Below are 72,089 nucleotides of genomic sequence, written 5' to 3'. Positions count from 1 at the left end.
GCGCTCTGTCCATGGTGCTGAAATGTGTCCCAACATACAGTAAACTGATCTGTCTAGTGTCTCACATAGCATTCAAACATTAGACATGTTCAATCACAGAGAGAGCTCCATGTCTGTTACAGTGCTGTGTCCATGTCGTCACGTCTGCTTCTTGCTGAAATAACTTCTCTGACTGTGTGAAATTAGTCACTCCAGAAGATTCAAAAAGCTTCAGTGAGATGCACACTCATCATTTGGACATCAGGCGTAATTTAAACCCAAGCCCTAAAATTCAAAGCTCTATTTTAAGCAGCTCTTTGAAGAAGTGACTTTACAGAGAGAGAAAAAAGTCCTCACTTTCAACCTCAAAAAAAAAAAAAAAAAAAAATTGAGCTGGTCCTCTCAAAGATAGAGAAACAAGAGCGCGCACACCTTTTCTCTCCTCATCTCATTTTCTGTCTCAACATGCTGGAGGAGAGGTGCCAGACATCCTGTCTGTCGGTTACACACCTCTCCTTTTCCTCTTCTGCTGTTTCCTGATACACACCTTTTATTCTTTCTGGTAAAAAAAAAAAGAAAAAAGAAGGAAATTCAGAGATAAGCAGAAGCAAAATAAAAAGCAGCTCATGTTGTTGCACTTCATAAAATCACATGATTGACCTGTTTGAAACATTTTGGGGTCTTAATGACTCAAAGCTTTAGAGGGTTTTTTTAAATTATTCCAGGAGATGTCTTCACCCTGCAGCAGATCAACAGACTGTACTGTCTGAAACATCATCCTGTACTTTTAGCTTCTTCATGTTTTTTTAATATTAGATCAGACAAAGGTCAACCACTTTCATCTGCATACAATTATAAAATGTGTCTCATGCTATAGCCAGAAGAAAATATCAAAACATGTTAAAATGCATCAGAATGCAAGAAATGGAATTAACTATTTTCTGGGGGAGGATGCCCAGACCCCCCCCCACCCCCCCATTGAATTGTCCCATCCATTTAATTATGCTTCTGATGCCCATGCTATTAGTCATTTAAAGAAATATGGCGCACCTTTGCAAATAGTAGCCCTTTAACATTCCTTCTCGACTTCCTAAAAAGAGCTTCACCGAGTTGTAGACTTGAAGAAAAGCTCCATAAAGCACCTCATATTCTCTCTCCAAATAAACTATAAAGATTTCCCGGAAGTTCGCTGCAGACATGACTTCAGTCATTATCGTCCAGTGATTCCCGTCATCGATCAGTACAGAGCTGAGAGGAGCTGCAGCTGTCTCCCTCACTCGCTCTGTTTGTTTTCTGAACCGATCTGAATCACAATATTCTGCCCATGTTTTTCATCCAATCTCTGGCATCACACAGCCTGTCGCTCTGCCAGCAGGGTTTGTTTGAAACTGGATTTGATGGAGAGATGAGAGAGAGAGAGAGAGAGAGGGAGTGATTTGGAGAGCGATGGAGGTGAATTTAGACGGAGGATAAAGTGATGGAGCTCAGCAGGAGTTCTGTCTCTGAGCTGGATGATGTTTGTTGGACTGTCTGAACATCGGTAGCATCTCCTCCTCCTCCTCCTCCTCCTCCTCCTCCTCCTCCTCCTCCTTCTCCTCTGCTGCCTCGGTCTCCCTCTGCTTCTCACATCTGACCTCACGAATCCTCCGCGACCCTGAGTCGCCTGCGAACAGCGGCTGCTTTCACAAATTCATCAGGGTGGAGCTGACTCACTGAATTACATCAGACGGCGGAGCGAGCTGCAGCGCTGCGGGGCCTCTCTGTAATTCAACTGTTCAAATTCGGCTTTTGCATTTGCTAAGTTTAGCCTCATTTATGTCTGCGGGGGAGGATTTTAATTCTGTTGCCTCGTTGCGCAATCAGCCCTGCACAGGCTGAAACGTCCAAATGGATCAGGGCGGCGCTGAAGGCGGGAAGGAGCAGGACTCGAGCTTCCTGTTGACCTTTCAATTCAACCTCGTCATTGAGAAGGTCTGCCTGGTTCACATTCTGACCTTTCAGCTCAACTCGACGCTGTGTTCAGAAAGATCAGAAACAAGCTGACTGAAAAATGACAACAGGCGTCCAGACTTCCTGCAGAGAGAGTCTGGTTCAGTGTCAGCGATGGAGATACAAGTCTGTAATAAAAGATAAACAACTGAGTTAGAAACTATCTGTTTTCTTTTTGATAACAAAGATACAAGAAGTCTGCTGGGAGAGAAAGAAACTACAACTTCCAGGGTTTCCCCTTTCATTTAGCTGTTTAAATCGGGTTATTTTTACATCCTGGATCAAGAACTAAGAACATTTTTGATTGACTTTTTGCTAAAATCCTCATCTGGCTGAAATCTTTCCAATCTCAGTTTTGCAACAATAGTAGCTGCTTTTTCTTCAAGATTTCAGATTTTTATTGTCACATTTCTGAAATGTTAAAGCGGTCTTTCCAAAAGGTTGGTTAAAACTAAGTTTTAAGGCTCCTCTGAAAGCTGCTAACACAGCGCTGCCAACTCTTGATCTCAGCTGGGAGTGAGGTTGTTTTCGGGGTGGCGGGTTAAGGAGTAGTTGTACTTATTTTAATCAACCCCCGTCTTTCTTCTTATTCTGCTTGTTAGGAAACAACAGTCTTTTCCTTCTTGGGTCGACCCTAAAAATCATTGCGATTGGCCGCCCTGCAGGCACGCGCAGCGCAATAATTGTTATTGTATACGTCCGGTTGAAAGATCTAAACATAGACTGTTTGGTTAAAACATTCAAACAGATGATGTTACACAAAAAAAAAAAAAAGTAAGCGTGAGAAAAGGCATGTGTGGCGTGAGAGCTTCAATTTAGTCTTCCCAAAACCAAAAAAAAACACATATGCTCTGAAGTGTGATAAATGCTTTAAACTGTGGGTTTAAAATTCTCATGTGAAAGCTGCTGCCCATAAGCCTAATAGCCTCTTGAATAACCTCTCTTTGCAGAGGGTTGTGTAGTCGGGCCCTTCACATAATCCTCCATTTACCTTTTCAGGGGCGTCTAATACTTTTCACTTAATCAGATATCAGAATGTGTCATCAATTAGCGTGAAATAAAAAGGCATGACACGGGTTTAAAAAAACAGTGACGAGTTATTTCACAGGGTTTTCTGGCTGCTATGATCTCTGAGCAGAAAGTTAAACACACGTTTGTTCTGAAGACTGTGATGGTCAAACATTTATCAGCCGACGAAACAAAGTCTTTGAATCGGTCAGGTCACGGCTCATTGACGCCATGCTTCTGATTCTGACATGTTTCTTCACACACTCTTTCAAACCGCTGTGGGATTTAAACCAGCAGCCTTTCCCTAATCAATGCTCCTTACTGACAGGGTGCACATCACAGATGTCCCCGATGAGTCATGTAAACGAGACAGTTAACATCAGATGTAAATGAAATGTGCAAATCGATCTATATTTTAAGGTGATGAGGCACTTTCAAAGGTTGATAAATAGACTTGCAGGAGGAACGTTTTCTGTCTGCTTGCTGACGGGATTTGAAGTTGAGTTAATTAACCTGAGCTGTCGTCTTGTCTGACAGGTAAGATGTTTAAGTCTTTGGACCTGTCGCTCATCGTGGAGTTCATGCTCATGTTCTACAAAGACAAACCCATCGACTGGCTGCTCGACCACATCATGTGGGTCAAAGTGTGCAATCCAGAGAAGGATGCAGTGAGTTCCTCCTCTTAATACTTTTTCTTACACACCTACATTTCCCCCCTCACACCTGCACACATTTGTGGATTAGCAACTGAAAAAGCTCCAGCTGTGTGATTAACGTTGCATTCCTGTCGAAGCTGTTTGCTAATACTGACAGTGTGTGTATTCTGCGGCGAAGTTTTTGTTGTGTTTTATTGAGGGATTTAAAAAGTTAATTACAGTGTCTGTAATTCCTTCTGTGTGTTTGTTTGTTTGTTTGTCCTGCAGAAACACTGTGACAGACAGAAAGCCAACCTGAGGATCCGGTTTAAACCTTCTCTCTTCCAACACGTCGGCACGCACTCCTCTCTCGCCGGGAAAATACAGAAACTCAAGGTAATGTGTGTGTGTGTCTGTGTGTCTGTCTGTGTGTGTGTGTGTCTGTGTGTCTGCGTGTGTGTGTCTGTGTGTGTGTCTGTGTGTGTGTGTGTGTGTGTGTGTGTGTACTACATTTTGATTTAAAGCCACATTAAACTTGAAAACCTTAGACTTAATGTTTTGAAGTTATTCAGTATGTTGTTTTCTGCTGGAATGTAGTTACTTTTACTGTTTCACATTTTGTATGCAAACTTGCTGTTGAAAAATCATATTGCAATACATAATAATACAATAATAATTAAAGACATTAAAAACACAATAAAAAAACTAATTAAACAACTCAGTAAAAACAGAATAAATAAGAGCATGTAAAATGTGCAGCTCAGCTTGCTTAAAAAAGTCAAGACAAGATTTAGTCTCTTTCCTCTGTAGACAGCTTAACTTACTTTTTAAAACTAATTACTTAAACATTACTTCATTTTTTTTATATGACAAATAAAGGTATATATACCATATTTAACAATCATTCAACCTTTGCAGGGTTAAATAAATTAAACAGTACATCTTTTATATCATTTCAAAAACCAAATCTCAATCCTGTCAAAGAGAGGAGGACATGGTGCTACCCAGTGGTCCAATCACAGGGCAGTGGTCCAATCACAGGGCAGTGGTCCAATCACAGGGCATGCGGTTGCGTTATTAGTTACTGAAGTCAGTAGTTATTTATTCAAAGAGGTGCACGCAGGCTGCATACTGCACGCAGGCTGCATACTGCACGCAGGCTGCATACTGCACGCAGGCTGCATACTGCACGCAGGCTGCATACTGCACGTAGGCTTCATACTGCACGTAGGCTTCAGCGTAGGCACAGCTCTGCAAACCTAAGGCTAGACTACAGCATACATTTAAACACATGAGTGTAAATTAGGACTTGACATCATGCCAATAAAACACTAAAGATTAGGGGGGGTTAGAGGAATAAAACAGGTTCAGTGGAAGTTCAGTCCAGCATCTCTGGAGACATGAAGATTGAAAGCCTCTGCAGCCGTCGGCTCAGGCCCAGACTGCAGAGTATCAGTGCGGTGAGAGCGAACGTCTCGTCTCGTCTCGTCTCTGATCACTGTGTTAAGAGTCCCCGTGACTGCTGCAGCAATCTGCTCCCGTCGATTGGATATCGATCCAGCCGTCACACACCAGCAGCTCCTCGATGCATGGATTGAACCACAGAGGCCCGGGCTGCATGGGAGGCCAAACACAGCTATTACCCTCCAACCTGAAATGTTCACCCTCCTTTAGTAAGAAAATCAGCGCATAGTCTAAAATGGTCAAACCTGAAATGGAAAAAATCTAAGTGGAAGTGAGATTTAGATTAAGTTTGTAGAGAGTTGTTGTAGAGTTAAGTAAACTACTCTGAAATAGTCCATAATAATAATTCCAGGAGTGAACTTTTGAAATCAATTAGGCCTATGTATCCTCTAAAGATATTTGTTGCAAACCTCCTAAAATCTAAAGCTAAATCTCCTGTGAGAAGTTTTTTGTATCAGCTTCTGAAACAGACTGAAGTTAATTCTAAAGCCTCTTTATGGCCAACAACCAGAATATCTGTTTATATTTCTGTATCTTTCATATTTGAAATTGCTGCCACAGGGTCAGTGTCAGATGAAGGGATTAATGGCACCCTGCAGAACAAACTTATTTTTACATTTTCCATTGCAAAATTTGTTAAGGAGTAAAAAAATAAAATAGCAAAGGAGGCCATAACAGATGTTTATCTTAGTTTAACCTGAAGCTGAAAACAAACGCCTCTATTTCTGATAGTGTCCGACTACTTTGCATTTTCCCATCTCAGAGTATTGGTTAAAAATATCCAAATATGTGACAAAAATGGGGCAGCTGTGGATCAGCGGTAGAGTCTGCAGTCTCTCAACCAACCGGAAGGTTGGGGGTTTGATCCCCAGCTCTTGCAGCTACATGTCCGATGTGTCCATGGGCAAGACACTTAACCACAAATTGCTCCTGATGCTTCATCGGTGGTGCCTGAATGTGTATGAATGGATAAGTTAATACTGATGGACACTTTACACAGCAGCCTCTGCCATCAGTGTGTGAATGTGAAGGTGTGACCTGCGGTGTACAAGCACTTTGAGTCGTCAGAAGACTAGAAAAGTGCTCCACACGCTCAAGAACATTTACCTAATGTGCTTTCTTCTTTTTTCGGAATCCTGTTATTCCTGGATCTTATTCTATCTTGATTCATATTTCATTATTTTATGTCTCGCTGCAAACTCTCAACCTGACATGAGTTACACTCAGTGGGTTCAAAGGCACGACTTCACAGGGGCAGAGTAAAATCAGGCAGGTTGGTTCAGTACTTAAGAAGTCCGATCAAACAGGCAACAAAATCCAGAGGCTCAGGGAAAGGCAGGGTCAAAAAGCAGGCAGAAATCATACACTGGTAAACTATAATGGAAAACGCTAGGACGAGTTCACTCCAATGAACACAACAAACTCGCAGCATGAGAGCGGAAACATGTGGATTAAATGCACAATTAGGGGTGACACTGGTGGGTTCTGTTAAATTCCCTAAAATTAGAACTGATATTTGTATAGCTTTTTTTTTTTTACTTCTTTATTCTACCTTTTTTGTTTTAGCACCAAGTCAAATTCATTGTGTATTTAGTTTTACTTGGCAATAAATCCAGAAATTCTGCTTCTGATGAACATTTACTTCACACTTTCTAGAAGGAGCCTCCCTGCAGAGGATTTTTCACACATTTGTATCTCTTAAACCAGAATGATGATAAACGCGTTGAATCCTTGAAAATCTTGACCACTCCGATCAACCTCGGAAAACGTCTGTCCAGGTTTTTTTGTTTTTGAAGACTGATATAAAACTGAACACTGAAATTATTGTCACCATAAAAAATTTTCCCTTTATCTCTCAAAAATTATGAATCAAATGTGAAAAAAATCATAAAAACATCATCTGAACCGCTGCTAAAGTCAGATTAGTTTTTATGTTTGGTCATGAGGGCTCTCATACGTCTCCGGAGAGAGGTTTTTCTGATGAATAGACATGTCACAGTTAGCATTAATCATTCCACCACCAGTTGTCAAGAAACAAAAAAGTGTCCCAAAGGTGTTTAAAATAGACCTGTGCATTAACATTTGACATATAAATGTTACAATTACACAATTACAATTACATTCCCACAACCAGGTAACATTGGATTGTCAATTTTTTCATCTCTTTCTCAAAGGAGTAGTATATTTCAATCTTCATGACATTGAAAATAAAGTTACTGTTTTTAAACCTTTGTAGGCTGCATTTTCTCACGATGGGATGTTCTTCTTTGACAAACTGTTAAAACAATGAAATATCTCTTAATATGCTATAAAGTAACATCAACAGGGATGCATGTTTCTGTTTTTTTTACTCCTGTTACTTTCCGTGTGTCTGCCCTGACCTGAAACAGGATTAGTCATCAGGACATCAAGCAGGGCTGGCAGTGATACCAGTCTGTGTAAAACGCTGTTAGAAATTTAAAATGACTAACACTTTAAATCATTTTCTGGTCATTGCTCTCTGTTTTCATGTTCACTCTCAGAGGAAGCACAAACATAAATGTGATCATAACTCCCTGATTCCAGAGAGAAAATATAAATCAACAGATAAATCAACTTTGTAATACAGATGGATTTTTTAGTCTTTCATTTATAATTGAGTGTCCATGCGACTTCTTTCTCATTTTAATTTTCTTTACCCGTTCCCGGTTGTAATGCAGTACTATAGCCAACAGTGGCAGAAGAGCATCTTAATGCTGTTAGCTGACTGCCTTTAAAAATCAAAAGAAGAAGAAAGCATTAGTAGAGATGCTAAGATTCTAACTGAGCATCTCTTAACTGAAGAAACGATCTGTTTTACTCAATAAAAAGGTTCAATGAAAGGATCTACTTCACTCAGTATTGTCATTAGTAGTAGTTGTTGAATAGTAATTTTCCATGAAATGCACATCCCATAAACAAACTGCATGTTTATCTGCAGGATAAGGACTTTGGGAAACAGACCCTCCATAAAGGTCACGCCAACCCGCTGGCCGAGGTGACGACCAGCCTGAAGACCTACCAGCACTTCACCTTGGAGAAAGCCTACCTGGGGGAGGACTTCTTTTGGGCGTTCACACCTGTAGCGGGGGACTTCATACGGATACGGTTCTTCACACCTGTCCGCATCGAGAGGTCGGTAATGACAGCAGGTTACCGAGATCAAGCAGAAGTCCTGATATTCAAATAGTAAAGGAGACTTGAAGCATTCCCTCAATTACTAGATTATTTCCGCTCCATTAATTTCCATTGAACAACTTTTTTTCCTGGGAATAATGTATGCAGAGCAACAAGAGTGAGTGAGGCCGGATGGGGCCCCCTTGGGAGGTTTCACACTGTCATTGCAAATTATGCACATTTTGAGCCCCTATTGTGGTTTTAAGTATATGGGTGTACTGGTCTGAGTTCCCAAGCAGTTTGCCTACCTTGCCTGTTGAGAAACTGCAACTCTGGCTGCTAACATATTTATTATCTACTTCAGTATAAATTCAATAAGACTGTGTTTCTTTTTGACCTCTCTTTATCTTTCAGGTATTTCTTTCGGAGTGGAAACATTGAACATCCAGGAGACAAACTTTTCAACACATCGGTGGAGGTTCTGCCCTTCGATGTGAGTGTAACACCAAAAGCTCAGAGCAGTTTCCTCAACTCAGTGATCAGTCGCAATACTCTGATGTAGCTGCCAAAGCTGTGTCCATCATTTATTTGACCGATGTTGAACACATTGCACTCAACAGGCTAAAAGCTAACACCTCTCAAAGAAGTCTGGGGGGGGGGGGAATCAAAAAGATTGAGCAATTAGACAAACTAAGTTTAAAAGTAAGAAAGGCAAACTGTTTTATGTCCCAGCGAGTTTAATGTACCGGCACGTTTTCTTAAACTCAAACTTCTCTGTACACTGAGGGAACTAAAGCTACTTTTCTTTTCTTTTCTTTTTCTTTTAAAACTGATTAATTAACTTTAATTAATTTGGACCTTGTTAGCAAACTGTCAGTTTAAGTAACAGCCCATGTTTCCTTCCCTGTGGATCTTCTCTTTCCCCGGTCTCAGATATCTCAGAATGTAATATATTTGAACTGACTGAAATTAGGGCTGTCTAAGATTAACATTTTTAATCTCAATTAATGGCTAAATTTCAATAGTTAATCGCATTTTAATCGCATGTTATGAAATTCCATTATTTTGCATTTAAAAATTACATTTCCTAAGCTCTTATTTTGAATTCATGTACTGTCTTCAGCTGATAGTACGTGCTGTTTGAAAATGATCCTGCTGTTTTTAAAAATTAAAGTAAGAGTATCAGAGATTACAGCATTAACTTGATTAGGAAAAAGGAACTTGTTATGGAACAAAGACTAAATAAAAAAAGCTCAAAGAAACGATATAAAAGTGTAAAGTTTGATGTCAAAATATAAAATAAATGACAGAACTACAATAATTGTTCCTAAATTGAAATGAACTAATTAAGCTTCTAAAATGAGTCAGTTTTATCCTAAAAACAGGATCGGGTGTGTTATTCTTCTTCATCTGTGTAGCATATCTTCTGACTTTAGCATCAGCTCCTTGCGTCTCTAACCTCAGTATCCGTAATGTTTCTAACGAGGCAGACTGACGGATCTCTGCGTCTACCTGCTCCTCGGCCGTACGATGAAGGCTGATTAAGAGTAAAGAGTCACTGCAGGAGAGAGTGACATAAACAGGGAGGAAGAGGAGCTCCCGCTGAGATCAACCTCAGCATAGGCTAATAAAAGAGAGACCAAAGACATCAAGCAGCACTTACAGCGAGCTCAGACACATGACTGAGATGGAGCAGGAGGTTGCCTGGGTAACGCTGACCAGAAGAAGAGGAAAGGAGGGGGGATGAGGACAAGGGCTGACAGGAGGAGAGGATGCAGAAGATTAGGAATATCAAACAACAGCAACAAGAAGGAACAACTGAAATCCTCAGACTTTAAGGGTTCAGCGCGTAGGATGGAGGGGAAAAGTGGCAGAAATACAAGAGTATACTCAAGAGTTTGTTTTCATCAGTGTATTAGCAGCTTTAATTAGAAATCTGTGTGTTTTTAGACCTTAGAATGAGCTTCATCCACAGATAAATCAGGACATCTTCTACCCTCTTTTACAGTAGATTAAAAGCATCCTTACATTCAAACAAAGCCCAGAATTTTGTCTGTAAATCACCAAAAATCCCCTCAAAAATAAGTCCAAAGTTTAACAAGACTATTTAAAGAAACTTGTTTTCTGTTGGTGCTTAAACAGTACATGGTATAAATGCAACAGGTACTGTACATACACCTTTCCAACATCTGAGAGTTAACTCTTTTGGTGAGATTGAGAACCATACATAGTGTAACATGTAGGCCTAAAGACATTTCTTCAACATGTCTAGGTTGCACATTTTGGTCATTTGAAAATTAAAAAGGCCATTTTTACATGAATAATGATAATGAGTTTGTCTACATAATAGCTTCCAAGAGATGTCACTTTACATGTTGAAAGAAACACAGAAAGAGCAATGCAAAAATAAAGCAAATAAAAGCAAGATAACAATATGCACAGCACTCTAAGCACAAACATGTCTTAGAAATGTTTCTTTAGCTGCTTTTTAAAAGTGTCAACATAATAATTGCAACTACACTGAAAAGTATGAGTCAGTGGAATCTGTTTAAATTTGGATTTATTCGCATTGTCAACATTTTTAATAAAATCTCAATCTAAAATTGTCAGCATTACTTTAGCGCTTTTCTACGGTGGCTGGGAAGTGCAAAGCAAAATTACAAAGTGTGAAACATTTTTACATAATTTGAGAAAATTTACATTTTGAAAAACAATTTTACATTTTATAAAATAAAATTACTTTTACAAGGTACAAAACATATTTACATTTCAAAAGACAAATTCACAAGTGGCAGGTCACTTTTACCAGTCCCCAAACAAATTCACAAACAACAGAATCTTGACAGAAAGGGAATGTACCAAATGCTGGAATTGACCCGGACGTGATTGATTGAGGGGTTATTTTGTTTGTATTTGCAGAAAAACACCGTGGACAATGGTTGCAGCCTCATTGTCAGGATCAGACGGGGATTTTAGCACCCAGAAAAACTTTTTCTCACATGCAAATACATGCTAAATCCAATTTCAATTTGGCAACTGTGGACTTCCATAAATCAGCTTTTGTTGCTGCCAAGTTACCCATATAATCATGTAATTAATGCGGCTGTAATAAGTGGCTGTGACAGGGCTTTGAATTGTGTTTGTGGGGGGGGGGGTTTCCAGAATATTCAGGCAGAGAAAGAGGCCTTGACAGAAGGGAGGGAGAGAACGCCAAAGTACCATCGGACAGAAGACGGATTCATCAGAATAGGTGAGTGATGACATCATCAGCTGCTTGGCACCTGTGCGACCCGCTCCATGATAATCAATAAAGTTCAGTCAGTCTGTCCTAATGAGCTTAACGGGCTTAACGAGCTGTCTGCTAACAGAGAGGAGAGTTTTTCAGGGCAACATTCCTCTGCTTTTGTTTGTCTGCTTCAATGAGGACAAACACAAGGAGGAACTTCTATACTTGTGAGGACTCTTTTTTTTGACTTCATATTTTACTCTACCTCATAACCGAAGCCTTAAAACAAACATTTTTCCAACCTTAATCCTTAATCTCTCAAGAAACTAAAACAAAAAAGTGACATCACACAGTCGTCATCTCTCCTATAATGTGATCACTCCTCTAACTAAAGTTGGTCCTCACAAGGAGAGGAAGCACACACACACACACACACACACACACACACACACACACACAGGGCAGATCTGTGTGAAGGGCTTCATGGAACATTTATAAGTTTAAACAATGATGTAAAGTTCACAGTTTTAGGAACATTCTCATTTTGTTTTATGAATAAGCATTAAAAAACAGTCGGTGGTCGGTGCTGTAGTTTAGTGACAATGAAACAAAGAGTATAGGAGTAGTAGTTGTAAAAGCTGGTTGGGGGTTGGTAGGACTTTCAGAATACTTCCAGTTGAATTATACGGTGGCTCGGAGGTGTCAGGCTAATGCATATCCAAAACACTTTTCAAAAAAGGGAACAACACAACGTATTAACGACAATGACAGACACAAACGCCACAACATGAAAGCAAATAGCTACAACACAGATGCACATACTGCAACACTAATTCAGAAAGTCCCCACATGTCTATATGTTTTGTTAATGCAGTTATGTTGGTCCCCTTTGCAAAGAATTTTGGAGATGTTCTCCGTTCCCGGGTTTTTTTTTTTCCCTCACCGAACACAGGAAGTATCTTGACTAGTGCTCCCTCAATCTGCAGTCTTTTGTGTCAATATATTTTACACAGACATTTCTAGTCAAATCTGAAATAATCATTTAAAGCAACAAAGTCACACAACAACAGAAACTGACAAACATGTTCAGTAATCGGTAATCCATCAGCTACACTGTTTCGAGGGCTTAAATGACCATTTTTGTCAATGGAGTTTGGTGGCTTTGAAGACATACATACATTTAGCATTTTGTAGATATTTTTTATGTTTATTTTTTTATTTCTTAAGGATTTCATTCCATTCTTTCCTGATTCAAGTTGAATAGGCTGACAGAAGTTGGGTGAACATATTTCAGAAACCAACACCGTGAATAAACAATAAATGACTTCAGCACCATAAATGTAAAAAATGTGATATCATAGTCCATGCATCAGGTTGTAAAATGTATAAAGATCACCCTACCTAATGAGCTTAATGTGGATCTTTGATTGACACATGGGTTGACATTCTTTGGGGTGTTCATGTAAAAGAAGTCAGAAATGAAAAATTAATAACAGCAGATATTTGTGCATGAAGGAAGCTATAAAGAAACAAAACAAAAAGGAAGGAGCACAGTAGGAATAGAGGAGGGCAGTGTTTGATCTGACATCATAAATTACCAGCAGCTCTTTATCCCCTTCATTAATTTTTCAGATGAGTCGGGCGATCGATCAGGCTGACTCTTCTTAACTCTATTAATTTCCGCAGGATGCCTCCGGATGTTCTGTGTCAGAACAACAAACGGTTCAGTATCTGAGATCGGCCTTACTTAGGAAATTAGATCGACTAGCGGAGGCATTTTGGACCTAACATTATGCAAGAGCGGACAGAAATAGTTTGTCGCAGTCCAACAGGTCAAAAACCGCTGTGCAGAGTAGGGTTGTATCGATACCAGAATTTTAAACTTCAATTTGATTCTGGGAAAAACCTCACGACATTGATACCTGTTTGATAACATGACAAAAACAACAACAAAAAAGTTATTGGAACCCAATATTAGGTCATTTCATTTTTTCAATAATCAAAAAAAGCTTGATAACGGCACAATGTCTAAATAGCATAAATGTTTCAGAAACAAAAGGTTGCCAACGTTTTTATGCAATTTAGGCAGTGTCAGGAGTTTGTGATTTTTGATGGATTTATTCCTCTCTTACAGACCAGTTTTATGAAATAGAGGTTCTTTTTTTTTTAAATCTTTGGTTCTTTTTAACACTTTTGTTTGTTAAAATAACAGAAATTGTATTGTTTAAAAACATGTGCTAGCTTCAAGTATCCAAGTAACTAACATTCTGATAACCTAAGTGTAGTATTCATTAGACTATTTTGAGGTATCATTTAAAGTTAAAAGAAAGTTTCAGGGATTGAATCATGCCAAACTAATTGGGTGGTGTAAAAAATAGTTACTAACTTGATTAAAAAAAACTCCAATGAAATAAAAACAAAGACCTCCCACCCTACATGTGTGATCCTGTTTTTATTTGAACCTCAGGGTTTTGTTTTCTCCTTTGTCTGTCTACATGTCGCTGGATACTGAACTAAATCTGATAGACCCACAATAATAATCGATAACACTGGGTGATAAAACAATAAGGCACAGCCAGGCGCTGCTCTTTGTTGGGATTACTGTATCACTCGTACCTGGAGGCGTCGCTGGCATCATGATAATCCCAGTAAATGAATCCTCTGAGGGATTATTGCTCTGTTGAGGTGCAGGGGAACTAAAAAACCTGCCGTCACTGAGCGGAAGGAAGAGACGGCACGGCTTCAGATGGAGTCAGTCAAACAGAACCACAGGGAACACTTAATGGACTTTGGGCAAACGTAATGGCTTTTTATAACCCTGTAGGTCTGCACAAAATAATCCTCAAACATCATTAAAATCCTTTAATTACTCACCTCAAACAACAAATAAATAAATAATAACCCAAGGCCCATTATAAACCATTACAAACCATTAAAAAACAATGGTAGGTGTTCTGTATTAAGACAGACACATTTATAGATGACTTAATGTTCAGACATTTTTCAAGAATCAGAAATACTTTATTAATCCCTGGGTTGAAATTTGGTAAAATAAAGAGTTTTAGAACGCTTTCCTGTGTATTTCACTGATGTAGATGAAAAAAGTTTTGTTATTTGTGAAGGTTACAACCAACAAAAACATTGGTCAAGTAGAAGGAGAGACATTTGAAGGGAGTTAAAATAGGTTTCATCATATGTGTCTAGTGTCCGTGGTTTTTGAGAATCACATATCTTTCCATGAGCTCAGACAATCAGCCCTGTTTTCAGTGTGGTGACAATGCATTACCAGCTAATCCAAGGGGGATTAAATGGAATATCTTGAATTTATTTTAAGAAATAAGAGAATTTTCTTTAACACAGAGAAACACTTAATCCTTCAGTTCTTCACAAGCAATCATCATGAGAACATTTAAAGATACACGGTTCATTACAGGGTAGGAAGAGGACCACAAAAAAAAGAACTGCATGCAATGGAAAAACTCATAAATGTACAGCAAAGTAACGGTATTTTCTTCATCAGGCAGAAGTTAAATAGTTGGATGTGACAAATACCATGTGTTTTCAACAGCGGTCACAAGGAGTTCATGGTAATAGAAACAACACGGCCGTCAGAACAAGAGGCCTCCCCCACCTGAAAGTCAGGGAACAATCAGGATATTTATAAATCCAATCGCTCATCAGGTTTAATCGCCTTTTTTATCTTTCAGGAAACTTCCAGAAAGGCATTGCAGAGGGGGAGGTTGACCCCACCTTTGGGCCCCTGGAGGCGATGCGTCTCTCGGTGATAACTGACTCACCGGTCTGGGTGATCCTCAGCGAGGTGAGACCGCTCGACTTGGGTTCATCCAAAATAGCTTCCTGAACCTTGTAGATAAGGGTTCCTAAGGAGGTTTCTAAGGAAGCTCAGCAGGTTCAAGTTTACTAGTCTGTTGTTATGGATAACTGTAAAGGATGCATGGATTTTTTTAAGCGTTAAAGGACTTCTTTAACTATTGGAAGCCTGTTCAGAAACATTCATGAGTGGAATGCTAGACATGATTTTTGCAAGTTTCTCTGGTTCTTAAAGGAGTCCTTTATGTTCTTCCAAACATTCTGGAAAGGGTTGAGAGTGTCTGCAAGGTGACAGTCAAGGTGTAAAGGTTTAAGGGGTCCTTGTAGTTTTTAGTTTCTTGGATTCCATATAGACAATTGGGTCCAGAGTCTTGATAGACAGTTGTGTACTCTGGGATGTTATCACTCTTGGGTTCCTGAGGTCCTTCTTGAAAGATCCTTGGTGAGATCAAAGATGCCTTTGCTAAAACAGGTGTCAACTGGAGGATGTAGTTTTTGTAAAGGACACAAGGTTAGTTTGTGTTTTTCTCAGCATCACTGGAGATGTCCCAGAGGTTCATTCTAAGTTGCCAGAATCCGAACCGGTTTTTATTTCCAACTGCATTGACACATACAAGGAATTTGACTTAGTGTTTTGGTGCAAAACAATAAGCAAAGGAAAGAAAGTCATTTGTGAAAGGATGTTGTGTCTCAGAGAAGGTTTTAAGTCACAAAGTTCAGATTCCAGGGCTTGTTAGGAATGGGCTTAAAAGGCTTTGGGGGGGCTTACAAGCTGCAGTCTGTTGACCTCTATAACTGCGAGTACTGCACAGTGTGGTGCATGTTTGTGATTTTAGCTGCTGTTAACTTTTAACTGTTGGGCAGTCCTAGTTTGGTTTCAGGAAGAATGGATGCTTAGATCCACATTTCTCTATGTGAGCCAGGCATTTCTTGTGAGTCTAGCATGCAGTGACATTTCAAGCCGTATTCTCCTCCATGAGTGATAACAAAACAAAAACAAAATTCTGGAAAATGTTCCAAAAAATATTCTGGAAATCGCCCTCCAACGGCTTCACCCAGGAGTAAATACTTTCCCAGACTTTGTTTTAGCTTCGTCTCCTTTTTTTGATGTAGTTTCCATCGTATTCCCTGAAAAAGTGCATCCCGAAAGCTTGTGTCTTTATTTTGTGGCAGCAGGGCATAACGTAAGCCATGAGGATGGTGACAAGTTGGTGATCCAATGATCCCAGGTGTTTGCTGATTGATTGACACCTGAAACAGGCCATGCTGATAGCCTTCTCTTACACAGATGTAGGATAAAGCCTGGTTTTAGAAAGGAGACTGTCCTACACTTTGGAAAACTAGAGCCAATTAAATGCGGAACATGGTTTCAATTTGAAGGACAACTGAGGGAAATGCTGTGCGGGGACATCTTGTCATCCTACTCTGGTGTGGCTTTTATGGTCCTGAAGAAGTTTCCAAGTTTCTTTGGAGTCAAAGTAATCTTAAAAAAGGTTCAAAAGCATTTCCGATGTCTTGAAGTCCAGATTCCAGGGCTTGTAAAGATTTTCAGTCTGTAGGGAATTAAAAGTTGTTGTTTTATTTTAATTTGGGAGTTTGGGTTTGGATATTTACAAATGTTAAGAGTTTTCCGTGGTCCAAACAACCCCCTCCCAGTTTGTCTTATGCCCAGGTCTGACTACACAATCTCTTTGTCAGTTACGATGGACACTGTGTCCGATTAGGCGATCACAGAGCCTTAAATTAAACCAACAGACATGACTCACCAAATATCAAGACCAACGTGATGACGTTGGATGGAAGAGTGTCTGGGCTAGTCTACACCCAGAAAGAAGACTGTAAACAAACAGTGGCATCCGAAGCGGTGTGTTTGATACTTGCTTGGCTGTGTTCAGCAAACCCTAAAATAAAACGACTGTGGACATTTGGTCACAAGGGAAGACGGTATGGACTGTCAATCCTTCAAATCCTGCCAATCCTTTGGTGTTCACACTCGAACACCTTAAAACTCATCACAAAATACTCCCACCAGATCCCCGAACAATTGCTCTCATTGGTAAATGTCACTGACGTATTGTATTGACGTGATGTATTGTAGATGCTGGACTTTCTGTCAGGAGGACATGTGGTGTCCTAGATGTGATTATTTTTTGCAGCGACAGGCCCCAAAACCCTACGTTTGCCAGATCGGACTATAATCGTACCGTGCTTATAATGTGAAGTTTGACCTCGGCATTAGTGGAGCTCCAGACGGCTTGAAAGTCAGTTGAAACTTAAATCTTTTTAAAAGCTCCTGGTGGAACTTCAGTAGATGCAGTAGACCCGGAGATGTTTTTAATGTATGAGAGAAATCTTTTAGCCCACTGAAATGTGCCCTGAGGGGTATGAAGGATTTGCAAAATGTTCTTGAAAAAGTTCCTGGTTATAAGGATAAAAGGCTTAAGAAACTATTGAAGGGTGTGGTAGATATTCTTAAGAGAATAAACCAATAAAATCGGAACAAATCTTTGAGCCCCTGGCCTGCAGCTTCACACAATCACCTCAATAAACCCTTAGAAAAATGTGTGGCCAAATTACCTGCAAGAGTCTGATTAGAGACTGTTTTTGATTTAAGCCTACATAACAAGGTTGTTGTAAAGGATTAAAAAGTAGGACTATAAACTCCTGACCTCTCTGAGGGTTTATGAAGGGAAAATCTCTCAACATTAACCCTTAAAGGAATGCATTAGTCTGGGTTTACTGCAGACTCCTCATGATGTCTGAGAGGATTTTCCATCCTGACAGCTGGAACATTTCTGGCGCAAACACTGAATATTTGAACGTCTTTTTCGACAGCTGAACATTAAACTTTAATCTTACAATATCTGGATCGCTATCAAACTTTTAAAAATCTGTATTAGTCAGACTTTATAATTGTGACAGTAAGTACAATTACTCAAATACTCAGTCGAAGTAAAATTGTTGATTTATATGTACACTTCTACACAACATCTCAGGAGGGAAAAAATAGATTTTTGTATTGCTTTTTCATTGTCTGACAGCTTTAGTCGTTTTTTTAAATAACTTAGTCTTTCTTATAAATAAACCTTCTTAATGGTTTATTCATGTACAGTTGAACAATGAGTCGAACATTCAATTAGATGATTGACAGATGATTAATTAGAAGAGCAAAATTGTAAAAAGACTTCATGGTTTCAGCCAGACGTTTTTAATTTGCTGTTTTTCCTCAGAATCATTCAAATAATAAAAAATATATATATATATTTGAGTGCTAAAAAAAGTGGCCTTGTGTTGTGTTATCATAAGTACACTGCAAGAACTCAAATCTAAGAAAGTGAATTAGTCTAATTTATTTTCATAAATATGTTATTGAACTTATTATAAGCCACATTCACCCCACAGGTCCAGTTAACTTATAATTTAAGATTTAAAAAGCAAACAAATAAGGGCTTGATTGCTTATAAGAAGTACAAGATATCTGCCAAAGAGGCAAACAACATTAACTTGTTCAGTGTCTATAAGATGCAATGTCAACGAGAACGTTCAGTTACCCCATTGATAGATTTTCTTTTCTAAGTTTTATTTCATTTAATTTATATACAGAAGAAGATTAAAACATATATTCGTTAGATACCTGATTGAATTTTATATCTTGAATTAAGATGTGTATCTGGATAGTTTGATATTTTTGACAAGAAATGAAACAAATACACTTGCTTAGTTTTGAATTTTTGCAGTACAGTAGCTGCTGTTCACTCGTTTTGTCGAGTTATTTTATTGATAGCGCATTTGGGAGAAAACACAAAACAAGCCAGTCATGCTTATCAGGAAACCCCTACATAAAGACGATAATTATTAACTAAAAACAGACGGAAAAGTGGAGTTAATTGCATACAAATAAATGTGACTCTTAAGGGTAAACAACTTAACATGTATGACACTTAAAATACAAACAAAGAAAAGCATGCACATGCACAGGACTGACCTCAAGTAGACTAAAGGAAAAAGGTTTTAACGACTTTTCACAATACATTTTGTAAATGTAAAGCTCCCCCTGGTTCTTATTGGTTCTCTCTGCTTTCCCTCAGATCTTCATAAAGAAAGCAGACTGAATCTCTGCCCCCCCACCCCCCTCACTGTTACCTCAGCTCCTCCGAGTGTTCAGCCGAGCCAACCGGAGGCCAGTCAGCTGCCGTCCCGCTGACCAGAACCCCAACGCGGTGCCACAGTGCCGCCATCTGGACGGACCTCAATACTGCAGGGCTGCAGAGACTGGAAACACAGACCACACAGACGGACTGTGGACGTGAAGAGAGAGAGAGAGAGACAATGCTGTATTTAACCCTGAAGAGTCTGTATTTATGTGTACATACAGTAAGTAAATGTTGAAACACTGGTGATAGTCCAATCATCACTTCTGATGATCAAACTGCTGCTTCTAAAGACTCAAAGGCCTCTTTCTATCCGGACCTTTCTACCAACACCGGTGGCCCCACAGTATGTGCGTATAGAGCTGTACACACTTCATATGAATGCCCTCTCAGTGTGTGTGTGTGTATGTGTGTGTGTGTAGTCGCTGCTCGGGGTTCTGTCCTCCCATCAGAGAGCATTTTGCCTTAAAGAAGACGAAGAAGAGCCCTGAAACACTGCAACATGTAGCGACAACAGTACCCACAATCCTTTGCTGCGACCTCGGACCTTTTCACATCTTTGTGGCTTGAAACTACTGATGACAGCTGTTCTTTTACTTTTTTAATGAAGTTTTTTTTAAGTTGATTTATTTTGAGTTTACTGAGGCCTTTTCAATGACAACTGCTCTGTTAGATTCTGCAGTTCTTTAACGTACTTAAACATACGACACAGTAAAGTCCAGTACTGTACTGTATGCAATTTACTTCACTGTAAGGTTGTCACCATACCAGAATTTTAAACTTGATAGTGATACCTCCTTGACAATAGAAGAAAAAATAAAAGTCCTTGTCACCCAATATTGAGTAATTTATTGTTATAATTGTTAAACATTTCAGGCATACTCCTGCAACCAACGTAATCATGTTATTTAGACGGATTGTGTGGGAGTTGCCTCCAATCTTTCATGGACTCATTCTTCTCCTACACACCTGTCCAATGGAATAGAGGTAGTCTTTCAAGCATCAGTCCTCTTTGCTACTATCGATCATTAAAATCATAATTTAAAGGTCCCATATTCTGCTTTTTCTGGTTTTATATGCTCTTTAGTGTGTTTTAAAAGTGTCCTGTGCATGTTCAGGCACATCTGTGTGCAAAAATTCAAAGTCCGCGGAAACGCAGCTTCTCCTACGTCCTCCTGTTAGCTGTAGCATTAGCTGCATGTAACGCTCGGTTCTAGCCCTCCTCGAAAAAAATTTGCCAGTGTGACGTCTTGCCAGTGTGAGATCACTGATCTAAGCCCATTGGCTCGTTGTGGCAAGCCCAGCAGCTCATGTTGCACGCCAGTTAACTTCTGTAGCACGCCCACGATATGCCGCAGCCTGCGGTAGCACAGTAGTGCTAAGGTGCTAATGTTTTTGCTCCCCTCGGATCCAAAGTGGCTGCATTCCCAATATGGTAAAAGGGGCGTGACATTTCCGAGAACTGTGTTGAGCGACTGACCAATTACGGCAGAGCCGACAGCCGACCAATCAGATCAGACTTGGCACACGTGGGGACTCTGAACGTGGGCACTTCAGAGCCTTAGAGAGAGTCAGAAGCGAGCCGGTGCATGGAGCGGCAGTTCATGAAAACAGACACTTTTTTCAAACTTTAGCTATTGTGAACATACTTTAGAAGGTACATAGATTAAATATATGAACCCCAAAAAGGGCAGAATATGGGCTCTCATGTGGTATCGAAAAGAATCAAAATATTGAGTACCTCAGCTCTGTGATGAACTCTGCATTGCTCCACAGTACTTATCAGTACTCTACCTTATTCTGAAGTACTCATGTCATCTCAGTACTCTCACAGCCTCCAGTTCTTGAATGAACTCTCCAGTGTAAGTTTGTTAATGGTTTGGATATTTTGATACTTTTCAATACAGATGTCATTGTTCACATCTCTTTGCAGAGCACCTTACTTGTTTTAACCGGGCGGCAGAGCTCCAGAAAAAGGCGCATATGTTACGTCTGTTGAGGTCCGTGTGCAGGAGATTTCCTGCATTGATTCGGTAGATAAAACAAGGAATTAACCCAATACTGGTTGCCGTGGTATCTTAACAGGTATCGATACTGTTTGATAAAAAAGAAATCAAAGTTTAAAAAAACTGGTATTATGACATCCCTACTCTACAGTACTCTAGATAAATACATATTATTTACTCTGCAGTTCTTAACAGTACTTCACAGTACTCTGATGTACTTCACTGTACTCTGATGCACTTCACAGTACTCTGATATACTTCACTGTACTCTGATGTACTTCACTGTACTCTGATGGACTTCACTGTACTCTGATGGACTTCACTGTACTCTGATGCACTTCACAGTACTCTGATATACTTCACTGTACTCTGATATACTTCACTGTACTCTGATGTACTTCACTGTACTCTGATGGACTTCACTGTACTTTTATGTTCCTTACAGTTATCTAACGGATCTTTTAGTACTTTGCAGCACTTTCATGTACTTGATGGTACTCTCATGTACTCTGATGTACTCTAACTTACATTGAATTTACATCTTTGTAGTACTCTGGCTCTGCAGAGCTCTAATATACATAACTGTCCTTTGATATTTTGGTAGAATAAACTTTATTGTCTGACCCAACTGTGACAGTGATTCTCTTTCGACAAGGCTCAAACAATAAACACAACTTACATTAAAAACACAACACAAAGTACAGACATTACAAATGGGACTGTTAAAAAATAACAGGTATTGTGAGTGTCTATTTTAAGTTGTTTGTATTGTTTGCAGAGCTCTGATTTACTTCACAGTGCTCCATAGTACTCTAGTTTCCTCTGCTGTGCTCTATTGTACTTTACTGTACTGTCGTTTTTCAGTCCTGTGCAAAAAGAGATTCACATCTTTTCTATTTTTCTTCCTTTCCACCCTCAGTCTCATTTTCACACTTTTGACACTTTAAATAAATAGTACAAACTATACAATTCTTCCAATGGTGTATTTTTATTTTCTCTGTCCATTTTCACACTGACACTCTCTAAATGATGGTTTTATTTTCCCTTTGAATATAAATGTTATTTTTCTTCAATGCTTCATATGCTTTACATTTAATTAATATATTGCTTTAAAATCCCTCAGTTTCATTATCAGTGCCCTGAAATCATTCTTGAAATGTAATATCTGAGTCTTTTCCTGCAGTCTACATTTTATGTAAACATTTTTACAACTCCAAACGCCACAAACTAATACAAGAGCACAAAATTATAGGGAGGGATTGAGCACAAAACCCAGATTTCATGACATTGGGCTCATTCCATCTGTCTCCAAAACTGGACTAAGTTCATTTGGGTTTTTTTAATTCATTCACGTATTCATTTATTCATTCAACAGATTGAACAGAACTTCACTTTTTTCAGATTTGAACCTGGCGTCTTCGAGCTTCAGGAAACACGATGACTTTTCTTTGTAAGATGCACTGGAATGCATTGCTATAATCTTGTGTTTGTCTTTTGTATCCTTTAGATAAACTATTTAAATTATCTTTAACTTCTATCAATCTGTGAATTGTAATAAAGACAGAATTTAAATGACAATTCTGATGTAGTTTTTTAGAGATACTTGGGTGTTCTGGGTCGAGTTTAATTCATCATGATGAGTTTGTTTTGGGTGTGTGGGAGGTTGTGTGTTAAGATTTCTGTGAATGTCATCAGGTTTGATCAAAGCAAATGATGAAATACCTACATCACTAGACTTGATCGCGGAAAAACTGTTACGGTTGAATTTATTTCAATTTTGTACTTTAAAAAAAAAGTATATGGCAGGAGATCAAAGGGTACCTGAGTTGCACATTCAGGGTAATTCTGGTGTTTTAAAACCTGGGCCTTGTTTTAAGATATTTTAGAAATGAATTGTCTAAATGGTCCAAAAAAGTTTTGAATGTCACCCGTAGATTTCTTCATCCTGCAGCAGTGAAACAGGAGCTAATGCCTGCACTATAATCCTGGATGGATCAAAGTGTGTCCAATCAAAGTTGTTGTTTTTGTCCCTGACAGGTTCAGGTTGTTTGTTATTCTGAGTGTCTGACAACATTACAGAAATGATCCCTACAGAGATAGACCTTTATGTTAAAGAGGACTTTCTTTCAAAACCAGAAACAGCTGCTACATCACTCTCTACATACACATCAGACTCCATGGACAAAAACAGAAAATCTACCCTCACAGAGCACCAAGTGTTTCTGGTCCAAAGCTGCCTCAGTTGCTGATGGTTAGGCTTTCTTGTGTGATGCGAAACTACTGTGTAAGATCCATCCTAGACATTTAAATCACCAAAGCCACACAATCACAGGGAAGCTGTTGACCACCAACTCCTTTGTTCTGCGAGGTAAAATCATGGTTTTATTAACTGGAGTCTGGGGTCTTTGAGGAGAGTGTATATTTGTTTCTTTATAAAGCATGTTTATGCTATTTAAAACACCAAAGTTACAAAAATAAGCTAAATGGCTGAGGCCGTGGTAGACCAGCAACTCCTGTTTTGTGAGGTCAAATCATTGTTTTTGTCAATGAAGTCTGGTGTCTTTGAAGAAAGGGATGTAACAGCTGTTTCTGTTTTGTTTTTTAAACTTTTACATTCAATACCTGATTCAATTATATAGCTGTAGAGCTTCTTTTTTTTTTACCTCAGAACACAGAAGTTGCTGGTCTACCTCTGCTGAAGTTGGTAAGTATGTTTGTATTACAGTGTAACCTTGGTGTTTTTGTATAATTAGTTTAGTTCCATTATAACAATTTTAACAGACAATAATACAAACTAACCAAATTTAGGCAGTGGCAACTGGCAGGCCTACAACTCCTGTTTTTGTGAGGGTGAAATGACTGTTTTTGTCAATGGAGTCTGGTGTGTTAGTGCAGAGTGATGTAACAGCTGTTTGTGGTTTGTAAAAAGAATCCTCTTCCTCTGTAGGGGACCTTTCTGTAATGTTGTCAGACACTTAGAATAATAATCTAAGTGTGTCAGTGACCGAAACAACAACTTTTTAAACTAATAACAGCGGTTTTGTCTGTCTCTTCTTCACATGTTTGAACTATTTATGTGTTTAACTTGACTGTTCCAGATAACAAATTGTATAAACTACTAAATAGAAAAGCTCATTCTTGAGGGTTAATAATGTTGAAAAGCAGCGTCATGCTTCATCACAGTGAATAAAGGGAATAAAAGCAGCATGTGTTTAGTCTGAGGTGACGGTCACATGAATGAGTTCACATGATACTCACAGCTCTGCACTGACATGCTGGGAACATAAGTAGTTCAACATTTGTGTTTTCTAGCCCCTAATTTAACGTCATCAGTCAATAATTAACAAGCTGTACTTTGATTTTATTATCTACAAGTTATTTCCTTAAAGCTTTGCGGAATCTTTCTGAATCTTCATTTGACACGATTCTTAATATTGATGCATCAAAGTTAGTGTTTTACTGTTGAAGCTGCTTGAGCTGGTGCTAGTTTAGTTCTTTGTAAATATATTGTGGAGTAATGATTTCCTTAAAAGATAGTGAGGTCTAAATCCCTCTGGGTTTGTTGTTCTCAGCTCTGTGTGATGATGTGGTGCGTCCTTCAGCTTGTTTAAGTTTCAATCAAAGGCTAAAACATGTTTCATACTTTTTTTTTCAGGTGAACTCCTCTCTCTCTAAGTGTTAAGCCTGATTTATACGTCATCTTATGTGTACTTCTGATCCGCATATTCCTGTTCCTATCCAGAAGCCTACGTACTGTATGTAGCCTGATATGCACCTCCTCAAAAATGTAACTGCAGACAACATTTTCCTCTCCTGGCTTGCACCACATGTAAAACATTGGGAAACCAAGTCTAATTATTGATAAGATAAATGTATAATGAACCTCTGTGTGTTTAACGTAGGCTAACTAGTAGCCTGAGCTAACAATATTGCAACTTGAAGAAGTTAAAAAACACCAATCTGTTTTGTTTCTAGACTTTTTTTCTTTTTGCTTGTCAAATATTTATGTTATTTCTTTGCATTTAAAGGTCATTGGATGTATATTTAGATGGACAACACCTTTCTCTGTCTACTTATGCTGACCAAGCTGCAACCTCTGGTGTTGAAAAATGAAGCCAATACTGGTGTGCAAAGAACCGCAGTTCCTGGAGTGTCCGCCTGAGGCTGGCTCCATAAGACTCAGAAGTCCCATACACAACCCATATTAACGTCTACATTTTGACAGCGGAAATAAACGTGTTTACAGCCTGGTACAAAAAATGTTGGTGTGATCAGTTAATGTCTTCCTCAGCACACACTGTACGGGTGATTTTTTTTTAAAGCTCACCCGTTATTTTAAAAAAAGATACGAGTTATGCACAATTAGGGGCGGACTCAGCTACCGTGTTGCAGCAGTTTGTCAAAGGCTTAAGACTCGCCCTTAGCTCCTTTGCCTGGTGTAAGGATTGACCGTTTGATAGAGTCAGCATTTCCAATATGACGGCCGCTATGGCTTCCAAAACAGCCCATAGGCAATGTCACTCAGGCTTCGTCCACTATTATTTACAATCTCTTGCTCTGACGTATTGTGCCGGTGATAAGCACAACACGTGCAGAAGGGAACTGGCTGCGGTGACACTGTAGAATTGATGCCACATCCCTTTGGTTGTTAAACTTACAGATCCCTCAGGTGGGTAAAGTCCTATAAGCGGAATAGATTCTTATGTAGGTTTGAAGCAGAAACTCACGGCTGTGGAAAGTCCAATGACTGCATTGTTAGTTTTTCTTTCATTACCTCTCTCAGTTCCTCCTCTGATAGTCCGGTTATATAAAACTAATTGAAACAAAACATTAACACCTGGACATAAATCAGCATGATGAGAAATAACTATCATAACAGACACAAGGGTTTGATAAAAAATGTATTTTAACTTTATAGTGAACCCCATGTTATATATGTTAAAATGGAGGAGGAAGGGTTTATGACCGACGCTGCAGCCAGTCAGGAGGGGGAACTCTAAATATTTTGGCTTCACTGCAGGCAGCTTTGCTCCATCCAGCTGAAATTATATGCTAGAGACAGGTCGTGTTTTTTTAGTATTTTTTTATGCTTGTCGGTTTTCTTTCGTCAAGAAACACACGTTGCCAATTTTTTGTGTGTGTGCAATTTTGACAGTGTGCAGGAGTTTGCTGAGAACCTGTCTAATGAAAAGGATGTAGTTTACATTTTTGGACTTTTTCATACTATTCATCACTAACATGACAGAGATTGCATTATTTTTACACTCGTTGAAGTAACAATTAAAAATGTAATCATCATAAAACGTTAGGGACATCTTGGAGACAGAGACAGTAGCTCTGGAGTTTTTGGTCTTCATTTATTTTACTTTTGATATTTTTAGTGCTTATTTACTTTGTATTTAATATTATATTGTGTTTAAATTTGCTAAAATTGTGTTTTCTTGCTCATATTGTGTGTTTGGACAACCTGCTGCTGTAACGCTAAAATTTCCCAGTTTGGGATCAATAAAGTAATTCTCTTCTATTCTATTCTATTATTATGCGATTAAATATTCCCTCCATTTAAAATATCAAACATTGAAAAAACACAGATTATAATTTACAACCTGAATTTCCAAATCATTTTCGTTATTCTGCTTAAAATCAACATATAAAGCACAATTCTTCTATAACAGTGCATTATTCCTCCTGCTGCAATTATAAAAATCCGTTTCAACAGTCTTTTCATCAGCCGCCTCACATCCAATCAGTGCACACTTCCCCCCTGACGCCTCGACCAATGACAGCTGTCCACGAGGTGCAGCTCAAGGGGGGCGGGCTCTGTCCAGTTCGACCGAGATTCCCCTTTAACCAATCGGCGCGTGACAGTTGACAGGAAGCGTCAAACATTCGCTCGGAAGTGACCAATCAGCGACAGGGAGAGGCGGACCTTAACGCCAATAATCGCACGTGACCCTCCTCAGTAGTTCCCAGGCGGTCACATCGTCAAGCCAGAGGTGAGTAAAGAGAGCGATAAATGTTACTTTTAACTGGAGTACACAACGGGAATGTATTGTTTAATCAGTAAAAAAGTATTATTGACACCTTCTGTACACTAATCAAGCGGAAAATATCCAATTTGTTGTTGTTTAGATAGAGCAGCTTCTCCAGCATGCTTTTAGCATTCTGCTGAGTGGCTAACTGAAGCTAATTAAGTACAGGTGAAATACGCGAGCCAAGTTAGCCTGCTGCGTTGGCCTTAACCAGCGTGTAATTAACTAATACATGATCCGATTAAAGCAAGCGACATTGCTTCTGTTTTTACGACTCACATTGTGTGTTTGTATGCGGGTGAAAAGCCTGTAAGTTTCTTGGCTCAGCTCCGACACTCGCAGTTGTTTCGCAAGAATCATCGCATGCTAAGCTAAAGGAGCTAAATGAACCGAGTCTGTGAAGCGGGGGTGGGGGGTCGCTTTTTTTCAAGTGAAGCAACCTGGAAGAGATATATGAATTAATAACAACAACAACAACAAAAATAAGTAGGAGTATCATTATCCGGTCGTCTTAACAGTAAGCTGGTAAATACTAATGAATGGGTGCCTCTTAATGCTAAGCTATACCAAACCTGGATCTCCTCTCATACATGAGAAGCAACCGGCGACGTTTCAGTGGAATAACAAGGGTAGGGGGCTGACTTGGGGTTGTCAAAATGTACGATAGTCTGATCCATTTGATAGCTCTTTTTAAAGGTTCATCTGTTTCATCTGGCAGGTGCTGAGATGAGTGTTTTCATCAAAATTGCAAGAAAAGAAAAAGTCCTGCACGCTGTCTGATTTTAACTAATACGATGGCAACGTTATTTTTCATCATTCAAACCCATGAAATGACCAAATACAGGTTGAGTTTGACCTCTGGACTCTGTCAAAACGAGTATCCATATCGGAAGTAAAGTTTAAAAATCTGGTATTGTAACAACCCTTCTGAAGTTAATTATTATTTATATTTATTCAATATAAGTGTCAGTTATTCCCTTTTTTTTTTTTTTAAATAGAGGACAAACATCCACTGCAATATCCAAAATTTCTCTGCGATTATTTATATTTATTTTCTTATTTGCTTGGTAAACTAGGATAATTAAATTTAGTCCTACAGGCAAGAATTCAGAGAAACTTAGAAGCAAACCTTTAACGTAATGGCCCAGGATGTTTTTAGCAGTTGATTGTTCCTCAGCAGTGAACTATGCCTCTGATGAAGGCCAGGGGATTAAAACACGTTTTGTCTTCTTTAAATGAATTGTTGAAATGACATCAAATGCCCTTCACTTCCTCCCCTGACCATCGAATGTAGGCTCCCCTCCCCCCAATTCATCACCCATTTCAACGTGGTTTGAAATGAAGAGAACATTGTAGATGTTGGCAGTGCTTCAAAGGTCTGAATCCAGGCTGAAACTATAAATTTACACTTTCTTTGTGCCTTCAAAAAGAAACTGAGGAAGCAAATCCTCAGATTTAAGAAGCTGCCTGCCTTGCCATTGATTAACTTCCCTTGACTAATTGATTGAAAGAGTCTTGTTTAGTGTTTTTCTTTGGCTTTCCAGCACATTTCTAAGAAAGTTATAGTCTTGGAGCTCTTTAACCAAGTCAGAATCAGGTTTAAAAACCTTAATTGGTAATGTAATTTATAGATTCAGACTTACAAGTTTAGCTGTCTGACCAGTTAAACCTGCTGGTTTTTGTTATGGTGTAGAGCAGGGTGTCAGACCGCCACCCGCTCTGATCAACAGTCATTCAGAGAGAAACTCGCCCTGTGGGTACAGTGATTCAGATTCAGGTTTCTGGAAGGTTCCAGCTGAGGTGCACTATGAAGACGTAAACACATGATGTCAGCACATTGAGGAGTCTTAATTTAGTTTTTGAACCTAAGACATTCTGGCATAGAAATTATTTTTAGTACTATGTCGACTATAATCTTCCAATTAAATTCATGATAAGCTAAATCACTTGCTACAATGATTTTTGAATAAATCAACAATTTGAGTCACAGCTGCTTTTCTCCTTTGTTATTGAAAACATGAAAGTAAATCTGACGGTTTTATTTCTCGATATCTTATTGCAAACTTCAGTTGTTAATATACCAGCATTTTCAACTTTCTGTTTCAGTACTATTGCAACATTAAAAGTCCTTGGCATGCAATATTGGGTAATTTCTTGTTTTTAATGGCAATCTCATGCACACTGTCTAAAGTGCATAAAAACATTGGCACTGAAATGTTGCCAATGTTTTGTTGCTATTTAGACAGTGACACCTCGTTATCTTTGTAAGAATTATAAACTTAACTTTTTTTTTTTATCTTGGACCACCTCATTGTGGCAGGTATAAAACATGACTGAAGATTGTAATTTTTTATTTTAAAGCTTCTGTACTTTTCAGTACTATCGGTCATTGAGATAACAGATTTTGTTGTTTTAAAACATGTATTTAAGCATCTAAAACTTTGACAATTTATTTGAAAAAAAAAATCATCAAAGGGAAAAAAAGAGTTTTAGAACCATCTTAGAAACACATTTGCGATATTTAACGAGACAATCATTTTTAAAAGTGAGCGCTGGAGCTTCAGATTAGTGACCGATTTGTAGTTGAGAAACTCGGTAGTTTATTCAGTGTTTGTATTGCTCCCTCCATAAAGGAAGTGACCTCCTCACTGCTTCTTTCAGTTTAAATAGTAACCTGCCCGTCCTGTCTGCTGGGGGAATTGATGCAGGCTGATAAAGGATCATTTCACTGTTAAATGCTGAAGTGGAGCTGCTCACAGTACTGCTCATATGTAGGATTATTTTCATTTTAAAATCTATTTACCTGCAAATTAACCAGAAAAGTTATTTTTAAGCTATTTTTACATTTAAAAAGACAATTAATGTTCTCATATGAACTACCACAACAAGAGCTGTTCTTAAAGCAAATAAAACCACATTTACAGTCATGTCAAGTTTTGCATGAGTCATCTTCCTAGTAAGTTTTTGTATCTTAAAACCACATCAACTATATCTAATTATTATAGATTTGCTGTTCCACCCTGAACTTAAAAGTATGTTAGATAAATGGGAACAGAAGTTTGGTTAAGCATGAAACATTTAACCATTCCATTTGTTGATTCAGATAAAACTATAAATCTAGCTAGCTATCTTAAATACAATATTTATTAAAATAAATATGAGTAAAATATAGTTGCATTGTAAAATGATCTGGATGTCAAGCTCAACTTGAACTAATAGCCAACCTAAATGGATCGGTATTCATTGTCTCAGTTGGTCTAATCCCGAAGAAATTTATATTTTTTTCTTCTCTAAAGGGATAATTTCATGTTTTTCTAAAAAAAAAAATGTATCCAAATGTAAATCAAGACCTTCTGAAGATGTCTCCTGGGTCTCTGTGAAACAGTGATCTAGATGTTTAGACATCTTATTGACTAATCACATTTCAAAGATTGATTATCTTATGATAGCAACAGCCAAGAGATGAATAAATGTTAGCTGCTTTTTATTTATTTATTGTGACAGTCAGGGTTCAGTCTTCTTTGTGTTTCCTTATCAGTCCAAACGTTGGTCCAGTTGCTGTTATCAGACAGTGAATCGCAGCAGCAGCAGCAGCATATGTCCTGCAGGCTGAACACGCTCTAATATCAGATTAACTCTGACTGTAACTCCACTGCTGTTCCAGTCAGTCCGTGTGGATAAATCCAAACTTCAGCTGGTTTCACTCCACTGATTATTGTCTTATCGGCCAATCAGAGTGCCTCTTGAATCTTATTACTTCTGCAGGATGTAAGAAAAGAACGGTGATGGTCTTCCTTTGTCCTGTAGAGCTCAATTGTTATCTGAAAATACACATAAAGGGATACTGTAATAAAACAGTAAAATGTTTAAAAAAAAGACAGTTGTTTAACAATAAAAAATCATTTAAATTACTTTCAAGCTAATTTTGACTGTCAATTTTCTATTGTCGATATCATGATTTGATATTAGACATGTTTTGAATACTATAAATTTTTAATCAATTTTAAATAATACGGTAATATACATAATAAATACATGCCATGATACAAGTCCTTAAATAAAAGTGCTGTAAATTAATATTTTACATGGATATAATGCAGTATTAATGTATCAATACGTTAATTAAGTTGAATACTTTAATTGAATTTTTTGTTTCATTTATAAAATTCTGTTTAAAAAAAAAAAAAATCTAGTTAATTGAGCTTTTTATCCAAATTGACGCATTTAATATTCTCCAGCTTTCCGAACATATTAAGTTTATAAAGAAATAGAAAAATCACAAAACAGGGTAATACACGACAGCAGACATACAATTGAGGATTAAACAATTTTAACAACAACATTTTTAATTAAACACTGAGGACTTCCTCTTGGGCGTCGCAGCTAAAATTCCTTCAAAAGCCATGTGGGCGCCAGGCAGACAGCTTTGATGCTAAGCTAAGAGCTAATATTGGTGGTTGTCACACTCATCGTTACCCTGCAGGGCTGTTAGCCAGGCATGCTAATCTGGTTAATCTGATTAGACTGGCAGTCTGCACAGAAGTGCACTGAGTTAATATGCTGAGCTAAAGAACAAAGAGCTGCACCATTCATACCGTCTTTGTTTCTGGAGTCTCCGGGGATACTTCTAAAATAGGGAGAACCTGTTTAAATTCACACATTAGACCCAACACATTGTTTTTCTTATCCAAAGTGTGTCCAGTAATAATTTGGGACAAATAAGAAAATCATATTTATTATTTTAAAATGGACTTTTAGTTGAATAATAATGCGTATTGATGTAAAGCCTTTTCTTACTATGTCAACAGTGACTGTGATTGCATGAATACCTTATGATCAGTCGGACAGTAACATTTTTTTAAAACGCAAAGTGTTGTGTTAACACTGTGGTAAAGAAACCTGAGAATAATATAGATTACAATGCATTGTGTGACTTTATTTACATAATATGGCATTAACTGTGGGAAGCAGCACTGCTGTTGTTCTCACACGTTTTACAATGAAAGGAGATGTTTCTTTTGTTGCTCCTTTCAGACTTCTAATAATTTTAAGTGCCTCACAGCGTTATAGAATTATGTCTGCACAATATGGAAAACATTTAATATGAGCCATATTATTTTTTTCAAATATTGAAATAATTAATATACGAATTTGATGAGGTCATACCTGTGTTTATAACTTCCTCTCCTGAATCAAAAATAAACTCAAATGTGTTTCATGCTGGTTGTTATTTCATCTTTTGTTGTTAAGATCAGTGAACGTGTCATTCTTTGGTGATTCCAACTTGACTTAATAAACACAGCTGGAATTAAATAATATTTGTCAATCACAGTTGATTCAGTTCATAGGAGACATAGTTATTTTATTGCAATAAATTCAGACTTTTGTAACGTGTCTAATTTCTCATATTGAAACAGGGTCTTCATGCAACCACAATTTTAAACTAGGTTATAATTCTAGTAAACGTCAAACCTAAAGATTCCTGTTTTGATACCACGGCAACAACATTTGAAGTCCTAGGCACCCAATATTAAGTAATTTCTTGTTTGTAATGACCAAAAATGGGTAATGGTTAAAATTCAGGTAAATGTACTTGTGCTTGTATAGCGCTGGTCGTATTACTACTCAAAGTGCTTCTTACACAGCAAGTCACAGTTTCACATTCTGATGGTAGAGGCAGCTATGTGAAGGGAGTGATGTAATCTGTTATTATCGTTTCTAACATCATCATTTTAAACGCGGTCGTTTTCTACATAAGCATCTCTGCTTTATTTACCTGTAAACACAGGAAGTTGATGTAACACTTCTGCAGGTCTGTTCATCTACACACTTACTGTTTGAGTGTGTGTAATGAGTAACCTGCAGCCTCCACAATGTTAATGTGCACAGTAAATGGTCCCTGCAATGTGTGTGTGTGTGTCTTGGGGTGCTGCAGTAATCCTGTGAGGTGTAATCTCATTAAGGTAAACAGAGCTGAGGTTGCGTCTCCCTTGTGTCTTGGTTGGCCATTCTCCATGACGATGGATTGGTGCCAGGGCAACGCAGGTTAATAGCCGTGTGTGTATGTGTGTTAATACAGGAGGGACATCATTAGCACGTCTTTGTCAGTATACAAAACACAATAGGACGTTTGTTACTATGAAGCTGTTTATAGAAAAAATCATCCGGGAAAACTTCACTGTTTGTCGGAAAAGATTCACAGGTAAAATAGGAAGAATAGAATAAAAACAACATGAACTTAAGGAGAACATGATGTTTTTAGCCTGACAACAGCCTGATTTAGAGTTTCCCTAATGAGTAAAAACAAACATGAAGCAGCTGTTACATCGTCCTCTCTCTCTCTCTCTCTGCAGACTATGGATCAACGGGTCGGGTTGTTCGTTCTTCTGGCAGTAGGCCTCCTCTGCCTCACTTTAGCCCCTGTGTCTCGGGCTGAGGACCTGGTTGAGGACAGTTTGGGTGACGATATGGACGTGGAGGACGAGCTGGATCTGGGTATGGCCGGTGACGAGGATGAGGAACTGGAGGGAGACATGCAGGACGAGGCTCCTTCTGCTCCTAAAACTCCTCCTGTACCAAAAGTAAGACTGCAAACACAGAGGGTTTAAAATCTGTGCAGTAGAATTAGAAAACCAAGAACTTAAACCTTCCTGGGACCCCAGGGTGTTGGTAAAATAAGAATCACAAGACAACAAGGTACGCTCTTTTTAAACCATTAAAATGCCTTTACAATTACAAGGTGGGTTACATGAGACAAGATTAAGTTTTTGGCATTTTAATTCTTCAAAAAGAGACCACCTTCATGTTGTTTTATTTAATGAGTTGTATCCCTTTTTCTAGAATAACCTGCTGATTATTTTAATCACAGAAAAAATTAATACAAAAACATGAAAATGGTGCAGAAGCTCTGGTGCAACACTGATCATACACTGGTCAAATGCTGTTTCAAATGTAAATATAAAACATTAGAAATATTTATTTCTTTATTCCTGTGAGCTCAAAGTCTAAAGTTTACAGCCCAGAACTGCTCAGAATACGACCAATATAAATATAGACTTTGTTCTTATCAGAATATATTCAAATAAACGGCACTCGCATGCTTTTATCAAAAGGTCTTTGAATGTTTTCCAGGAAGCTTCTCTGACTCATTAACCAATCAGATCAAGAGTTCAGTATTACAACTAAACGGTGTACTGACCTGCTTTTCTACTGACCTGCATTCACACCTGAAACAGAAACACAACAAGACATCAAATAAATAACAATTAAACCTGTTTCAGTATAATTTTCTGCTCCAATAAAACCTTGATTGTAAAAAAAAAAAAGGAAAATGCAAATAATGCAGACTACATGGGAGGCTCTGGAAGTCTCCCCAGAACAATTTTTGCACCAAAAATGTCTTTGTGTTTTATGAGGTACATTTTCACACAGTGATGCTTCATTTGAAAACATGTGGACTTGTTAAACACTTGTACAACGTTGATTGACAGACAGTCACCATGGTTACTCACTCTCACCTGCCTGCTACACACTGAACGAGAGGAGAAAGAGCTGCTGACCGACACTCACTGATCACTTCAAGCAGCATGCATGGAAATCAACGACTGTACTGTTAAAAAAAATAAAAATGTTGTTTAACATTCGTTACCTGTCTGTATTCAGGTGACCTACAAAGCACCAGAGCCAGTCGGGGAACATTACATCGCTGAATCTTTTGACCGGGGGACTCTTGACGGGTGAGCACACTTTACTCACACAAGCCCTGCATTTCAAATTCTATCATTTGTGATCTTACGCAGAATGTTCTCAGGATGCAGTATGGGTAATATGGGACATCTCTCTGTACCATATCAAACTGTTCAAATGTTTTAAAAGCATGTGAGTGTGGTCAACTTCTCGATTAGACACCTCAGTATTGCTGAATGTGAGACTAGTGAGCTCAGCTATGAGACCTATTTCAAGCGACTAAACAACCATCTGTGTGTTTCAGGTGGGTCGTGTCCAGTGCAAAGAAGGAGGGTGCCGATGAAGACATTGCAAAATATGATGGTACGTAAAGATCATATTATACAAACTATGAAGACACTGCTATAAATCTACAACATGTCCTAGTCTCCTTACACTATAAGTAGGCACACAGTCATACATTTTGTTGCATGATGATGATGATAATGATGTTGTTGAACAGGTAAATGGTCGGTGGAGGAGATGAAGGACAGTAAGCTGCCTGGTGATAAAGGTCTGGTCCTGAAGTCCCGAGCCAAACATCACGCCATCTCCGCTCAGCTCCTGAGACCTTTTCCCTTTGACTCTAAGCCGCTCATTATCCAGTAAGAACAACGTTTCTTCTTCTTCTTCTTCTGTCCCCGCTGTGTCTGTACACAAATCAACAGATAGTTAACAGATTTAAAAACAAAGTCAGAGGCTGTCACAAAGTTGAAATGCTCTTTACTGTTATCATCATTCTCTTCTGCTTGAATATAAAACTGAAATGATTTGAAAGCAGCGAAGCACTCTGAGTCTCTGAACTGTGACTCAGCTGAGTCATAGGTCTAAACTGACGAGTCAGAAATGATAGCAAGAAACAAACAGCGAGAATGAAATGACCTGCAGGCGGAAACGGTTACTAAATGACTTGCAACATTCCTGCAATACACGACACTTCTCCTTCCTCAGCGATCCTCTTCATCACTGTGTTAATTTACCGTTCGGACCTGTTTCATAAACATTCTCATTTCTCTCTCTCTCCTCAGGTACGAGGTGAACTTCCAGTCAGGTATCGACTGCGGCGGCGCCTACGTGAAGCTGCTGACTCAGACTCCTGAACTTGACCTGGTCAGTGTGACTTATAATAGCATGCCATAATGACCACATATCAGTTAACTGCACAGGATGCTATGACTAAACTAAGAGCGAGGATCTGATTCTATTGTCATGTCACTATTCTGAGGGCCTTTCCTGAACTGAATCTGTAATCTCAGGCTAAATTCACACTCATGTACTTCATCTTTAAAGGTGAATTTGATATATTCTGCCTAGCATCCAGAGAACTTATTTTTCAAACTACTAAAACCAAAACTTTGCCGATGTGTGTGCAATTTAGACTGAGCTGTTTCTCTTTGGGTTAAGAATCTGACTGAAGATTGGGAGTTTTTTTTAAAGCTTAGGTACTTTTTGATACTGAATCATTGAAATAACAGAAATTGTATCATTTTAAAACACACTGTATCAGAAAGAAAACCTTAAATCTTCTAGAAGCTGAGTTCTGTGTGTGTGTGTCTGTTTCCTCAGGACCAGTTTGTGGATAAAACTCCGTACACAATCATGTTCGGACCGGACAAGTGTGGAGAGGATTACAAACTGCACTTCATCTTCAGACATAAAAACCCCAAAACTGGAGAGTTCGAAGAGAAACACGCCAAGAAACCCGACGCCGACCTGAGGACCTACTTCACCGACAAGAAGACACATCTGTACACACTCGGTAATGCAACCACACAACTCTACACACACTCTGTAACACACACACCTCTATACACACTCTGTAACACACACACACACTTCTATACACACTCTGTAACACACACTCTGTAACACACACTCTATAACACACACCTCTATACACACTCTGTAACACAAACAAACCTCTATACACACTCTGTAACACACACCTCTATACACACTCTGTAACACACACCTCTATACACACTCTGTAACACACACAAACCTCTATACACACTCTGTAACACACACTCTGTAACACACCTCTATACACACTCTGTAACACACACTCTGTAACACACACATTCTATAACACACACACTCTGTAACACACACACTCTGTAACACACACACTTCTATACACACTCTGTAACACACACACACTTCTATACACACTCTGTAACACACACACACCTCTATACACACTCTGTAACACATACACTCTATAACACACACACTCTGTAACACACACAAACCTCTATACACACTCTGTAACACACACCTCTCTTAACACGCACACCTCTAAACACACTCTGTAACACACACACATACTTCTATACACACTCTGTAACACACACACACTTCTAAACACACTCTGTAACACACACACTTCCATACACACTCTGTAACACATACACCTCTAAACACACTCTGTAACACACACACACACACCTCTAAACACACTCTATAACACACACACTTCTATACACACTCTATAACACACACCTGTACACACTGGTTAAAAACAGATACTTGTTTATGATGGTCCAGGTGTGTGACTTGTCTCTCTGTCGCCTCTCAGTGGTGAACCCTGATAACACCTTCGAGGTGCTCGTGGATCAGACGGTGGTGAACAGCGGCAGCCTGCTGACAGACATGACCCCCCCTGTGAACCCTCCCTCTGAAATCGAGGACCCTGACGACCAGAAACCCGAGGACTGGGATGAGAGACCTAAGATCCAGGACCCTGCCGCCGCCAAGCCCGAAGACTGGTCAGTGCACAACGACAGTTAGGATGGAAACAATTTCTTAAAAGACCTGTTAACAGTTTGCGAGAGCAGAAAGGATTAAAACATGACTAATATCAAAATTAAAGGACTTAATGAGAAAATAAGATTTTATTTGATACAAAATGGTGCCACAGTTTGAATAAATGCCCTCTGTTAAGAGATGAGAGAAAAGAAAATTAATTAAAAGTATTGGAGGTCATTCTGAATGAACCATGGATTTTATGATATTTTATTAATAGCCACCAGCTACTAAACATTTAAAAAATCTGCTAATCATCCAAGAATATGTTTGTTTTGGCCAGCAGTTGTCCAGAAATGATCCCAAAAATAGTGAGAAACTCTGCTACCTATGTCTAACCTACTAGTTTCTATCATGATAAGGATTTATATTTGAGACTGCTGCCAAGATCTGTGGATGCTTTGATTTATATTTACTTATAGAGTACGTCTGTGTGTCTTTAGGGATGAGGACGCACCCGCTCAGGTTCCAGATGAAGACGCAGTGAAACCAGACGGCTGGTTAGATGACGAGCTGGAGTACACTGGAGACCCCGACGCGGTCAAACCTGAAGACTGGTGAGTTTAAACATCAAGAGGACAAAAACCCCGATAAATAAAGCTCAGCCCCCTCTGACTCTCAAGTCTACATGTCTTTCAGGGACGAGGACATGGACGGAGAGTGGGAGGCTCCTCAGGTCCCTAACCCCGCCTGCGAGACTGCCCCTGGCTGTGGCGCCTGGAAACGACCAATGATCGACAACCCTAACTACAAGGGCAAGTGGAAGTCCCCCATGATCGATAACCCCAACTACCAGGTATGTCAGGAAACCCCCCCTGATGTATAGCTTTTGCACAATAGATTTAATAATCGGCTGAAGTCTTAGTTGGCCGGTAGTTTGAGGATTCATACTGGAGGTCGTTTCTGTTCTCAGGGCGTGTGGAAGCCGAGGAAGATCCCCAACCCGGCGTTCTTCGAGGACCTGCAGCCATTCAAGATGACCCCATTCAGCGCCGTCGGGCTCGAATTGTGGTCCATGACCTCCGAAATCTTCTTCGACAACTTCTTCATCACCGACGACCGAAACACAGCTGAACGCTGGGCTACAGACGGCTGGGGGTTAAAGAAGGCTGCAGAGGGCGCTGCTGAGGTGGGTGGTTCAGGGGTCTTTATTGATTGATTGGTCTAAAACTACAAAAAAAAAAAAAAAGATTCAGTTTTATTCCACAGTATTGAACAATGAAGCGCACACGCGTAAAAGCAAACATTAATAAGCTATAAAATGAAAACTCAAATGATGTTTCTGGTTTTAATCGTGGAGCTGTTGGGCAGAATTTAAGAAGGGGAATAGATTAAGATGATTTTTGTAGAACATTTGAAAAAGGTTTCCTGCTGATATGCAAGAAGTCTTATTTTTACTTGAGAGGTCTGAAATTCTGGATGACGCGTTGAGTGAGACATGCCTGAATTCTTTATTTTATGGGGTTTATTTATTAGTTTACACAGTCTATTCAGTGTTATATAATTTTTATATATACTGTATACGTATATATTTTTATTCGCTTCATGTGACAATTCACAGCTTTTATGACAGTGTTTCCACAAGCGCCTGTCTTGTTGTTGCTGTATCTATATTTGTTGTTATGATGATGGAGGATATCTTTGTTTTTGTGTGATTTTAATGTAAAATTTGTTTTTGCAGCCCGGTCTTGCTACACAGATGCTGAACGCTGCAGAGGAGCGCCCGTGGCTCTGGGTCGTCTATGTCCTCACTGTGGCTCTACCGCTTGTCCTCATCATTGTTTTCTGCTGCACCGGAAAGGTAACGCACACACACACACTTATACACACATGGCCTGCCAGATAGATAAGACTTTTTACCTGGAGAGTAAGTGCTGTTAGATTACTTTTAAGTTCAGATTTGAGATAGGATCCAGACGCTGGTGTGTACTGTACCTTCTCCTGATGTTTGTGTGACTGTCCACAGAGGTCGTCAGGATCAGCTCAGGGTCAGTTGAGTCTCACCAGCTTACAGGAAGACTTAAAGGAAGCTGTACATCCAAACCGCTCCGCGCCCTCAGGCCTGGTGACTGACGCTACCACTGTTAGAGTAGCTTTGTGTTTGTTTGTGTATTTGTGCTGATGCTGGTGCAGTTGTGCTTCTGTGGTGTAGACAAGTCTTTTTGTTGTTTTAGTGGCTTTGTGAAACATAATTCATCTCGAGAAACCTCACAACAAATGTTCTCTACAGAGAGACCTTTTTGATCAAAGCCACCAGACTCCATTGACAAAAATGTTTTACACAAGAGTTTCAAGTCTTATTCAGCTTCATTTGTTTAGTGTTTATTTCATGTTAATAAAACATTTCAGACTTGAACTTAAAGCAACAATCTGTAACTTTTTCACCTGAAATAGTAGTTTTAAAGTCGATCTAATAGTATAATAACTTTCAGCAGGGACAATGGTGTCTCTCCCATGTGCATAGATTGCCTTGGTCGCCTGCTTACAGCACTTTGCGAGATGATTGCAGCCCGCTTTCTAACTTACAAAGTGGTCTGACTCGGCGACGCCGGCTTGAATTGTTTTCCTGTTTGTTTTTTTTCCGCAGAAAAAGAGCCCAGCGACACCTGCAGCAGAATACAAGAAGACCGATGAGGCTCAGCCTGATGTGAAGGAGGGAGAAGAGGAGGAAGAGGAGGAGGAGGAAGAGAAGGCTGAAGAGGCCAAGAAGAGCAGTACAGGTTGATACAACATTAAAATTTCAGAAAACTGTTGTCTCCTGTGGTGTCAGAGTGGCTCTGAGTGATTTAAAATCTTTTTCATTCAGCTGCAGAAGAGAAGAGTGACGGAGAGGGAAGTCCTGTAGAGGGAGAGGAGGGAGAGGAGGAAGAGGAGGAAGAAGACGACGACGAAGCAGTGAAGGAGGGTGAGAACGAGGCGACAGCTGACGATGTAAGGAGACTTTTCTTTTCTTTACCCTGTAGTGTTGTCACGATACCAGAATGTTAGTATTGGATATGATTCCAGTAAAAAGCTATGGATATACAATATTTAAATTTTTTGATACCAGGGAAACAAAAATAGAAGTTCTATGCACCAATATTGGGTAATTTATTGATTGTAATTAAATAAAAATCCGAGGGACCTCCAGCACATCGTTTAAAATGTACAAATACAACAATAATTGTGTGCAATATAGACAGTGCGGAGGAGTGCCTAAAAATAAAGCTGTAAAAGAAACCACAGCTTTTTGATACTGTCGATCATTACAAGATTAGAAATGTTATTGTTTTACAGGATTATTTTTAAAATTCACATCATCTTCCGATGATATTTAGGGCCAAAAGTTTTAGATTATTGCATTTAGATGACAGTTTAATGATGTATTCTGATGCTTTTATTGTGAATTCTTTTGTGGGAACATTTGGATTTTTATGGCAAGCAACTAATTATGAGTTACTTCAGCTACAGAGGATATGGAAACAATCACTATCATTAAAAGTATGTTTTTGAACATGTATATATGAAACTAAATTAAGGTTCTTGAAATGTTACTTTTCGGGTTTTTAATAGAATCAGCTTTATTGGCCATGTATGCTTTCACACACGGAATTTGTCTTCAATAACTATGCTCTCAATGTACAATTATGTAAAATTAAACATAATATAACAAAAAAACACTAATATACAAGGCTAAATAAGACAATAGTGCAGTGGTGAGTAGTGCAAAACATGCTGAGATGAACATGATGATAAATATATAGTTATGTAACAGAAGGTTAATGAGGTTGAGTTTTTACAGTGTTTACATACGCAGTGTGCATAGATTGATGAGAGGATAATATTTCAGTACATGATTAAGTTATTGAAAAATAAAACAGTTATAATAGTTGCAATCGATACAGTCTCTGTTTTAATGATTGATAGTATTGAAAAGATCTGAACCTTTAAAAGAACTACATCTATTTCATAAGACAGGTGCGTAGGAGAGGAATGAATACATGAAAAGCAAATAGCAAACAAACTCCTGCACACTGTCTAAACTACACAAATTTGTTGGAAATGTTTCTGTAACAAAAAAAATCACGTTGATTCCTCTCCCCCCTAGAAGTCGGAGGACGACGTTCTGCGGAGATCTCCCAGGAACAGGAAGGTCAGAAGGGACTGATTTCTCTGACTCCACAGCCCTGAACACCTCCCCCCTCCCCTCCCCTCCTCTAGATTATCTCCTTCCTCTCCTCCTCCTCTTCTCCTCTGCTCTGAGGCGATGCAGCCTGAACGGATCCTGTTTTGAAGCAGTGAAGCCTGCAGGAAACTAATCAAGACCTCCAATATGGACGGCTGATGATGATGATGATTCCAGTACGAACAGGACTGAGTTAGTTTGATTTATTAAAAGGATTTTTGTTTCTGAAAGAAATTAACTAAAACTTCCTGCATCATTCCTGAACAACACCTGAGCAGACTCGAACCCACGGCATCGTCGACGTGTCCGATCCCGTCTGGCGCACAGCTTAACGCCCAGCGTCATCCTGAGCTTACAACGTCCTGCCCAACCAACAGCCTGCTAACCAGTCTTCTGATACATGCTAACTAGTCTCCTGAGAGACATTTATTTGGTAAACAAAAAAGAAACCCAATAACACCATTTCAGTAGCTTAAAATCTGAGTTAACATACCGTGATCCTCTTCCGGCTGATAAGAGTGCTAGATAGTTTTATGACTTAGCCATGAGCAGATAGTAGCATAAACCTACAATTCTACAGTTCATTTAGCAGACGCTTTGTCCAAAGCAACCTACATCTGACCTACCAGAAATCTTGTTACATAACCTACCAATATGTGGCTGGCTAGGCTGACACTCACAGGATAACCACATCAATGTAAAAACTGTAAATCTTGGTTATAAGCCTGTTGTAAAACAATTTGCCAGTCCCCTGCCTTGTAATTGTAACCAGATAGGCAATTTGAGGCTGCCAACTTCCTGGTTTCTGCTGGCAATGAGGTTTTGATTAGGCTATCAGTGGTCGGAATAGCAAACCACCAACAAATATTCCACCAATTAGCCTTCCAATAAAGCGTGAAGAAATTATGACCAACTATACAAAAACTAGTTTTTCCAGCCTAGTAACTAGCCTCGAAGCATTAACTGTATTAATATGGACATCACATCCCAGAATCCTCCTGTTGTAAAAAGTGAAGCCAAAACCTCCCTCTCTTGGCTTTAGTCTCAGGTGACTGTTACTCCCACCATTTTAAATATACAGCCTATGGTTCTAAACTACAAACACATTCACCGTCTAATCTACTTGATTTATCAGTGTTTTGGAAGTCTGGAAATTATCTACAAGTGGTTAAAAAGTTTTGCCAGTTTCATAAACCATTTGCAAATTTTTGGGCAGGCTGACAATTTAGCTCGCCAACAATCTGAGGTAGCTACCTTCACACTTTGGTGATGGTCCCTTTTTTTTTTAAATTAGTCGAGCCTTATTTAGGCTTTAAGAAGTCTGCCAGTTAGCCTACCAACAGGTTGCTAACTAGCCTGCAAACTTGGTGACTCCTTTTCCAACTTAAGCTTTCTGGAAGTATTGGCAAGCATTCTTTCAAAGGGCTAAGGAGTTAACCTGCTTAGCCTTCTGACATGCTAGTTAGCTCATGAAAACGCTATCAACCCATTTGGACTACAAACAGTCTACTAATTGGCATAATTAGCTTCTAACAAGCCCACAAAAAATAATGACTTACGAACACCTAGCAAATTAGAGATTCAAATTCACATACTAACAGTTGTTTTTTTATTCTTTTGATATTTTATAATTTTGCTAGCTAGTGTCCTTAAATTTAGAGATTAGCCACGTGCTAATGATTTTAAAGAGCTGAACTGGGAACACTCCAGCTGATATGAGTTTTCTTTATTTCTTTTTTTACGTCTCATTTTCTGTCATTGAAGTGTTAATCGGTTAGCTTCATGTTGGCCCCACTAGAACGAGTGTTTCTTCTGATTTTATGTCCTGAAGTCTTCGAGAAAGGTGAAGACTCTGGGTCAAAGAGAGCGTTGAAGTTAAAGGAGAGTTTTACCTAGGGTGACTAAGGTGGATGTTGTCAAACTGATCCTGTCTTTGTAAACTAACCATTTATCTTTAAAAACGAAAATATGGCGTCATTATGATGATGGTTGCCTGGCAGCAGCAGCAGATGATCTTCCTCAAATAAAAACAAGAATAATGTTATATCGGAAACGACGTCTGTGAAAATACTTTTTTACACTCTGGAGCTACTAGGACTTTACTTTCTTGTGAGTCAATTTTTGTAGATCTTGATTTTTTTTTAACATCTTCTGCATTGATCTACTCCCCTAGGAGTTAGAGATTACAATTTTACAGTTTACCTCTTCATGGTCCGGTTGTTCAAAAGGTTTTTCCCATTTAAAATAAATTATCCAGATTTGGTAATCCACTTTTATTCTACCAGGGATCACTTAATCAAGCTTACTTTTATCCTGGTTTTTCATAAGAAAACTGGATGTATCAACCTGATCCAGGTAAAAAAAGAAATTAAGGATAACCAAATCCTGTTTATCAGAGCTTTAAATGGGACTTCATACTACATTCTTTGTCCACAGGGGGCGCCAAAATCCACCCAAACAGAAAGATCCTCATAGCTGCTTTAAATTATATATCTGTTTGACATGTATGCTGTTTGGTTTAATGCAAACAAAAGTCCTGTATTGCTTATAAAACCCTTATCTATACCTACTTTTTCACTAAAGCAAACCCGGATTTTGACTTTTGTTTTTCTGACATTATTTCCACTTGAATCCAGCCCTCTGCTTGGATCAGAACGATCCTGATCTTTTTGATCACAATCCTATTTTAAAGTTCAAATAACACAAACTAGGTGTTTGATCAGGACAATAACCAGGATTTGAGAGACCCTGATCTTATCCGACTATGTAATCCTTTTTTTTTGCTTTTGACCAACCTGATTTGATTGAATTCTGTTGGATTATTTTTTTAAAAACCACACCCAGGTGATGAACATGAATCTTCCTGGTGTTTCATGTGCACACCTTAAACTCATCAACAGCTCTCCTTTTTTAAATGAGCAGCTGCCGTCTTTATTTTGACTTAAATTCAACATGTGAGCAGGTGGACAGACACCCAGTCCCTCTTTCATTGACCCCATATAAAAAGAAAAAGGCACTAAGGGAAAACTCAGGCGCTTAACCTCACCCTTGTCCACCTGCGGCACCACAACACCTACACCAGACCTCCACTAATAAGACGCTTGTATCCTGAATCCTTGTCAGATTAGACCCCCATGTTTAAGAGATGGCACTTCAGCGTCTACAAATAATCTCAGCTCAAGGTCCACTTATGAGCCTTTTTTCTGAGCTTTCAACAACATCTCAGGGTTTTAAACAATAGATGGAGCTTGTTAGTTTTTTCTGTAAGCGAATCAGTCACAGTTGAGACGATTTAAAGCTCCTGTGAGGAGCTTTCGGGTTATGTTGATTTTGGCGACCCATGTGGACAAGACTGGACCCTTCCATCTCTTGCTGATCTTGTACTGTACATGTCAGTGGTGTTTTCCAATTTACAAAAATGAATCTATCTTTGTTAAAAATGTCTAATGTGCAACTTGCAATTAGTCTGCTGCTGCCTGACAACTTCTAGTCTCATGTCCTCAGTTGTAGGCAAACAAATGGCTACTAGTCAAACAAACTTCTCTGAAAACACCTAAAACTGTTAAGTGTCTCTAGTATGGAAAGATCTTTTCTTTTATGCCATAAGGACATTTCCAGTTTTCTCTCCGCTAACACTCTGAAGGATTTTGTGATCATGAAGAAACAACACGAGAAAAAATTAATAAACTTTCCTTGCAAAGATGTCAACTTGGGTTTAAAATTGTTAAGAGTTATTTTATATATTGATGAAAAAAAAGAACCATGTAAAGATTACAAAGCAGAGGCTGATAAGTGGTGTCAGTGCACAGTTTGGTTCACCTGTACAATCTGAAATAAACCTGGTTTTGTGAGTCTGAAAATGTGTGAAAAAAATTGAATATCTACATTTGTCTGCTCTTTTATCCATGTAGTAACTGTTGATGTGTCTGTTTATCTCCTGGTTGTGTCATACTTCAGTTTTCCAAAAGGTTAAAAGCTATAAAACTTAATCTGTAAGACGTATTTTTTCTCTTGGTAATTCAGGTGAGGATTGGCTCTCTTGACAAGAAACTCTGTGCTGCTGTGATTGGCTAGTGGGATTTGACAGCTGGGCGGGGAAAACGTCAAATATTTGGCCGTTGGTGTGTTCAGATTTTGGGCCTTCCTGCTTCCATGTCAGTTGATCTTTAACCTTTCTTTTTCCTCCTCTCTTTGACACAAGATAGTTAAGTTTTGGCTGTGACTCTGCTGCTTTGACTCCTTTTTTGTTACTCTGTAGCAGTAACTCTAAATTGATAAAGTTTTAAAGCAGCAGCATACATTTAAGTCACAAAACTTTCCACCAAACTCTTCCATCGTCTCCCTCTTTGTGTCTTTTGTCTGTCTGATTCTTTTCTCGTTGTCTTTGCTCGTGCGTCAGGTTGAAGCTGCCTAGCTAACAGACTCTGTAGACTGAACACTGTATCTGCTGGTGAAAATGTATGACTCTGTAACCCTGTACTTTTTATTTTTGTTTGACTGTGTTTGAACTAAACAGTTGGCCCAGCCTGTTTCTGATGTGCACACTCTGTAGGGAGGTGGACCTGCTGACAGAACACACACAGAGGTCCAACTTTGAATAGAAAAACTGTGATGATGGAGCCTGACGTGTGTGTGCGCGTGTGTGTGTGTGTTAGTAGACATGCAGCCGCATTTGTTTCGATGAATAAAAAGGCCAAATGGAAACTGAACTATGGTTGCCTGTGATTTGTCTGATTTCAACTTTAATTAAAGCTTACATTTAAATAAGAAAAATAAATAATAATTATCTTTTGTCACCTTTACAAATAAAGCTACAAAGTGATTTAGAGACAAAAACATGTTGGACAATATTCCAAAGTTTGTCTGAGATTTTCTAGAAACATCAATCCAGACCCAGTTCTTTCAATGTTTGGGGTTGGGTCAGCTGCTATGGAGCTCTCTTTATCAAACAACCAGAAGGATGTGATATGCTTTGTGACGCTGTTAGCAAGAAGAATTCGGCTGAACTGGAAACAAAAAAAATCCTCCAGTTTATCAAGCTTTTATTCTGATGTAATGAAGCATTTGCAGTTAAAAAAAAAAAGAATTACTCTGAGAGGAAAGATAAATATGTTTTACTAAATATGGCAGCCATTTATAGACTACTATAACAAAAACAACCCCAGGAAAAAATAATAATTTAGTGAAATCCAGAGCACTAGACATCCTCCAAGTTGTATTATTATTACTATTTAAATCTTTTTATCTTATTATTTTAGTATTATTTGTTTTTTACTTGTGTTTTCTATATCTTATCTTTTTATTTATTTATTATCATTGAGTTTTTTGTGTTGGTTTGAGGTATGAATAAACATTTCTCAGATTGTTTTTAAAAATTTTTATCTGTATTTGAAAAAGAAAAAAACCCCAATAAAGACAATAAAGACAACAAAAACATGTTGGACAAACTGAAACAAGTGAAATTATGTGTTTTCCAGTACAATGATCGAAATGAGCTACAAATTGAAAGGTGTTTTACCTTTTACACATGAGTATTTCCAATTTAAATGTCAATAAGGGTTTTTCCCCTTTTCTTTCCAGGTATGAGCTTCTTGTCACCAACACAATTCAGAGTATTGACAATGACTGTTTTTTGTTTTGACCGTTTTGGGCTACTCAAAACAGAAGCTTACCCGGAAGTGGGCGGGGACTGATTTATTATTGATTCTGTCTTCTTGCTGTCATTCATCACAGAGGCGGGGGGGGACACGCTGTTCCACGCCTACCTACTGAATATTAGGGTTAAATTAGATTTTTTTCTCCTAATTGCAAAAGCTCACTTGACCGTCTATGTTTCATATTCCACAAATATTTTTTTTAAATCCAACTGATTTTTCATTATTCCCTGTGTCAAAAAACGTTGAGCACAGTTAGGTTTCCTAACCCGCTCTCTCATTGGCTGTCCCTGCTGTCAATCACGGGTGAGGCGGGAGCACGGACATTCCTCCTGTCGCTGAATATTAGCCTTAAATTAGCATTTTTCTACTAATCGCAAAAGCTCACTTGACCGTCTATGTTTCATATTCCACAAATTATTTTTAACATCCGACTGATTTTTTTAAATTATTCCCTGTGTCAAAAAACGTTGAGCACACTTAGTTTTCCTAACCCGCTCTCTCATTGGCTGTCCCGACTGTCAATCACGGGTGAAGGCGGGAGCACGGACATTCCTCCTGTCGCTGAATATTAGCGTTAAATTAGCATTTTTCTACTAATCGCAAAAGCTCACTTGACCGTCTATGTTTCATATTCCACAAATTATTTTTAAAATCCGACTGATTTTTTTAAATTATCCCCTGTTGTCAAAAAAACGTTGAACACACTTAGTTTTCCTAACCCGCTCTCTCATTGGCTGTCCCGGCTGTCAATCACGGGTGAAGGCGGGCGCACGGACATTCCTCCTGTCGCTGATGGAAAAAAAAAAGAGAAAGTTTCCAAGATGGCGGTGTGGACCTGCCTGTCCGCTGGAAAACAATAGAAACAGCACAGAGGGACAGAGTTAGCCCCGATCCGCTATCGGCTTTAAAAAAAAAAAACCCCGTACTTATCATAAGTCGTGCTCAGCAAGGGTAAGAGTATCCGAGCCATCGCCTCGGAATAAGAGAAGTTCAAAATATGATGTTTTATTTAAATGTTTCGGGCTAGCCACTTAGCTCGCTAGCCAAGCGTTAGCCCCTTCCAACCCAAAACACAGCGTTAGCAGCTAGCGGCTAGCAGCTAGCGGCTAACTAGAGGCGGAGGATCAGCTGTTTGCTACACAGATGCTGTAGAGGAGCGGAGAGCAACACTTTCACGGTAAGTGGATTTAAACCCCCCCCACACACACACTCAGGCTTTTTAATTACCCGCAAAGACAACGCGCTTTGTTTGAAGGCGTGTGAATTTTGTAATATTTGATGAAATTACATGTTTTGTTTTTTTAGAAGCGGAGTAATTGCTTGGCAAGTTTGTGAACAAGTGAAGTTGCTAGCCAGTTAGCTTCTGCTATGCTAACCCCCCCCCCCCCCTAAAGCTACCTATATAATACTACAAGAGCAAAATAAAGTTACAGGCACAAGTTGAAGACCTGTTATGCTGCCGCAGTGGAATTTAAGTGTGACAGGAAGTAACAGCATGGATGTGAGATTATAAGGCAATGCGGACTAGCTCTTAATAATGTGATTTAAATATCATTTTTGAGAGATTTTGGGGGATTTTTTTTTCGACGCTTCAACTTTGATTTGTGAGTGGAGGAATGCGCTAACTTAACTTGTGAAAGCAGCCTGTTTCATTGATTGTTTTTGTGTTAAAATTGTAATGGATGTTTGAGAAAAGAGTAGCAGGTTTGATTTCATTCATCAGGGGGGTAAATCTTTTTGATTTTTTTTTTCTGGGGGGGTTAAACTCAGGCGGATTGTGGCTCTTGCAAAAAAAAAAAAAGACTCCCTCTGTTTTTGTTTTTTTTACACAGCAACTTAAATGAGCTGTTGTATTTTTTTTTTTTCTTGAGGTTTATCGTTAACAGTTTGGGTTTAAATGAGTAAAAATGTACCCCAAAAACCTTCATTTTCCTCTCCGGCAGTGAAGGAAATGGAGTGAAGGCCATTAGCAAGACAAAGGTCGCCTGCATGGAGCCAGCACAGGAGTCTTTGTAAAGGGCGAGGGGGGGTGTATAGACGCCCAGAGTGAGGAAAAAAAAAAAGAGCCTAATTCAGCATTTTATGGACCTGAGCAACCTGAGCCGGGAGTATACTACAAGTCTTTATTGATGATGGCGGATTTTGTTACACCGCGACACAGCGCGGTGATGGAGAGGCTCCGCCGGAGGATCGAGCTCTTCCGGCAGCATCACAACAGTTGCGAGAGCCGCTACGAGAACGCGACGCTGGAGCGGCTGGAGCTGGAGAGGCAGCAGACCTTCGCCCTCCACCAGCGCTGTTTGCAGGCCAAAGCAAAGCGGTCCAACAAGCACCGGCAGCCTCAGAGCAGCGGAGACCAACAAGCCGGGCAGAGAGCGCCGGGTGGAGGCGGAGGCGGAGGCGGCGGAGCCAGCGCGGAGCACGGGGAGAGCGGAGGGACGGCGGCGGAGCAGAGCCGGAACAGCACCCTGATAGCGGTGAGTGAGAGCACCGGACAGACACTGTACACAGAGCACAAACACAAGAAAACAGGCTGCGGGAGCATGAAAACAACAACAACAACAAGAGGGACAGTGATCAGAGTAGGGTTGGCATAATACAAGATTTTAAACTCTGATATGATAGCAGCAGAAATAAACGGTATTCTGTACTGCAGCCCTATTACTACACATCCTATTATCAAGTATTTAATTCAGTATTGAATAATTCTGCAATTCACTTAGCAGACGCTTTTATCCAAAGCGATGTACATCAGAGAGTAAGTACAACACAAGCAAAAAGGAAACAATGTGAGTAAGAGCAAACGATCAGCTTTGAGTCTGATTGGACACACAGGTGAGTCTGATTGGACACACAGGTGCTGACAGGAAGTGACCAGAGGCAAAGCACAACATTGAGGGCAGTTCTTGAGAGCTCTAATCAGTATAGAAACCATCTTATAAGTCGTCATTATCAAACAAAAACCATCGTCACAACCATCATCATCATCAATAATATGGAGACCATCATCATTAAGTTAGTAGGTATTCATGAAAGAGCCGGGTCTTTAGCTTTTTCTTAAAGGTGCAGAGGGACTCTGCAGATCCAATGGAGTTTGGAAGTTCATTCCACCACCGGGGGGGGCGATACAGGAGAAGAGTCTAGTCAGCGTCTTAGGACCCTGTTGTGAAGGTTGGATCAGAAGCCTTTCATTGGCAGAGCGTAGTGGGCGGGAGGGAGTGTAGACCTGGATGAGAGAGTTAAAGTAAGGAGGAGCCGTTTTTGTCACAGTTTTGTAAGCGAGCAGTAATTACCAAAAGTTGCAAGCAGACTTATGCGCACTGCACTGTTATGCACATGTACACTAACACAATGCCGATGTTTTCATGCAATTTAGACAGAGCTGGACACAATCCACACACAATCAAAAAAATCCCCTGTTTATCCCTTAATAAATATGTTATGAAAACACAACAAAATCATCAGCTTTTTGCAATGTAAATAGATTTGAATTCGTATGAGAAAACTCAAAATAATACAACCTTTTTTGATGTATCACTTTCCTTGTAGGCAGAGTGTGTTTTCTCATTATCACTGTTATTTACACAACTGCTGTGTATAAGTATTGCGTGTGCTATACACCGCTAGAAAGCAACGATTCTTGTGATTCCAACCAAGCAAACCATTCCAACATCCGACCATGCAGGGATTTTTCGATAACATGGTAGGGGGGTGACAGTATTTGCAACCGCTCCTTTAACCAGGAGTCACAGCCACAAGACGTCCGTTTTAACCAAACTTCAGCTGGTAGACCTGTTGTAATGGAGGTGCAAATCCTGGCTGAGCTGGGCTCAAGTGACACCGCACCATTTCAGTCGATGTCCTGTCATTGTGCACACTCTGACACGATGAGGAGGCGGATCCCTTTGGTTACTGAGTGTGCAGGACCGCCCGGCTCTGCTCGTAAAGTCAGAGCGGTAGGTTGAGTAAATTCACATGACACGGCACTGCATTTGGCCGGTGGCAAGTGCTAATTTGAAACCCTGCTATCAATTATTAAAATAAAAACATTATATAATGAATCAAAATATTTGACAACCTTCGATCAGCTTGTCATTGTTGATTTAGACTTTACAGATTAGAATATGATCGCTTCAAACAGTTTTGTACATAACTCACTAACACTGTCACAACATGCTTTAGTGTAGTGATGGTACAGACAAAGTGATCTACATGTGCAAAGACTCTAGAAACAGCATGTTCATAGAATCAGCAATTAAAAACCACAGCTGATCTGATGTAACTGATTGCACAGGGTATTATTACAATGACATTTTCTCTACATTGGATCAGAGTAAGCAGACACTTTCTACTGATTTAACTGAACTATTTAATCTCCTCTGCTTATGACAGTGCGACAGTTTCACTTAGTACATCTGCCAATATTGGATCAGCATATCTCTTCATTTGAGAATTTAAAATGACATTCAGATTAGGCTCATGAAGAATACCATAATAATGCTGTCATTACAGTATGGTATTTCAGGATTCACAAGGCAAACCAGGTTATAACATATTGTTTTTATTTGCAGCATTACCTTATTTAAAACTCCTATTATCAATAAGTTTAGTTTTAAGACTTTGCATTTAATTGATAGTATGTTAAAAACTATGAAGCAAGAAAAATGATGCAGTTTGGCCTTAAAACTTTAAACTTCAAGTCTGTTTACTACATGAGAGGTTTTCACTACAATGTGCTAAAAAGAATCATGATAAATATGGGAATCCATACTATCTTTGGACATTTCAGGAGGACATAAAGAACCCAAAACTTCATAGAATTACACAGAGTTGAAAAATAATCGTTAATATAAACTATCAACATAAATAAGATAAGACAGAAATAGTATCATAATAATTGCTGGTGTTGCATTGTAACAAAAACTTCAAAGTCTTTATTATTGTGCACCTGTAACTGAAAGTGAAACACACTGACACAGTGAGACCAGTTACAGTTAAACAGCAGGTACACACACCTGCTTTGACAGCAGTCTGATTGCGCCATGAGTCGGATAAAGTGTGTGTTTTAATCGGAGGTGATCGACCACTACCTCCGCATTGTTTGTTTATGTGTGAGCTTTCAGTGATAGACAGAGGAAGTGTTGTGTTGTGGCTGTCTGGTTATGTGACCTGTGTGTTCACTTTCTCCCGGGTTGTGGTCGCTCTGACCGACACTCTGGGTTTAGGTTCCCTCAGACTTTCATCCTGCTGAAGTGTTCCTTAGTATAAAATGGGTTAATAGTTTTTACAGTGTAGTGTTGAAACAATAATTGAATTTACACCTAAGCTTGCATCAGATTTAAAGCTAATCGGTAAAAAACATGCAATGCACTTTTATTCTTTATAAACTTATATGAACTTCTGGCTGTAGTCCCACATGTATTCGTGAAAGGGTGAACATAACACTAACCTTAATCCAAGCGTCATAACTAGAAGCATCTGTCATCTCCAGTGTTGGAAACATAAACAATTATTTAGTGAGCCTTTGACCCCAAATGTGTAAAAGAGGTCGGGCAAAGTAACAAAGTCCGCTATACCAGGGGTTCCCAAGCTTTGCCATATGAATAAACCCTATAACGCTTTACCCTCTTGCATGGACCCCACCTCTTTGAATATTTATCCTAAATTCCTTACCCCTTCCTGTGCATTAGGATGGCAAAAATCAGACATTCAACTGTATTGACTTAACATCAGTCAATAAAACAGAATTTGATATGCAGTGTTTAATAAAATCTCAAAAGATGTTTTTTTTATTATTTTTTTTATTTTCACCAAGGATGCTGTGAAATGATTTTAATTTTTCTTCCATTTCCCCCCCCTCGTCCCTCCAAGTTTCTGGGACTCTCCTAGGGCCCCCTTGTGACCACCCTGGGGGGGGTCAGGACCCCTACCGTAAAAAACACTGCGCTATACAACACTATGATGAGATTATTTGTCTTCATATCAATTCTAAGTGTAGTTTGACAGAGTCACAATATCAACAAAAGAGTGGAGAAGATTCTGGCGGAAACAAAACAAAATGCAGTATTCTAATGACAAGCACAGAGATAGCACAGTCGTGGTATACAGTCTATGGTGAGTAAACGTCACCACCACCTCCCTATGCGCTCGACATGAATTCTCCTTACGATATCCTGCTGCTCACTGGGACTTCATGCAGAAAAGATACTTTGGGGATGACAGGAGAAACTCTGGAAAAAGTCAGGGGGAAAAATGTAGTTTGAGTAAACATGCAGCTCACCAAGAAAACTTTTTCAGGAAGTTCTGTGAAACTGGAACAATGCTTACAGGTCAACTCCAAAACTTTAAGATATAAGCAAGATGTCATATTTAAAGAGTTCAGATAAGTCACTAGTCAGTATGAAGTTTCACATTAAAACAGTAGTTCATCTCTTTCTGGGCAGAATACAATTTGGAGTTGTTCCTTAGATTGGTCTGAAGGCAGTATTGTACAGTTCATTAGATCCTCACTGAATCTGTAAAAGTCCACTTAGACTGTGAACGGGGGTGTGTGTGTGTGTGTTAGCAGAGATGTAAACAGAGGACAGGGTTGTAGAGGAGTGTGAAGTCCATCTGATAGCTGAGTCTCCCAGCAGGTGACAGACTGTCAGTTGTATTTATGAGGTTTACTCTGAAGACGTTAAACAGACTGCAGGTCGACATCAAGCTGTACATGTTAAGAGTACAGTGACTTAAAACATTTGTCCAACTGATTTAAAGACACATTTGACACCAAAGGGAAGATGTTAGGAAGTCTAGCCGACATTGTTTGAATAAATATCTCTTAAGAAACCTCATCTACAGGTTGCTCGGTCTATAGTTAAACATCTGACAATCATAATGCAATAATTACATAAATATATACAGTCCATATTAGCTATAACTCAACATGTCCCTCCGCAATCCAAAATACATTTGAAAAGCCTTTCATTCAACCACAAAATTGTCATTATTTAATGTGAGGGTATCAGATAGCTAACTGATTTGAAGGAACAGTCTTAATGTGTGAGTCTCCATTGTTTTTATCAGTTCCTTTGTTTCAAATATAACTTTTAAATTTCATATAATTTTGCCATTTTTCAATAACTGGAATGAAGGTGAGCTTAAGATGACAATCTTAAGAGTCCATACCAACCATCAGACTTCATATTATTTATAGAAGCGAATAGCAAAAGAAGATCTGCCAGTATAATGAGCGCTGGTTTCACTTTGTAATTTTCTAAGCATTTATTTTTAACATTAACACATGTTTGTTTACACAGCTTGTTTACATAAAAATCCCTTTCGTCCAGGTGTCATGCCAGAAAAGAATTCTGTTCATCCAAAGCTAATTTTGTATCCTTCCCGGAGTGACAGAATTCCCTTAATCCTGATCCCTGGTTCAGCCCAGCCAGACTTGATTCAGAATTTTTCCTGAATCTCCCTTTTAAAAGTCTGTGCAAAGTCGTGACGAGTCGGTGTGTGAAGTCAGCAGGCAAACGTCTGGAATATTCACTGCGAGCGATCGGGCGGGGCGACGGTGTTCAATATGAGCAGAGTTTCTCTGCCTTTATAATAAACATTGTACGATGTTTTCTATGATTGTGTTTGTGTTGTGGAAACACCCACACGTTGTAGTGATATCAACACATAAACTGGAGCAATTACTAAAGTACACAGAAGTTCATGTGTTAGAGGTGTTGAAAAGGAGCACTGACACTGTTGTGGAGGCTCATCTCTTCACTTAATTTTTTTCCCCTTCAGTCGGTCTCCTATGTATCAACAGTAAACCGTGTCAAAAAAGAACTGATATCACCTCAGCAGATCTCACTCTAGGTATCTATTGAAGAATGAGGAGTGAGTTTCTTAGTGAATCTGATCTGAGCAGGGACAGACCAACAAACACTGACTGGAGTCCTGAGAGGTGACTCAGTCTGAACAGAAACCCCCCACCGCCCCCTCACAGCTGACTCATCACTGTGTGCTGTCCCTGAATGTGTGTGTGTGTGTGTTTGTGCTGAATATTAACACTGTCAGGAAACGCCTTGCTCTAACTCTGCACCATGTCGCCAGAAAGAGCAGTGAAGGTGGAGAAGCTTCATCACCTCTGCAGAGCTGTGATTGGCTCCTCTTAGGAGCGATTTCACTCACCAAGGTTTAAAAACTTTTACAGATGAAGGCAATGTTTACTGTTACAGTGTTTTCACAACCAAACTAAATCTGTCCTCTCTCCTTCTTGTCCCAGTTTTTGATGTTATTTCAGTTTTTTCTTAAATGTATAAACAGATAGGGTGCAGTGGCTGATCATAACTTTTTTTTTTTTTTTGGCTCTTTTCAAAGTCGCAAAAAAAAATAAATCATTGCATTAAAAGTACAGGCCACACGAAGACAGAAAAGGCTAATAAAGCAACACTTTCCTGAAAGCAGACTGATGCTGATTTACGCGTGATATCCAGCTCTTTTATCAGTCTGGTTTCTGCAAGCAAATGGAAAAAAAGGACATGCCAAAAGAGAAATCTAAGAAAATGAATGACCCCAATGACTGAGGTGTGAAACAACAATATCAGTGCGAGAAACCAAATATTCCCCGCAGAAAGCCTGCAATCAAACACAGATAAGATGACGTAAACAGAGCTGATATTTTGGATTTTTGTGGATAGTGAGAGCTGAAAGTTGGAGGACGAGTCAGGGCGGAGATATTCAGAAGTCTTTACTTATCTGACTGCGATGTTAAATATACAGACTTTGTTGTTTCAGCCAAAACAAAGACTTTCAGTATCTTTTCAAAAGACTCATTGTCCCGCAGAAAAATGTTCTGTATGTTTCTGTGTTTACTTTCTCTAAGACAAAGCTTCTGAGCTTCTGAGGATAATAAAACCTACATACTGTCCTCTCCTGAAATATAAAACTTCTGCTAAATCATTCATTTATTAATAAATGTATATTCAAATTGATAACGAAAAGATAAAGGCTACGATGTTGCAAAGAAATCAGTGGACATTCTTGTCACAGTTGTTAATGTGATAACAGCACATTTATTCTTTGTGCAAGATGTTTGTTTCCTTTTTTTATTGCGTTGTATAACTTTTCTGCTCGCTTACATAATGCACTTCCATCAGAGTAAATCACACTAAGAAGTTCTTTGATTTAGCCAATAGCTCAAGTACACAAAATAAACTTAAAGATATGAATACTATGGCTGCATTTAAGTACTTTTTTATCGGTTATAGCAAAAAACAAAAAAGTTTTATTACTACCAATGTTATAATAATAATAACTTGATGTATGTATCACTTAAAAATAAAAACAAAGTGCTGTTTAATTCAAACATGCAAAAAATGATCAAAACACAATTCAGTTGAAAGGTAAAAGTGAGTTTTAAGAAGCGACTCTGACGCAGAGTTCTGCCGCTGCTTGGCCCAAACTGTGGAGGCTCGGTCACCTTTTGTGACCAGTTGAGTTTTAGGAACCGTTAGCAGGAGGAAGCTCTCAGGCAGCAGTCCAGCTCATAGAGAGTGAACAGGACACAAATAAAGGGGTGGGGCCTATCCATTTTAAAGCTTTATAAACAAGATCAGTCTATACTTTAAGTCTATTCTAAAACTCACAGGTAGCCAGTGATGCGATGCAAGGACAGGTGTAAAGTAGTCACTTCTCCTGCTAGGCATCAAAGACCTAGCAGCAGCATTTAGAATTATCTGCAGTCTTTTTCCCTTGCTGATGACTCAATAAAGAGCATTACGGTAGTCCAGTCTGGAACAAGGATTGACGAATAATTCTAAGTCACCAGGAGAAATGAATTACTTGATTTAGTTTAGTTGTCTCGGTTGAGCAAAGCATGAATGCATCACTTTGGTCAACTGGGTATCAAAAGATCGCTCAGTCGAAATTTACCTCGAAGTTGCAGGCTTCTTTGCAAACTTCATTGGGCAGGGCATCCAGACTGCAGGCGAGATTATTAATGAATTAGTGCCAGGGGAACTAACAATAGGATCTTCTGATTTGGGGTCATTGAACTGTAGATTTTCTTTTGACATCCATCTTTTAATTTCTTCCATAAAGCAGTATAAGTAGTATTCTGAAAGACTTTAATACCCATAATTCCTCTGGTCTGTGCAGTAGCTTTGCAGCCAAAGCAGTTTCTGCCCCTGCTCTGTCGACCCTCTGCCCCCCTTCTTAACAGGTGCTGGAGCCATGGTAACATGGGTGGGGGCGGGGTCAGACCAGTATTTCAGGTTTAAAAAGTTGAATGAGTCACCAGAATTTCCTTTTCCTCCGGGCAGAAACGATCTCTCTCTCTCTCTCTCTCTCTCTCTCTCTCTCTCTCTCTCTCTCTCTCTCTCTCTCTCTCTCTCTCTCTCTACACTCAAAAAGTTGTAGAAGTTAACTACTACCAAAAAGCTAACATTTACCAGCTCTGCTTGATTCAAACTGCTGCAGTCAGTGCCGACAAAAACGAGAATTACAAGGGAATAAATATGTTCATAACCCACTGAATGTGAGTTGTCAAAGAATGATGTGAAATAGATCAAAAGCACCAGCTGGCCCTCTCTGGTCTTGTTCAGGGCCGGTGTCTGCTTTCAGTTGAAGCCTAATGCATTTAAAAATCTAACTTGTTTTCTGCTGGTTGCACAACTTCTGGCCAACTACTTTGTCCAAATGTTTTGACTCTGCCATTTTGGCACCAGCCGGGCTAATCAGGAAATTCTCAGCATATTTTGGTGAAGACGTCACATTTTCCTCTTTGTGACGCCACTCTGCTCAGAGGGGCGATGCATTTTTTATCTTCTTATCTCTCTTTCTTCACCTCTGATGCGTCTGTTAAATATAAACATGAACACTCAGGATGCTCTGTTAGCTTTTCATCCCTTTCACTGATGTTGTTTACTGACAGATAGATTCATAAACTTTAAATGCTGAGGTTGGCTGCTTGAGGAGAAATTCTCTTTTAAACATGAACTTTGACATGTTTGTCTTTAAAGATACAGTTTGTAGTCAGAATTCTTCACTAAAATACCCAAATTAATTAACAATGGACTAAACCTACTTCTGTTATATATGTTATTTTGTTGAATAATATATACAAATTTTTGTTATGGGATGTGTCTTGTCGCGGCAGCCGCCATGACAGACACAACATTAATATTTTTGCCAAGGAAACGTTGGATGTTACGTCAAATGCCGCTAAATAAGAAAGCGGGAACTGCTACTTAAAGCTACAGTTCTGTTGCTGTATGTGCTGCTTTGATTAAGTTAATTATTCTTGGATGCATTGTTGGTAAACAAATCTGGTCTCCTCGGGTCTGTTTCGTCGTTCATCTTGACTGCAGCCAAGTTGGAGTTTGCTTTCATCGGGGGAGTAGAGATTGACTTCTTTTCAGTTCCGATCCGATTCCAAATCACACTTCTTACATTTCAGTCTGAATGTTTTCAAAGTGAGACTGTACAAACTGAGAATGTTTAAAGTGCTCAGCCATCTGTCTTGATCAGTGATGTGGATCAGCACTCTCACTCCAATATTCGATACGTCAATATCGGACCCGATGCCGATATAAGATCAGATCGGTCCCATCTCTAGGGTGGGGTAGTGGAGATAATCGCTCTCATGATTAAGTGCCCCATTGTGGCAGAATTTACCTACCGTGTAAATAGTTTCAGTTGTGTTTTTTTTTTTTCCAAAACAAGCAGCTTCTTCAATTCAGTCGATTTTGATCAAACTGAGTTAGTATCTGTTCTCCATCAGATAAGTTAAAGTAAATCAGTTGATCCTCTAACTCTAAAATGTCCAAAAATCTTTTTATTTTAATTTCCTACAAACAGTTGCTTTTAAAGATAGCAGTAATACACTGATCTACAGACACCACCAGTCTGAATGTGTACAGTCTGTTACTACTTTACTTTATTTATGTTTTAAAGTAAACAGGTTTTTTAGGGTCAAGACGTTGAAATCAAATGCTGGAGGTCAAAAGAAGAGTTAGACATTTAACAAACTGGTTGTTTCCATCTGTTTGTCTCCTCTGTTTAACATCATGACTACACACGGAGAGGGCTTCACCTGGATTCACCTGTCAGTGTCCTTCATGGGTTCAGGTGTTGTTTGATAACCTCTCAGTGAATTAAAGCGTGTGATGATCAGCTGATGTGGAGGAAGTTCTGAATGTTCCCTCAGATCCGGCGGGTCGTGCTGCCTGCAGAGCGGACAGATGTGATCTGCTGACTGCTCTGAGGAAGCTCTTTGTTATCTACATTATGTAAGCCTGCCTGCAGCTGATTCTATTAACGGCAGCTTTTTACTCCGACCACTGCTGCCTTCAGCTCTTGTAACACTCTGTTGCAGCTGCCGCAGTGCCCCCTACAGACAGACATTTGCTCGTGTAGATACTGAAATAGAAACTCTCATAATAAAACAGCTGGTTTGTTGCTCAGCACTCCTGAATAAACTAATTTCATGATCCATATATCTAAACTTAGGCATTGTTCACTACAAATGGAATTATTACTCAAATGTTTGTTTTATCTGCAGCTACTTTAAAAATCAATGAATCATTGGTTATTCTTGTGTCTAAATACTGCAGTTCAAGCTTCTCAATTGTGAAGATTTTTTTTCATCAAAGTTGACTGAAAATGTTTGAGTCTCAGCTGGTCAATATAAGACAAGTCATGGGTCATAGTCTCACCACTAAAGTTTTTCATTAGAATAGTGACAATGAATGGCACGCATCTGTAACTTGAAAGATTCAGTCAAAAAAATATGAAGTTTCTAGAAGAAGTTGGAAATTATGCAGAAAAACTCTGATCAGTACAATATGTCAATTGGAAACTGTATTTATTTCAATTTAAATATGTTATATCCAGAAAAATAAATCAAAGCTCTGGCACACTGAAAGTAAATGTACTATATTTTATTGTAAGAGAACAATGCATTTCACCTGTAGCTTCCTCATAATCTGCACTTTGTCATTTCCTTGGCTTATATCCAGGTTAAGTGTTTAGAATTTTTTAAAAGCAAATTAAAATAGCGTTTTATCCGTTGGTAACATGACCGTGTTAGAAATAAGCACCTGTCACTCGCCAAATGCAGTCATTTTTTTTGTAGAGTCGGGTAAACTGTATCAGAGTGATTTTTTGACAGAAAACAACGTAGATTGAACCCAGGTCTTACGCTTGTTCTGCTTGTGAGTTTATGAGCCGAGCCAGGCGGCCCCACACACTCACTGACCACAGGGCTCCGCCTCCTCCTGTCATAGCAGTTGTCAGTGTTTACAGTGATAGGCTATGTGATGAAGTGGCTTGCCTCTGTGTCACTTGTGTTTAACACAGCACTGATTTGCATCTCCATTACAGCGGGGGGTCTACCTGCTGAAGGTGTGTTTAAATTGATGTCTCGCTTGTTTTAAGTCCAAGGTAATTCAAAGAAGCTGTGGTGGTGAATCATGGTCAAAGGAGCTGTTGTAAATACTGCTACTCCCTACAGTTTCGCTTAAGCTCAGTTTTTTCAATGATAAACACATTCTATTTCGGACAAGTTCCCAGTTTACATGTTGTTGAAGGGCTTTATACAGGAAATTGGTCGTCTTCAGTAGCAGCTTAACACAAGTCAGAAATTTGAAACACAAATGCAGGAGAGACACAAAACTTCAAACCACACAGATTCAGCTTGAAGCTAGAACGTAATGAGAACTGAACAAACATTGTCTTAAAATAAGATTAAGATTATAATATAATTCATCTTTACAATATGCTGTCAGTTAAAATAAAGTGGCTGGTAAAAAAGAGTGGTTGGTAGATTTTTGACACTGTAGGCATTCCAGTTGTATCTCACTGAAACTTCTGAAGGGTTAAAGATTTTTAGCAGAATTGCAATGCTTATACTGATTCTGGATGGTTCTGTGTGTTCTTCCAGCTGCAGGAGACGGTGAAGAGGAAGTTGGAGAGCGCTGGTTCTCCTCTGAGCAGAGATCAGGTCAACGGTTTCAGCGACGCTTTCCCTCCACACAAGAAGGCCTGTCTGGACAACGGCAACACTAACGGCTCCCCGCTTGACTCCAAACTGGGAATAAGTGATGCGCTGATCTCTAACGGGAACCACGGACCTACTGGGGACAAAACAGAGAGCGGCAGGGAAGCAGGATCAGACTTCCATCGTAAGGAGATGAAGCAGGAGCCTGACGACATCCTACCCATCATGCCTCCATCAGGAGGAGGAAACAATAGCCTGTTCCCCGACCTGAACCTGAACGAGCAGGAGTGGACAGAGCTAATGGAAGAGCTGAACTGTTCTGTGGCCTATGAAGACATCCAGGACATCCTCAACGACGGCTTTGAGGACCGCAAAGACCCCCTGGAGCTGGCTCCCACTCCGGGCAGTGCTGGGGCGGTGGGAGGAGGAGCAGGAGGACCAGTAGGCAATGGGGGAGGACAATCCTCTCAGGGTTTGCTTCCTCCTGATCTGGTCAACGTGAAGACCGAGTTCTCCCCTGCCTCTGTGGCCTTCGAGCAGGACTCTCGCACCGGCTCCCCTCACATGAGGTCCACCTCTTCTGGGCCTCCTCCTCACCCCACCAGCTCCCCAGTCGCCTCCTCCTCTGCCTCCTCCCCAGCTCTGCCCCCATCCCAGCCAGCTCCTCCACCTAGACAGCTCCAGCCTCCCCCCAACCATCTACTCCCCCCAGGCCCCCCTGTTCCCAAAGACCTGTCACCCGCCCAGCAGCTGCAGCAGCTGGCTGCCCAGCAGCAGAGAGCGCAGCACCTCCACGGCCAGATGCAACACAAACAGCCACAGCCAGGAGCCAAGTTCCACAACCAGGGGCCCCACGCCCACCCCCCAGCCTGGCCTCAGATGGCCAATACCTCTCAAAGCCCAATAGGGGCCGTATTTGGTATGGACAAGCCCACAAGCCCCTCCCTTTACCCCCAGGACTTCAACCCTAACACCCAGAAGCAGCATTTGATGCCTGCTCAGCCCAATAAAGCCTCTCCCAAGGCAGGGGCCAGCAGCTACTTGCAGGTGCCCACTGGACACCCCAACATGCTGGGTCACCCAACTGCAGGGCCGCCTCTTAGCCACCCGACTGCACCAGGCGCTCAGACATCGGCCAACATGCTGGACTATAAGAACACCAAACCTCTGTCGCACTTTGAGGCAGGGCCCGGACCGCCGCGGCTCCCCAACACCCAGAGCCAGAACAAGGCGGTGCTGCTCACACTGCTCAGACAGCAGCAGCAGATCAAACAGAAGAACAGTATGAACTTCCGGCAGCACATCCCACACACACAGGTAAGAAACATACACAAACACACACACACAAGGTTTTAAAATGTTCAGAACATCAGTACTTTTTGATACATGTTCTTTAACAATCGAATTTGTTGTTGTAACAAGTGATATTAGGAAAAATACAAAAGCTTTCATTGGATGCACACGCAATGATAAAAAGTCCGTAAGAAGCATCAGAAAATAAAGTAGTCGGCTTAGTTGACTTCTCTGGGCATGTCTCTCTCTCTCTGCTGTTACTCAGGAGATGCGCTGTTAGCATGCTGCATTCAGGGGTGTTTAGACAATGAGAGATGCATTCAGGTGCACTCAGAAACGGGAGTTGCAGGAACAAAATCTAAGCTGGCCAGACTGTTACAAGTTGAAATAATTGTTCAGTTGTTATATTGACTGCTGTCATTAAAAGACACACCATTATCCCTTTAAGTATCTGTGGCGCTGTCCGACACTTTTCGACAACATCCTTGTATAAACAACAGAAAATGTATCATCCAAAAAAACACCTGGTATAGGAAAGTATTGAACAATTTAACTGCCTCAGTAGCATCCTTGCTAGCATCACAGCGCTGCAAAAACAACAACTGTACAAACTGATCAGAGTGTTCCTGCTCTGCTTTCATAACCAGGCCGGCAGCACATTCCTGGACTGTACCACACACACACACACACACACACACACACACACACACACACACACACACACACACACACACACACACACACACACACACACACACACACACACACACACACACACACACACACACACACACACACACACACACACACACACACACACACAAAGGGCTTCATTCCCCAGATCTGAATAAAGGAGAGATGGTCCCTAGTTTCTCCTAAGTCTTAAAAACGGATTTCATTCTCATTGCGTAGACCTTCTTTTTTGTTTTTTTGTCAGTTAAATATAAATATAAAATTTGACATGTATTTGTCCTTAAAATATATCTTAATGAATTAACCCAGACTGAGCTCCACACTATAACACAGCTGTGTTGGACTGATGGAGGCTGAACAGTCTGAACAATGAGGGTCTGTTACAGCTGAACTGTCTCCTGCTGCCTGACTCGGTTTGGACACAGCAACGTTACAAAACTCTCTGTAGACAAACAAAGAAGAGCTTTTTAGTTTCCATCAGTTTTATAATCCACATTCAGCGGACATAGATTGGGTGTGTGGGGGGAAACTCCACGAGTCTGTAAGGACGTTTAATGCTGGTGTCTCATAGTGCAAGGAAATCTTTGTTGGAGTGTATCTTTAACTTCAGCATTGACCATGCCGTTACCAACATATTTCACATTTAAGATTCAACCAATTCTTCATCCAGCAATCAGTGTAAAGTCCTGCTAGTGCCCCCTACAGGCTGGGCTTGTACCAGATATAGGGCTGTCCCCACAATAAGAAACATTATGGATGTTATCTCAGCTTTGTAGGCTTGATTGAAAAAGAAATGTTACTGTGACGAAGTAAGAAAAATAGAACTTAAGTGTCCAAAATAATGAAAGTCCAGGATGTTAAATAAAACATTTATAATATATTATTAATCCTCCTCAACAAGCCATGATTCACTTTCTTTCTTTCTCTTCCCCGGCCGGATCATTTCTCAAAATTCAGTGTACCTGTTCTAGAAATGTCTCTAAAAATTGATTTATGTTTTTTTTTTTTTTTTTTTTTCCAACAAACTGCAAAGCGCTGTTGATGCAGGATGTGACGCACATTTACAAAGAATGACTATTAAAAACATATAGTAGCCTCATAATGTAGTGAAGTCGCACATTACAGTTGGAGGATGTTAAACATTTGGAAACAACAACAATAATAAATAAAAATCAAAAATTAGAAATAATGATTATTATTTTTTGGTAACGTCAAAGGGAGCTCGAGGAAATGTAAAGGAACGCAATGAGTAAATGTCAAATCAGTCCACTGAGACCTGATATGGGTGTAGAAGAGTTATTATAATCATGAGGAAGGTGTGCCAGTGCAGCATGGGTTCACACAGTGCAAGTCAGATTGGCCTGAAGCCAGAGCTGAACTGGTTTTGGTCCAACAGGTGCAGAAGAAGACCAGTACAGAGCAGCCTGTTGGAGTGTGTGTGGAGAGGAGTGTATTTGTGTGTGTGGGGAGACGAGTGGAGGTGAAGTCGGGCTGCAGCGGGGGGAGCTTTTGTTCAGCTGCTCAGACCGGCCGAAGGCCCCACACTGCTACATCCACTGACTGTGTGTGTGTGTGTGTGTGTGTGTGTGTGTGTGTGTGTGAGAAGCAGCTGGTTGCTAAGGCTCACACAGGGGGGCGAAGCGAGGCAGTGACAAAGCAGCCTTTCATATTCCCTCTCTCTCTGTATTTAAATATAGCTGCTCCTGCTCTGCTTGTATTTTTCCTCTGAGTGGACGCTCGGCCCCTGCTCAGCTTCACACTTTATCACCACTCAACACAAACTATGAAACTTTGTTTTTTCTTCTGTTAGGCTTCCGTACTTTACCGTCAGACACTGTGGAAAGTGCATTGACTTTACGCAGATTTTGTTGTATTTTTACTTTACAGAGGCATTTCAATTTCATGCTTATTTCTACATGTGCTGTACAACATCTCAGAGGACTTTTTTTTTTTGCAAAAGTCCACTTTAATACAAAACAAAGCTGGCTAATAAGCTACGATTTAACATAAATCAAGCTGACTTGTAGTACTTAATTCATACCAATTTATAGACTAATAAATAATGAAATCATAATATGAATGAGGATGGGAATTAATAAACCTAGTAGAAAAGTTTACACAACAAACTATATATTCATAAAATGTATAAAAGTAAAAAAATGTTTTCGAAAATCCATGAAATGAGACAATTTAAAAAAACGGCTTGAATTTATTTGTTATCTTCAATATTTACGTGAATTTTTTAAATATATTTTTCCACTTTGATTTTTTTGTTTTTATTTAATTTAAAACATTTAAACAAGTTCAAAGGTTGCAAGGACTGAAGTTTAGTGCAATAACAGTTGAAATATGAGCATTTAAGTAAGATTCAATAATGAATAAGAAAATGTAAATGTCTGTTGTCGTTGAAAATCTGGAATATTCTGGAATAAGGTTGAAGAAATGTGCCGTAGTTGCAGGAGTTTGATAGGTTCTGTGTTGAGATATTTGAAAGTTATTGATGTTTTTGGAATCCCTCGTGTCTGGATGAATATCATTTGATCTTTTTTCACAAACTTCTGATTGTTTGTAGCGTCAGTTCTTGGGAACGTAACGTTTAGGAAATAACTGGGGAATCACTAACTAACTTTCGATGTGTGACTTTGACTCTCAGGACCAGAACGCGTACCCGGCTCCTCCACACGGCCCGGGTCCGGCCAACACCATGGCCTCTGCCCCCGGGAACAACCCCATGACAGCCCAGCAGGGGCCGAATGCCATGACAGGTAACCATGGTAACGCAGCATACATGAGCAGCCAGGCGGCGGTGGCAGCAGCACTGAAACAACAACAACAGCAGCAACATCAGCAGCAGATCATGGAGCAGCAGAAGCAGCAGATCATGGAGCAGCAGAAGCAGCAGTACATGCAGAGGCAACAGCTCATGGCTGAACAGGTAACACCTGTAACACCTCAAATCACTAGATGGTTATTAACATAAATCAGGGGTTGCAGTTGTAGCTGGTTGGTTCTCATTAGATTGAAAACAGTAGGAGGTTATGTTTAAAGTTCAAACCTGAGTAGGCTTCTTACATTTCTTATTATGAACAGCAGAGGGAGCTGTTTGTTTATACAAGTGTGCATGATTAGGATAAGGTAGCTGAAAGCATCATCCCTTTTTCAGTTTCAAACTTTAAGTCAAGGTTGTAAAAAAGACTTCCAGCTGCTGAATATCAAATGTAACTTTATGCTCGTTGGAAATTTAACCTCTATAAAAAAATATTTTCATTGTAAAACTTTAGAAGAACTTCAAACACACTGTTTGGTCTGCAGGGTTGTATCAATTCTTCTGCAATATTCCCCCCTCCCCACACTGAGTCATTCATTTAGGTTTAATTAACACTTATAAAAGCTTATGGGGCGCCGGAAGACTAGCGGTTGGTGCGCTGCCCCATGTGCAGAGGCTTGAGTCCTTGAGAGAGGTTTGACCTGCGGCTTCCTTCATGCATGTCGTTCCCCACTCTCTCTTGCTCACCGGTTTCTGACTCTAGCCACTGTTCTATCTCTAGAATGGCATACATTTATTTCATTTTTTTTTTACTTAGCTGTATGCTGGTCCTGCATCACTTTTTTTAATCATGTTGTAGCACTATCAGGACAAAAATAACTACTTTTAACACTTAATTATCAAAAGGAAATGTTTCACTTTTAAGATCAAAATATCTGATTAATAATGAATGATGTGTGGCAATGTTGAAATAGCCTAAAATGAAGTTTATTTTGTATTGAATTATTTGTGAAACACTTTCCTGTGTATCGTCCGTGCAGGAGAAGCAGCGTCAGCAGGACCAGCAGCTGCAGAGACACCTTACCCGACCCCCACCACAGTACCAGGACCAGCCGGGACAACCGGCCAATCAGAACCCTTTCCCACAGCAGCCAGTCAACCAGTTTACAGGTAAGGCGACAGTGTTTCCAACGTTGGCCAAATTCTACATGAAATATCCCCAACAGTTTCCTCACAGATCAAATACCTCCGTTTTTAAAGAAGAAGAATTTTACAAACAAACATTCATGGTGCATCATTTTATAATGGAGCTAAGATGTTTCATTTGAAAAGGCCAGATTTTTGACTGAATCTTCAGAAAGAAGCAGTCCAGATTAGTGTCAGAAGATTGAATAGTTGAACAGTTCAGTGTCTTGATCAAAACTTTTAGATTCTTAAGCAACCTTTAAAAGCCTATAAAGAAACATTTGAACTTCTACTGACCTGAACATAGTTTAAACATACTCCACAGCGTGTCAGAAGGTTTGAGAGCAGAAGAGGAATAGACTGTGAGGCTTTATGTTTCAGGAGGAAGAGACTGCATATTCAAACCATCTGATATGTGTGGGAAAACTTTGAGAAAACCAAATCTCCACACCTTTAGGATTTATATCAAAAATGACTTTCATGTGGCTGTCAGCTACCTTCTTTTGTTTGCAGGATTGAACATTTACAATGAAGCTAACAACCTTTATACATTTATTCTAAGTTGATTAAATAAACGTTTTTTTAAAAGTTGGTTACCAAGTAAAGAGAGAATGTAATTCAACTGTTCAACTATCAAATTCATAATGACTGCCTCTGGAAAATAAATGAACAATTTATTTTTGCAACTAAGCTGTAGCTGTGTGAATTTCTTTAGAAAATGGTCATAGAAAGCAACAAGTGCTGCTGTTTGATAAAATAAATATCTGAGTGCAGACTGAGTCTCATATAAAGTTTCTGAGCCAGGTTGTAGAGGACAGTTGTTCCTCTCTGAGTCACTGAGTGTGTAAACTACGCTCACCGCTGATTTGATAGGTAAATAAATGACTGAACATTTCATCAGAACTAAACAGCTGCTGTTTGTTTTTAACTCGAAGGCTGAGCTGGCTGCAGCTGGATTCAGGCTGTCGGATAACAGAGAACTCTAAAGGAATATTTTACATAAACTTATACATTTAACAGATTAAACATTAAGATCCTCTTTTTCCTTTCCTTTTTCAGCTTCCTCTCAGCCAATGGGCAGTGTTGGCTCGATGGGAGGCCCCGCCCCCGGATCTCAGCGTATGTTCCCTCAAAACCAAGGCATGATGGGTATGAACATGGGCCAGGGTGGTGGGCCTGCTGGTGGTGTAGCTCCGCCCCCTGCAGCTAATCAGGCTGACATCAGTCTGTCGTCGTGTGGGGGCGGAGGTGGCGGGGCCGGCGTGGACGTGCAGCAGGCGCTCTACAACAGCATGAACCTTCACCCTAACCATCCCAACCACCCCTCCCACCCATCTCTCCCGTCGCACCCCCCACAGCAGGCCGGCCTTCAGCGTCAGACTATAGGACCCATAAGTGCCTCCTACAGGCAGAACCTGCTGGCTCAGCAACAGCACCTGAAGGCACAGCCCAACGCTGCCATGTTGAAACAGCAGCAGTTGGCGGCGGCGACCCGAATGCCCGTCTCCATGCAGAACAGTATGGGGGCTAACCTGCCCCCCTCCATGACGGGAGGCATGCAGGGCCCCCAGAGCGCCGCCTGGCAGCAGCAGCTGACCAACCAGTCGCCATCCAGCAGTGCCGGCCTGCCCCCCAACGCCTTCAACAACCCCCCTAACGCCTTCCACATGCAGCAACAGCGCATTGCCAAGATGCCGCCGAACGCCGCCACCTTTGGAGCAAACCCCGGCGGGCGTCCAATGGGAGGCCTGAACCCTGGGCAGCAGATGATGCAAACAAACATGGCCGCCGCCCAGCAGAGAGCGCCGCCCAACCCTCAGCGCCTCGGCCAGCCTATGGCCAATCAGCAACAGACTCAGCAACAGCAGGCCAATCAGAGCCAGGCAGTACTGCCCGACCTGGCTGCGTTCGGACAGCCGCAGGGCAACGGTCGCCAGGGACTACAGTGTAACCAAGGTTACCAGGTGGGCAGGACTGCCAGTCAGCAGCAACAGCAGCAGGTGTCATTTGGTTACAACGTGGCATCGGGGAGCTTTGCAGGCGAGAGCGAGCTCGTCGACTCGCTGCTAAAAAGTCAGAGCACGCAGGAGTGGATGGCCGACCTCGACGAGCTGCTCGCCAGCCACCGCTAGTCACAAACTCCTGAGAAAAACCTGAAAACACCTTTCTGCACCTGGAGGATGAGGCACTGAGGACTTCCTGATGAAATTGATCAGTTTGTCTGTGTTCTGATGATCAGCTGTTCTGATCTGTAGCCAGGTGGGGGGGGGGTGTTAGCGTTAGCCTCACGGCTAGCCGATGCTGAAGGTCAGTCAGGCTCCTCCCTCAGTCTCTGAAAATCTACTGATCGTAAGAGTTTGATGGTAAAAGTTGTTTTCACAGACACTGACAGTAGCTGTTTTCTGCCCTGATGTGATGGGAGTGTTTTTACATTCTCACTTCGTCACCGCAGAATACGTCGCAAACACACATAACTAAGTCAACTGACGCGTATAGTCATGGCTATGCAGAAACAGTGACCTCACTGACAGCAGCTGATCACTCAGACACTTCAGTTCAGCAGATTGAGCTTTTCAATCCTCCCTGCTGGAATGAAGTACAACCTGTTTCATCCTCTTCACACCAGACTCCATTCAAAAATCTAGCAATTTAACGATGAAGTGGCTGCTGCAGAAATCCACACCTGGTAGAACAAAACTGAAGTTTGTGCTTTAATCCTGCACGGTATTCTGGTTGTTCAACTTGCAGGGAATCTTCTAAATAATATGTCCCCTAACTGGATAGCGCCTAAAATGTAAAGGATATGTAAAAGTCAATAATGTGAAGACACCAAACATGTTAGAGTTTGGATGTCGGCTTGTCTCACGCATTTCTGAGACTTTTTAATTTGGTTTCATTCCTCACAGGAACTAAAAAAAACCAGATCATTTATTTGACCTACCACGTGTTTCAGTGGTGTTCTACCTTTGTGTGTAATTCTGTAACAGAGCCGCTCGTCAGACTGAAGTCTGTGCAGATGAATAATGTAATGTTGTCTGGAGACTGAATGAAGGAGTCGTATTTAGACTACTACTGAACCCACAGCTCAGTGCTGAACCACTGTACCTGCCCCACAGCGCCACCTACAGACCCTCGGCTTCACTCAAACACATTTTCAAAACCTTTAAAGCATTCATTCTTTTACAGCTCTTCGCTCTTAACATATGTTACACAGATAAGCGTTATGTGATTATAAAGGACCATTCTGGTGTTTTTTGCACATTTTACTACAAATCATGAATTATTTTTATTTACTCTGACCCTTTTCCAAAGTAAATTATTATGTTTTCTTGGCACTTACAGGGTAATACCAGTATAATAAACCCTGGTCCTAATTTAAAAATAAAGGGGTCTAAATAAATCATAGGTATAAAAAGGTCTCCAGTAGATTTCTTAAACCTGCAGCAGTGAGTTAGGCTGTGAAGGCTGCAGGTAGTCAGCTGTTACATCTCTCTCTTTGAAGTCACCAGACTCCATGAACATAAACAGTCATTTAACCTCTCTGAACACAGGAGTAGCTAATCTACCTCTGCCTTTATTTATTATGTTGTCAGTTATTGAGGGAGTTTGGTGTTTAAAATTTGTACTCCAGATCCATCAAACGTTTATGTAACACAGTAACACACACAGCAGTAGGCATGGGAATCGAAACCTGTTTCCATAACAACCTGCTTCCACACTTTATAAAACCCGAAAATCTGTAAAGTTTGAGCTCTGAGCTGTCAGAGGACAAAGTTGAAATCAGATTTGAAATCGGCAGGATAAAAGCTGGCTAGCTAACTAAACAAGGTGACATAAGGTTACATTGTGATGTGTTTAGGGTCGGCTCAGTAAAATGACTTTTAGGCAAAGGTAAATTAAACCTCATCATGATGTGTTCAAATGTAACTTAAGAAAATTAAGCTTTGGCGACAAACTTTGATAAATAATCACGTTTTTTGGAGGTGAAATATGTTTGCTTTCCTAGCAGTATAAAAGAGATGTTTGAGTTCTGTTAAACAACATTGTTGTCATGTTTAGCCACCAAATTTTAAAAAGGGTTGGAAAACGATAAGGACTTGGATCGACTCGTCAAGTCTTGATAAAACTATCATTATAAATAAAAAATGAATTATCCCCATCCATCGAGAGCGGTAGAGCAGCAGCTTCTATGAGCTGTGAGCTAAAATAACAGTTTTTATCAATGGAGACTGGTGGCTTTAAAAAGAGCCTCATTTTCCACCAGTACATTGAAGTTACTAAAACCTGTTGCACTGCTGCAGGCTGGAGAAATGTACAGAAGCAATTCCAAAACTGTTTCTACTTTAAGTTCATTAGACCCCAAAG

General features: G+C 39.9%; 3 protein-coding genes across 4 annotated transcripts in view; all 3 read left to right on the top strand.

Moving 5' to 3' along the window:
• mgat4b (alpha-1,3-mannosyl-glycoprotein 4-beta-N-acetylglucosaminyltransferase B) overlaps nt 1-22,047 on the top strand; it is a 99,349-nt gene extending 77,302 nt beyond the window's left edge. Inside the window, exons 9-15 of the mRNA XM_020638365.3 lie at nt 3,514-3,644; nt 3,900-4,007; nt 8,035-8,228; nt 8,625-8,703; nt 11,373-11,460; nt 15,144-15,256; nt 19,356-22,047. Of these exons, the coding sequence (XP_020494021.1) occupies nt 3,514-3,644; nt 3,900-4,007; nt 8,035-8,228; nt 8,625-8,703; nt 11,373-11,460; nt 15,144-15,256; nt 19,356-19,379 (737 nt within the window). The 3' untranslated portion in view covers nt 19,380-22,047. The remainder of the gene's footprint in view (nt 1-3,513; nt 3,645-3,899; nt 4,008-8,034; nt 8,229-8,624; nt 8,704-11,372; nt 11,461-15,143; nt 15,257-19,355) is intronic.
• A 5,251-nt stretch (nt 22,048-27,298) lies between these two features.
• Nucleotides 27,299-46,860, top strand: canx (calnexin). Its single transcript, XM_020638361.3, has 15 exons — nt 27,299-27,420; nt 33,810-34,037; nt 35,119-35,192; nt 35,447-35,505; nt 35,645-35,786; nt 36,210-36,291; nt 36,748-36,940; nt 37,760-37,949; nt 38,430-38,543; nt 38,626-38,782; nt 38,900-39,115; nt 39,668-39,787; nt 40,574-40,706; nt 40,793-40,917; nt 42,074-46,860. The coding sequence occupies exons 2-15, from the start codon at nt 33,813-33,815 to the stop codon at nt 42,131-42,133; spliced, it is 1,890 nt and encodes a 629-aa protein (XP_020494017.2). The 5' UTR covers nt 27,299-27,420; nt 33,810-33,812; the 3' UTR covers nt 42,134-46,860.
• A 1,776-nt stretch (nt 46,861-48,636) lies between these two features.
• On the top strand, nt 48,637-70,934 carry maml1 (mastermind-like transcriptional coactivator 1). 2 transcript variants are annotated; one of them, XM_029278158.2, is made up of 6 exons: nt 48,637-48,985; nt 49,970-50,285; nt 61,730-63,103; nt 66,426-66,707; nt 67,580-67,709; nt 68,784-70,934. In XM_029278158.2, the coding sequence occupies exons 2-6, from the start codon at nt 49,977-49,979 to the stop codon at nt 69,854-69,856; spliced, it is 3,168 nt and encodes a 1,055-aa protein (XP_029133991.2). In that variant the 5' UTR covers nt 48,637-48,985; nt 49,970-49,976; the 3' UTR covers nt 69,857-70,934. The 2 variants fall into 2 exon arrangements, with proteins under 2 accessions (XP_029133991.2, XP_020494029.2); XM_020638373.3 differs by having other exon boundaries at nt 49,752-50,285.
• The last annotated feature ends 1,155 nt before the right edge of the window (nt 70,935-72,089 follow it).

The sequence above is a fragment of the Labrus bergylta genome, chromosome 9 (assembly GCF_963930695.1).
Source record: "Labrus bergylta chromosome 9, fLabBer1.1, whole genome shotgun sequence".
NCBI classification, from domain to species: domain Eukaryota; kingdom Metazoa; phylum Chordata; class Actinopteri; order Labriformes; family Labridae; genus Labrus; species Labrus bergylta.
This window is presented reverse-complemented; position numbering and strand designations above follow the sequence as displayed.

Coding starts and splice junctions, on each gene's coding strand:
- canx (XM_020638361.3), top strand. CDS start 33,813: ATGGATCAACGGGTCGGGTTGTTCGTTCTTCTGGCAGTAGGCCTCCTC. Junction 35,193..35,446: donor GACCGGGGGACTCTTGACGG/GTGAGCACACTT, acceptor TGTGTGTTTCAG/GTGGGTCGTGTCCAGTGCAA. Junction 39,116..39,667: donor CTGCAGAGGGCGCTGCTGAG/GTGGGTGGTTCA, acceptor TTGTTTTTGCAG/CCCGGTCTTGCTACACAGAT.
- maml1 (XM_020638373.3), top strand. CDS start 49,938: ATGATGGCGGATTTTGTTACACCGCGACACAGCGCGGTGATGGAGAGG. Junction 50,286..61,729: donor GGAACAGCACCCTGATAGCG/GTGAGTGAGAGC, acceptor GTGTTCTTCCAG/CTGCAGGAGACGGTGAAGAG. Junction 66,708..67,579: donor AACAGCTCATGGCTGAACAG/GTAACACCTGTA, acceptor TCGTCCGTGCAG/GAGAAGCAGCGTCAGCAGGA.